The sequence below is a fragment of the Balaenoptera ricei genome, chromosome 10 (genome assembly GCF_028023285.1).
Source record: "Balaenoptera ricei isolate mBalRic1 chromosome 10, mBalRic1.hap2, whole genome shotgun sequence".
NCBI classification, from domain to species: domain Eukaryota; kingdom Metazoa; phylum Chordata; class Mammalia; order Artiodactyla; family Balaenopteridae; genus Balaenoptera; species Balaenoptera ricei.
Genome location: NC_082648.1, coordinates 95,110,404 through 95,180,216, shown reverse-complemented (window position 1 = coordinate 95,180,216; position 69,813 = coordinate 95,110,404). Strand labels below are relative to the sequence as shown.

Here is a 69,813-nt window from a genome sequence, read left to right as displayed (position 1 = left end):
CTTCTAGTGAATCCCAAGTAGCTATTCAGTGACAATTGTGCTAAAATAAATGGGTACTAAGTCCAGGGATGCATTTAAATAGTTTAGCTTTCTGTTGACCAGTAGCAAGGACATCTGTGCTAAGGATGGATGTTAGCGCTGGATTAACAAGGTGATCTGTGTCTGTTGCCTCACTTAATTGCTATGTCCAGGATTTATTAAATAGATCGTCCAGTTGGGCTGCATCTTCTTACATAAAGAGGCAAACTCAACAACTCTAGTAAGAGCCAGTAAACCTACTTCAATAAAAACTGTGTGTGGATATAAATCTAAGCTAATTCCAAGTACAAACATACCTCATTTTATTGTGCTTCGCAGATTTTTTCTTTTTTTTTTTTTAAACAAATTGAAGGTTTGTCGCAGCCCTGAATCGAGCAAGTCTTTTGGCGCCTTTTTTTCCAACAGCATTTGGCTCACTTCATGTCTCTGTGTCACATTTAAGTAATTCTCACAATATTTCAAACTTTTTCATTATTATTATATTTGTTATGGTGATCTATGATCCACGATGGCTAATGTTACTACACTGAAGGCTTAGATGGTGGTTAACATTTTTTAGCAATAAAGTGTTTTTTTTAATTAAGGTGTATACATTGGTTTTTTTAGAAATAGTGGTATCGCACACTAATAGCCTACAGTGTAGCGTAAACTATATGTATAGCATAACTTTTATATGTACTGGGAAAGCAAAAAATTTGTGTGACCTGCTTTATTGTGATACTTTATTGTGGAGGTCTGGAACCAAACCCAAAGTATCTCTGAGGTATGCTTGTGCTTACTTGTAAACCCCCGGATGTTGATTCCATAAAAGCAGAGTAAAATGTGCAATTTGGGTTTGCATCCTAAACTAACTCTCATGGCCTGCCATTAGGCACTGCCAATTGTAAGCCAGATCTCCAAGATTTTAACATGGATGTTTTTTCCTGCTTCCCAGCGGAACCTCCGCAGAGACAAGGATCGACGGAACATGTTGCAGTTCAACCTGCAGACCCTGCCTAAGAGCGCCAAGCAGAAGGAGAGGTGAGGTGCCTATCCTGCCAGAACAAGATATTCTTCCAGGACCGACTGCACTCTGACAGCAGGAGGCCAGAGCAGGAGAAGAGTCGTCTTCCCCACCATTGCGGGAAAACCAAAAAGTCTTCCCAGAGCCAATTAAGCCACTCTCTCAGCCCTGGTCTCATTCTCGAAGAGCTGTTAACAGCAGAGAGCATGGGCAGGAAACTGCTTGCAGAGGACGTGAGCACTGAAGGGAAACAAAGGCAGATAGGAAGCAATTTTGGAGTTTACCTGGACTCGGGTCTGCTGTGGCACGACTCCAGGGAGCCCCATTCACGCTGGGTCCTGTGAGTCCCTGGAGCTGTGTAGGACAGTAGCCCTGCCCAAGCTGGGGCTGCCAGTGGACAGCTGGATAGATGGAGTAAAATATATGCATAATACTGGTCAGTGGTGGGGCAGTATGCCTCTCTAGCATGTCTAGTGTGCACCCTGCTGGTCTGTTCTTTTTTTTAAGCCCCTGTTTTCCTTAAAAATCTGCACTGAAAGCGCAGTTTTCCTGTCTTTCCAGAGAACGCATACGACTGCAGAAAAAATTCCAGAAACAATTTGGAGTGAGGCAGAAATGGGACCAAAAATCACAGGTAGTATATCCATATCAGAATTCTGTCCAGGAATTTGATTTTGTTTATTTGTTTGGTTTTATAACAGCTTTATTGAGGTATAGTGCACACACTATACAATTCACCCATTTAAAGTGTACATTTCAGTGATTTGTAGTGTATAGACAGAGTGCTACAACCGTTATTACAGTCCATGTCAGAAGGTTTTCATCACTCTAAAAAGAAGCCCTGTACCCTGTGCCAGTCAGCCCCTATCCTCCCCAGCCCTAGGCTGCCCCGTATCTTATTTCCTGTCTCCAGATTTGCCTGCCCCAGACATTTCATATAAATGAATCACAGCGGAATGACCTTGTGTGACTGGCTCCTTTCACCAGGCATCATGTTTTCAAGGCTAATCCATGTTGTAGCGCGTGTCAGCACTTCATTCCTTTTTATCGCCACATTCCGTTAGATGGATAGACCACATTTTGTTTATCCGTTCACCACTGATGGACATTGGGGTGGTTTTTACTTTGGGGCATTATGAATGATGCCACTGTGGACATTCCTGTACAAGTGTTTGTGTGGGCGTAGTGAGAGTAGAAGACATGTAAGCAAGCGTGAAGGTACAATTGTGGAAGTTACATTTTGCTGGACATGGTGCTTGCTGTAGCAGCAAGAATAAATAGCTGATACCCTGAGAGAAATATAAAGGAGCTGTTACAGCTCCTGTGTAAAACGTAGGAATATAGAAGAGCCGATGTTCCCAGGGTGGCATCGTTACTGAGGAGTAGAATTCCCATTTGTTTCTGAACTCTTGTCCCTTCAGTTCTCTTCTAGATTGTAAGCTCCTAAGAGTCAGGGACGCTGCTGGAAAACAGCCAGCACGTAGTAAATGTTCTGGATATATTTATTGAATAAAAGCCTTCATACTGTTAACCTGCCTTTTGCTTACGTTTTGCACTGGCTGTCATTTTTCCCCTCCAATGGTTTCCCCCAACAGAAGCCCCGAGACTCCTCAGTGGAAGTCCGCAGTGACTGGGAGGTGAAGGAGGAGATGGACTTTCCTCAGTTAATGAAGATGCGCTACTTGGAGGTGTCAGAGCCCCAGGACATGTAGGTGACATCTTTTACTACTGTCCACCACACTCTTATGTGTGTGGACCAGCTGGTGATGACTGTTGGCCTAAGCCCTAGTATTTCCAAAGGTGTTGCATAAGATTGACAAACAGGTTTTAAAAAGCAATGCCGAGAGGGGGAAAGCAGAAAGAAGTTTACTGATATTAAAACTTCATCTCCTTGGGAACTCCCTGGCAGTCCAGTGGTTAGGACTCCACACTTTCACTGCCAAGGGCACGGGTTCAATCCCTAGTCGGGGGACTAGAATCCCACAAGCTGTACAGCGCGGCCAAAAAGAAAAAAAAAACTTCAGCTCTCTTTGAACTTCCTGGCATTGTGAGCAAAAGAAGAATTAAATTATAGAACTCTTGTTGGTAGAAAGAAAGTTGCTGTTAAACTCCAGATTTCTTTCCACTTCCTGAAATCCTAAGCAAAAGAAAAAATTAAGTTCTATAGCTCTGAGGGCAGAAAGAGAAAGATAGCAGTTCTTCAAGAGTCATGAAGCTTTTGCTTAACATTTCAAAGAGCTCCTTACCTCAAAGGGCCAGTAGATGGAAATAACTCAGTGGGGAGCTGGAGCACCTGACCGGAGTCCGTGCGCCTGCTGGGGGCTCTGTAACTGCTCCTCTCCCTGTGCTGGCCTCAGCCTCCCTGCCTTAATTTAAAATGGGGAGGCTGCGCAGAATCAGTGGTGTCCTCACTGTTCTGCAGAGCCACATCAGGAGCTGACGGGGCAGGGCCCGCAGCAAGCACCGAGAGTCTAGTCAGAGACTGTTTGCATCTCTCATACTCTAGACTTTGGGGTAAGACTTTGGATTCCGTGGCTTAACAGAAAAGAAGTAGGTGGTCTTCTTCCCCCTCACTTAGCGCGTGTTGCCTGCTCTCCCCTCAGCGAGTGCTGCGGGGCCCTGGAATACTATGACAAAGCCTTCGACCGCATCACCACGAGGAGCGAGAAGCCGCTGCGGAGCATCAAGCGCATCTTCCACACTGTCACCACCACGGACGACCCCGTCATCCGGAAGGTGGGCGCCCCCTGCCCCGCACCCGCCCGCCCATGGCGAGTGTCGAGGCCTCAGGACAGAGATGCGGGGATGCGTGTGAATCGGTTGGGCCTCGGAAGCCCCTGTAGATAAGACTCTTCTGAATCGACTTAGGATTAGATGAAAATAAGAGCACTTTGCTGGCCAGACCGTAAGTGTTGATGTCAGGTGAAGCTGGGCCCGGGTCCCAGCTCTGCCGTGCTTCCTGGCTTCACCTCTCTGAGGCCTTAGCTTTCTTACCTGTAAATCGGGGTAAATGTACTTACCTCGTGCCGCTGGGGTGGAAGCATCGGGCGGTGCCCTCCTGGGGTATAGCAGGTGCCCGGGGAGCTGCGGTTCCTCGGACCCCAGGACACAAGCTTGCTGGCTGGCTTGCTGCAGCCTTGCTCAGACACGGGTGTGGGTGTGAACGCGCCTTACAGCGGAGTCCTTCCCCCGCTGTGAATGGCCAGTTCAGCCCCAAAGTAGCCTCATGTCTCTTCTGTTCTCTGCAGCTGGCGAAGACTCAGGGGAACGTGTTTGCCACCGACGCCATCCTGGCCACACTGATGAGCTGCACCCGCTCCGTGTACTCCTGGGACATCGTCGTCCAGAGGGTCGGGTCCAAGCTCTTCTTTGACAAGAGGGACAACTCTGACTTTGGTAGGAAGCCTGTGTGGGAACAACACAGAGGTGCTGAGTGTCCTTGTTGGTTCCGAGCCATCTCCTGGTCTGGAGAATGGGTAGGAGAGGGTCTGTCTCCTCACAGGCGTCAACAGCCCTGTCAGAATCCCCCTCAGCCTCCCCAGCGACAGGGGGAGGGACTGTCACCGCAGTCCCTCTTGGGGCGTCAGCCTTCAGAGTCCTCATGGTGCCCAAATACCATGCTTCTAGTTTTTATTCATTTGAATAGCACTTTCCTGACTTCTGTCATCTCTCTATACCACCTTTAGTACATACTTAATGTTTTTCTTTAGATTGATGCCTTTTTTACTTCAGCATATTTACGAAGGAAAACATACGTACGCATATATCTTACGCCATACATGTGTATATGTGCGCACACACAATGAATGAAAACCACTCAAGAATAGCAGAGTGAAGCCAAACGTGATAATATTGCTTCTCTTTGTTGAAAAACTAATAAAATCAAACATTCTCTTGAGGAATCCAAAAAGAATGAAAAGGTTTGGCTTTCTTCCACATGATTGTGACTGAATTTAATGTTAGTGTCTCAAGTTATCCAGAAGCGCACCCTGCTCCTCCCCAGTGTGTCCCACACTCAGGGGACCCACGTTAGCAGATGGCGGTTCTTTGGAGGAAGGGTATGTGTCGTTTGGATCGCCCCTGCTCCCCAAGGGGCCACGCACCTCTTCGGGGACTCTGTTTCGTGAGTGGTTGGCTAAGTCACCGCTCTTGCAGACCTCCTGACGGTGAGCGAGACAGCCAACGAGCCCCCGCAAGATGAAGGCAACTCCTTCAACTCACCCCGCAACCTGGCCATGGAAGCAACCTACATCAACCACAACTTCTCCCAGCAGTGCTTGAGGATGGTGAGGCCCTGGGAGCATCTGGGAGTCCATTTTTAGCTTGTCGACTCCAGCTGCTGTTTATTGAGCATCTGCCGTGTCGTCAGCTCTGGGGTTGTGGGATTGGTTAGGACAGACGGGGTCCCTGCCTGTCACAGGAGATCCGAGCTTGGGCTTTAAGATCAGACAGCCTGACTTTGAACCCTAGATCCACCAGTTTTTAGCTTTGTGGTGTCGGGCATGTTTCTTCTCTGTAAAATTAGAATACCAATAATACTTGTTTCACATAGATACATTGTGACCTTTTCTTCAAATATCTGTGTACAAGTACACTCACTGTTTCGGAGCTGGGGTTACAGCAACCAGCCAAAGTTGCAGCCCTTCAGAAGCTTTGTTACAACGGAGAAGGAAAGATAGTAAACCCTGAGTACATATATGTCGTGACAAGTGGCTGTGTGTGCCATGGAGAAAAACTAAACAGGAGAGACGAGGTTGCTATTTAAATGAGACACCTACAGCGCGTGGGCGACAAACATAAGCACGGGGTGAACGCGAGCTGTCACATCCGTCGTGGTCCGCGGGCTGCTTGCTTGCGCTCGGAAGGGGTAAACAGATGCACAGCACGCAGTGATCCCAGAGCCCCCTCAGGAGCCAGGGACCCAGTCAGGGCTGTGACAAAGCAGAGGTGCAGGGTCTGGCTGACTGCCTCGGCGACAAGTTGCTGCCGTCTCGTGACACCTCTGTCATCCTTGCAGGGGAAGGAAAGATACAACTTCCCGAACCCGAACCCGTTTGTGGAGGACGACATGGATAAGAATGAGATTGCCTCTGTGGCCTACCGGTATGTCACCTCCCTGGTGCCGTGCCCTGTGCGGGTGGTGCGTCTGAAACCCAGGATCTCAGCTGACCAAAGGAGCTCCTCCTTCCTTGCAGTTACCGCAGGTGGAAGCTCGGAGACGACATTGACCTCATCGTCCGCTGTGAGCACGACGGCGTCATGACCGGCGCCAACGGGGAGGTGTCGTTCATCAACATCAAGACCCTCAACGAGTGGGACTCCAGGGTGAGTACCATCCTATGTCTCTCCTCCCCTCGCCTCACTCAGAGAGCTACCGAGATTTTGTCTTCTGAGTTTTTCGCCTACTTACTGAGAAAGAGATCGTGTGTGTGAGGTAATTACCTTCTTCCGGTGCTTTCTGTCCCTCCGTTCCATTCCGACCTCCTGTTGATTTCTGCTCTCTGCAAGCGGGATTTTGATCTTTCCTTATGAGCCGGGCTGGCAGGTTTCCTGTAAGCCGCGCAGCTCTTCTTTTTGACCTGTTCTTTCGCTTACCGCAGCCCCTGCCTGGTCTTCAACCTTCGGACGCCCTTTTTCCAACTCCTTCACTTACTGAAGTCAGAGATTCTCAGATAAGCTCAGATTTGGCTCTTCAGGGGGCATCTTGAAAGAATCATGTTCCCTTCGCTTTTCCTCCTCTTTCTGTTCTCTCTCAGGCTGGTGCGCCATGATTATTGGGCTGTCATCCTTTCTGAAAGTACCTGGGCTACGTGCCTGAATTTGAAATGGGTGGCAGAGCTCCTCGGTGCTGCTGTGTAGAATAAAGGATTCTCCGTGCAAGGACAGCAAGGCCCGGGCCTGTGTTGAACGACGGTCCAGTGAGATGGAGTTTGGGGGCCGTTGTGCTCTGCCTTCATTAGAGCCAAGGGATTAGCATTCCAGGCTGCTGAGTCTCACCCCCAGATGCTCCTCAGCCTCCATCACCTGCTGAGAGCACACCGGAAGGTTTGCTGCGAACTTAGCTCTGGGCCAGCGGCCTTTTCTTAGACTTTCCACCATGCCCTCCCTGTAGCATTTGGTGTCGTCGTATTTTTATGGCTGTGCCCTCCGTGTTAGTACCTTCATCTAGTCTTACACGTTTCTCAACTTCCTTCACGTGTTTCCTTTGCTGGTTTCCCTCCTTTTTGACCCCCAGTGGAGCCTTCTCTTAGGGTCAGTTCCCTTTGCAAGTCATTTTGCCATAATCACTTCTTTATACAGCATGTATTCATCTTCTTTGGCTCCATAACAAAGTAACAGAAACTTGGAGGCTTAAAATGACATCCATTAGCTCATAGTTGGGTAGGTTAGAAGTCTAGCATCGTGTGGCTTGGTTCTCTGCTCAGAATATCCAAGAACTAAAGTTAAGGTTTCAGCAGAACTGAGTTCTCAGCTAGAGTTTCTGGAAGAAAATCCACTTCCAAGCTCATTCTAGTTGGCAGAATTCAGCTCCTTGCAGTTGTCAGATTGAGGTCCCCTGTTCTCTTGCCACATGTCAGCTGGGGCTGCTCAGCTTCTAGAGGCCACCCACATTTCTTTCCATGTGGTCCCCTCCACCTTCAAACCAGCAACATCAGATTCTTTTCGTGCTTGAAATCTCTGGCTTCCTCTGTGTCCAACCTCTACACCCAGATTTAAGAGACTTGCATGGTTAGGTGAGGCCCACCCAGATGGTCTTCCTGTCTTAAGGGACCTTAACTCCATCTGCAGAATCCCTTTTGACATGAGATAGCATGATCGTGGGTATTTCATCATACTCACGTTCCATCCAGACTCCATGGTAGCAGATTCTGCAAGAGCAGGGTCACCAGGGGTCATCTTAGAATTCTGCCTACCCCGAGCCTCATCCTTGAACTCTAAAAATGATTCCCGAAATCTATTCTGACTCCCATTCCATTGTTGGTTTTTTTCTTTTTTCTAAAATACCTTGTCCTTCCAATGTCCTTGTTTGTCGTTCCCTCTGGCTTGGCCGTCCGTCAGCTTTGTCTCTCCTGCTCTCTTCGGCTCAGAGCCTCAAACGTCTCCTCCTTTGCACTCTTGAATCCTGCTGTCAGGTGCAGTCTGTCTTCTTGCTCAGCTCTGGGTCTCACTGACATCATCGCCCTAGTTTAGGGCCCTCCTCTCCTCGTGATGGCTATTATTAGCTGACCTCCCTAACTCGCTCCTCCCTCCCTTCAGTATCTCTGCCGGTTAATTGTCCGAAACACTGCTTCCTTGAGGAAGCACAGATTTGAGGAAAGGCCCTTAAAATGCCACAGCAAACTCACAAGGCTGCTGCAGGATAGTTTTAATTTTTGAAGAAAGCCCAGAGACATCTGTCAGAATACTGCCCCTAAGTGGTTTGGACCTAACTACTTAATAAAAGGAGCTCTTTAGTATTTTTTCTGGCCTAGGGTTGCCAGGAACCAAGAAAGTTTAGGAGTCTCTGCCATGTGCCCTTCAGCCGGTCACTTCACTCTGAGGCCAGGTTCCCACATCTGCAGAAGAGGTGGTTGGAGAAGGTGGTCTCCGGGGTCTCTCTGCTTTTTGTCTGTCTCTATGCGTACACACAGTGCCAGACCCTGACCTCCTCGCTCTGTGCGGGCCTCCACGCCCACCGGGGCTAAACCGGCCCGTGTCTCCCCGCATCCCTCTCAGATCACTGCCCCTCCAGCTTCTGCCAGTGTCCTCCACGGGGGAGCTGCCAGGCTCCCACGCAAACCCCTTCCCTTCCGCACGGCAGGTGATAAACACGTGCCCTCACCACTTGTGTGGCGCTGGTTCTTTTAACTTGTGTGCGTGCGTGTCCCGGTCTGGGTGAGCTCTTGTGAAGGGAGGAGTTGCGCTCTGTTGAGCGCCTGCTGCGCGAGGGAGGGACCGAGGCCCTGCCTCTTAAAAGATAAGTCTGACCTCTGCTTTACCTGTGGGCTCGCCCCTCCCCAGCCAGGCCCACTAAGGAGCTTCTTCTCTGCCAGAAGTGGCAGCAGACCGTGGGCAGTGGGAGCCCGCCTTGGCCCCTGTAACCGGGGCTCCCCTCCTACAGCACTGTAATGGCGTTGACTGGCGTCAGAAGCTGGATTCTCAGCGAGGGGCCGTCATTGCCACCGAGCTGAAGAACAACAGCTACAAGTTGGCCCGCTGGACCTGCTGTGCTTTGCTGGCCGGATCCGAGTACCTCAAGCTTGGGTGAGATTCCTGTCCGGGAGCTCATCTTTGGAAGGGGGGGTCTGCAGGTTGGGAGACGAGGGCTGGCCTTTTCTCCTTTTTCTTGGGACAAGCATCAGGCCAGGTGTCACCATTTAACTGATACTCGACCCCAGGTGTCGCTGTGTCTCTGTGCCCGCCTGCCCCCACCATAATACTCCTCTTCCCCTCAATAGTTACGTGTCCCGGTACCACGTGAAAGACTCCTCACGCCACGTCATCTTGGGCACCCAGCAGTTCAAGCCCAATGAGTTTGCCAGCCAGATCAACCTGAGCGTGGAGAACGCCTGGGGCATCCTGCGCTGCGTCATCGACATCTGCATGAAGCTGGAGGAGGGCAAGTACCTCATCCTCAAGGACCCCAACAAGCAGGTCATCCGCGTATATAGCCTGCCCGACGGCACCTTCAGCTCGGATGAGGACGACGAGGAGGAGGAGGAAGAGGAAGAGGAAGAAGAAGGTTTGTAGCAAGGCTCCCTCCGAAGTCTGGAGTGAGCCGTGTGCTGGCTGGGGCCCGAGCTCTGTATGCACAGTCCTCTCTAGCCTCGATGGAAACCTCTGGGAATTCCCTGAGATGTCACTTGGAGTAGCATTCAGTCTGGCTCCAGAAGCTGCTTCCAGAGCCTTTAGAGCACAAGACGGGGTCGGGGAGGAGAGTGGTCTTTTAGAGGCTAGGGCAAGGAAGAAGCATCTAGAGGAAGGCACCGGAAGTCCCTGATGTTAGCCAGTGGTCTGAGGGAGGAAAGATGCTCCAGGTGAGTTACACGGGCTTTAAGCTTTCTCACACCTGCTTCACCAGTAGGTGACTGAAGGAAATGTGAGGATCTGAAAGGTTTCACTTCTGAGTGGAGGTGTTGAAAATCATAAGCAATTCACCAGTTTGACGTGGCTTTTGTATCTTTCAGAGGAAGAAACCTAAACCAGACAGTGATGTGGAGCTGGATTCTGTGATTCTGCTGGGCCTAGGAGGGCCTTGGATACCTGGTGGAATGTTTGTCTGATTGTTGCTCTCTGCAGCTTGACAGTTGGAGTAAAGTATAAGTCTGTCTAGTCTCTTACCTTCATCGCGTGCCTATGTTATGATTGACAGCCCTTCTCTGAGTAGCCCTTGGGAGAGGGAGGGTGAGATACAGCAGAGTCTCTCTGGAGTTCATAATCTGGGTTCCATCCTTTGTTCTTGAGCATTAGTAGTTTTACATTCCTGTTAGGAGGTGAATGCCCTGGATTTTTTTGTTCTTGGAACCCCTTGAAATTATCCTTTCCTGGGGAGTGTTGTCCATTGTGAGGTCCCCGTAGGAAGTCCATTTCCACAAGCACGAGTGCCTGCTGGCTGTGTGCCAGACCCAGCTGCTGCCTTCAGAGACACACATCACTGGTGAAACATGAAGCAGGGCAGTCTTTGAAGGTTGAGGTGGGGTGGCTGCAGGTAAAGGAGATTGCCTTGGAAGATTCTGATGGATGTTCCACTGTGTGGTGATCGTAGTGGTTCGTAAATTGTTTTCAAGCTTTCCTTGGGCTGGTGATGGGATCTCAAGCTGGCACCCTCAAAGAACTGTGTCATGAACAAATCAGAGCTACAGATGTTTAGTACTTGTAAACTTTTTATAAGCAGACAGTGTTCTGTCCAATGTACAGAACACTATGAAGTAATATACCGTGCCACGTGTTATACTGCATGTTCTATAAATAGCTCATCGGACCCTGACACAGAACTGTAATGCTGGTGAAAGTCATACCATTATACAGATGAGAAAACTGGCTCAGCTTTTGGGTAACGGTCCTAAAGTTAACAATTTTAATCAAAATAATTGAGCCTCAGAAAGCAAGCAAAAACTTACTGGACTTTGTTGTCAGAGTTACTAGGAAAACAGAGCATAAGATGTGCTTCTTGGGGAGCTTTCATTGTAGGTGGAACGTTACAAAATGCACTTTAAAGTAGTGTGACAAGTGTCATGGGGTTTCAAGTTCCGGCTGGTACTCCACAAGCTGCCTCCTGCAGACCCATGATGCAACCCAGCAGGATTAGCTGGAGCAAGTGGGCAGGTGGAAGTTAATTTCAGTCTCATTCTCTAAAATCATCTTACATCAGCCTCCACATGCCTCATATCTCTCATCTATCCCCTACTTCCATCTGGTCTTGCTTGGGGCCACCAAGTTGACTGCTGTAAATAGTCCTGACTCTAAACTTTCAGTAGCATCCTGCGGCCTACAATCCAGGCTCAGCCTAGTCTGAAGGCCCTGCCATACTTTATCAGTCCTAATTTCCCAATACAAAATACAACCAGCAGCTGTTTTAAGTACTTAATTGCCCACACCCATCCTCATAATCTTCACAACTATTAAGTAGACCTCCCTAACTTCATTTTTGGTCTGTCTGGTTTCAATGTTTATTCAACAAATTATTATGGGCCTCCTGTATGTCAGATGCTGATGGAAGCTGTGAGGTCACTATAGTGAATAAGATCATTTCTGCTCTAATGGAGCTTTTCTCTGATGCTGATACAGACTAGGAAAAAAATAGATAAATGGCATTCCTTAGGGGGTACTTAGGTCTGCGAGCTCAAGGAAGACTTCTAGAGAAGTCCCAGTGATGATTTTTAATGAGAAGCTCCAGCCATGCAAAGCTGGAAGACCACAGGGTTTTTCCACACTAAGCACGGCTGCCTTCCCACCAGAACCCTCAGCCCCATCTCACAGGACTACTTTAACACCCCTTGAGGTTTCCTATACTTGCGCTGTGTTCTCCCCATGTAAATCTCATGCAGGATCCACATGCCACCTCTAGAAAGCCAGCCCTGGTCACCCAGTTCACTTGAATGGCAGTTCAGGGTCACCCTGTCCTCCTCCATGTTGCCTCCACTTTGGCCACCATTGCTGGGCATGAGCAGTGGATTTGTGTTTAAGTGTCTTTACACTGAGCTATCATAGGCCACTTTGTTTACGTTACCAATGATGAAATAAAAATTCACATTTTAAGGCAAGACAAGAAAAATTACAACATAAAACATTTTCTCTGTCTTTCAACCTCCTTCCTCCCCTCTAGTGTGCATTGTGCATCCACATTATGCATTAACCAGATCTCCCCTATGGCAGAAATGCCTGCTCAACCATAAAGATCAATTTTTCTTCTGGTGCCAGCAACTCCTTGGAAGAAAACATTCATTTCTCAATCCTGTAAGGGGTCACAGTGACCCTCCACTCGCCCTGTACTTGCAGACATCTTTGGTGAACTTTATGTACAATGCCAATATGCCATTTCCCTGAAAGACAGTGATGGGGGCAGAACAGACTGGTCAGGTGACCTGGGGAGATAAGGGGCTGCACCTAATTAAAAGTTCTTAGCTTAAATACTTACTTATGAGTGTATTAATGTTGCTAGCTGTATTACACATATTCTGCCTATTTTATACGAGTATTGTTTCTTGCACTACCAAATGCGTGACAGAGCCTCCAATAAAAATAATGATGACTAGGTGACTTGAAACAATTACAAACATACAATTCTATAAGATCAATGATTGTAATAGTCTAACTCTAGATATGGGAAGAAACAACAGGCGGGAACCATTTCCTGAACCATAACAGACTAGTAAGACAGGTGGTCCAGAGGCTTTTGGCTACTGTTAACAGGGCCTAGTCCAGTAACAGTACATGGAGTGGCCTATCAGTAAATTGTGCCTGGCCTGGGAATGAGCATTCCTAGCACCATGTGACAAATCAGTCACAGAATGCCTCCCAAACCTTGGTCGAAATTAAGACTGAAAGGGAAGCAATTGTAAAATAAAGAATGTAACCTACTGCCCAGTTCTACAAGAATCAAGTCATTAGCCACTGCAGTTGCTGACCTACAATATACCCTGAAGGAATTCAGGATGAGGATTGGGAGGAGGAGCTTTTTACTCTAAGAAAAGTGGCAGAACCGGCCTTCAGGCAGATATTTTCAAGAGAAAATCTTCTGAACCCAGTTTCTTGCATTTTCCCATAGAGAACTAAAACCATTAACTAAGCTGTTAATTCCTTGTGAACAGCAGCAACCTTCTACCAAGATGTGTGCTTGATTGCACATACCCCTTCATCAAAATCACATATATGCCGGCCTCCCTCCCCTACCGCTTCGTTACAGTCCTCGAGCTTTCTGGAAGAGCTCATAATTTGGAGTATAAATGGGGGTTTTAATGTCACACTCCACTTATTAACTGTGTGACCTTAAGCAAATCACCCCTAAATTCCATTTGGCCAGTCAGCTATTTACATTATATTGGAAACAATCCCTGGCCTTCCTGTTCTGGTGGAAGATCCAGTCAGTCCTGTTTCTTAGTAAACAATAGACAATCATTGTAGCGAACACGAGTTAATTTGTTTATCTGTCCTGGCTTCATTAACCTGGTTTCCGGTCCCAAAGTACTGACTACCCAACTAGTCTTTGGCTACCGTAATGGAGTGTAACAGCCGGGATTATCTCCAAAAGTCGTCTGCTCCCGTGCCTCCCTTACACGTGGAAAGACACAGCTTTAAAGAGCCCCAAGCCACTTGCCAGATTTGATCTTCACTCGGGCCACCACCTGCCAGCGCGCGCCGGCCGGCGGAGCAGCACGTGCGCGACTCTCGCGAGCTATCCGGAGCCCAGGACCCGGCAGCCCAGCCCGCATGACGCGCGCCGCCACGTGACCCCGCCCCCTGCCATTGGCGGGGCGGGAGGGGCGGGGCCGCTGCCGTGGCGCGGACAGGCCGAGCGCGGCCTCACTTGGCTGCGGGCTGTCTACGGAGCGGCTGGGAGGTTCGAGCTCTGTGCCGGGGGTGGACTGGCGGGCCGGGGAGGCGGAAGCTGCGGGCGTGGGCACCGCGCACGCGTGGGGAGCGGCTCCCTGATTCAGCGCGCCCGAAGGAGGGTGGCCTCGCGCTGCTCCGCGGGCAGGTGTGCTGGGGCATCCCTGTCACGTGACCCAAGAGACCCGGGTGTGGGACGGGGTGCCTGCAGACACCTCCTTCAGGCTGGAGGCCGGAGCGCGGGGGCGTGGCCAAAAAGACGTGACCCTCGAGGGTCTGGCCTTGGGAGGCCCTAGCGGGGTGTTGGGCATCCCTGGAATTAGGGGAAATTGGAGAAAACACCCAGCCTCTTATTACCATGGCAATAAGGAGTCTGGCGCCCTTGGGAACTAAGGTCCTGAGGGAGATGGAGGGGCTGGGGACTCCTGGGGGGAGCCCAGATCCGAGCTTGAAACGATGGAGTCAGGGCAAATGAGTTCAGAGGTCCTTGGGTTCTGGTCCTGGCTGTGCCCCAAGTCGCAGTGAGCGCTCCGGCAAGCCCCTGCCTTTCTGGGCCCCCAGTTCCTGGCTCACGTCCGCGGGCCTCGAGGGGCCTTCGTGGTCCGAGGCCTCACCTCTCTGGTCTGCCGTAGGATGGGCCTCTCCGCCGCGGCCCTGCTGTGGGGCCTCCCAGGGCTGCTCCTGACCATCGCCCTGCACCCGGCTCTCTCCCCGTGCCCCGCCCAAGCCTCGGTGCCCGCGCACCGGGACTACTGTGTCCTGGGTGCCGGGCCCGCGGGGCTGCAGATGGCCTACTTCCTGCAGCGGGCCGGCAGGGACTACGCCGTGTTCGAACGCGCCCCGGGACCGGGCAGCTTCTTCACGCGCTACCCCCGGCACCGCAAGCTCATCAGCATCAACAAGCGGTACACAGGCAAGGCCAACGCCGAGTTCAACCTCCGCCATGACTGGAACTCTCTGCTCAGCCACGACCCCCGGCTGCTCTTCAGACACTACTCCAACGCTTACTTCCCCGATGCCGGCGACATGGTGCGCTACCTGGGCGACTTCGCAGACCGGCTGGGGCTCCACGTGCTGTACAACACAACCATTGCTCACGTCACTCTGAACAAGGATCAACGGGCCTGGAATGGCCATTACTTCATCCTGACCGACCAGAAGGGACAGGCATACCAGTGTAGGTAAGGAACCAGGCTCCAGAGCTCACCTGCTGAAGCCAGTGCCTTCCCTGGAAGAAGGAAACCCATTGGTTGGCCCGTAGGTGTGGGAGAAATGGGAGAAAAGAGGCATTTCTGACCATCCCTTGCTCCCACTGAAATCCAGTGCTAAGAGGTTCAGTTCAGCCATCATTTACCAAGTGTTTCCTAGAAATGTATGTACATACTTGAACATTCTGACCATTTCTTTCCTCCAGGGTTTTTCGGTCTTCAGTATCTTCACATTCACTGAAGGACTCCAACATTGGGTATTGAGCATTGTCTGAGCTTATGCACCCACAAAACCCTTTTTGTAGAGCATCTCCTAGAACTTGTGTTCCCCAAAATACATTCTGAGAAATGCTGGCAAGTGTCCAGCAAGTGTTAGACAGGCTCAGTAGGATTTCTGAACTGAATGAGAGGGAGGGCCAACAGGCAGTGCTGCCAGGATTCAGTTTTAGCTCGCTTTGACTTGGGAGAAAGATTAGCATAGTGTAGAGAACCCAAATTCAGAGTTATATGTTATTCTGTGTTCGTCTAATCCTCACAAGGACCCTTTGAAGGAGGTTCACTGATCCCCATTTTATGGATGAAGAACTGAGGCTCAGAGAAGTTAAGTAACCGGTGCTGTGTCACACAGCTAATAAGGGGCGCAGCTGCCACTTGAGCTCACATCTTCCTGACTCTGAAGCCTGTGTTCTTAACGCTGTGCCCGACTGCCTCTCCCTTCCCGGCCGTCAGCCTAGCACCTGGCTCCAGGCAGGTGCTCGATCACGGTTCATTTTCTCATGCCTTTTGCCAGAGGCTCAGCCTTGCTCCTTGCTTGTTACAGCCCAAGGAGAGAAGGGTTGGGGCAGTTTGGACCCTCGCATCTTAGGCAGCAGTGCTACGGTGTAGGGGATTCAGATGTGAGCAAGTGGACAGGCCAGAAAGCAAGGGGCCACAGAGGCTTCTCCAGGCCACCCAGTCCTGTTTTCGAAACTACCTTGTGATCAAACCGTTCCTCTGCAGGCCGACAGGGTCCAGCTCCCAGCTTGTCCACCACAGGATTGTAATCCCCACCAGCAGAAAGAGCAAGACTCTGGAATTAGGCTGACCTGTGGTCAGATTCTGGCTCTGCTGTCTAAGGAGCTGTGGAGGTCGTGGGCCCACGTGGAGCCTGCATCTCCTCGCCTGTAGAGCAGGCCGAATAACACCAGTGCAGAGCTGCTTTGAGCAGTAAGATGAGGCAGAAAGCACTTAGTACAGGGCCTCATACACAATCACCACTCAGCAGATTCTGCATCTGCCAGGCAAGTAAGAAAGGGGGAAGCAGAACGTATAGTTTCATTTTCATGACTAGGGTGGTACTTGGTGAGGCTGCCATGTTCAAAATTAAGTGAATTATTCCATTTCTCATGGCGTCACTCTCTCCAAAGTCAGAAAGTAAAACTAATTCTCACGTTTGGTATAATCCCAGGAAGGTGTAAAGGAAACTGCACCCACTGGATCACTCAGTGAGAGGCCAGGGTAAAGTCTCCGATGCACTGGGACAGGTCAGGAGGTGGGTGAATAAATGAATGACCTGCTTTCTTTTAGGAGCCAGCAGTCTGGGTGAGGCGGGTGAGCCAGGCGGCAGGTCCAAAGAGGGATTTTCACTTCGTGGTCTCATAGCTAAGAGGCTAAGCCATCCTCCCTCTGTCCCCCACCTGCAGCGTCCTTCTCGTGGCCACCGGCTTGTCAGTCCCCAACCAGGTTGACTTCCCTGGCTCTGAATACGTGGATGGTTATGAGTCCGTGTCCGTGGATCCCAAGGACTTCGTGGGTCAGAATGTGCTGATCCTGGGCCGGGGAAACTCGGCCTTTGAGACGGCGGAGAACATCTTGGGTGTCACCAACTTTATCCACATGCTGAGCCGCTCCCGGGTCCGGCTCTCCTGGGCCACCCACTACGTCGGCGACCTCAGGTATGCTGGGCAGGTACTGTGTGTGCTGTGCTGCCAGCCCCTGACCCCCACCCTGGTCCCTGAGGCTCCCTTACCCGGCACAGACTTCTTTCTCTCTCCTGACATTCCCCTTGGGCCCCAGGGCCATCAACAATGGCCTGTTGGACACATACCAACTGAAGTCCCTGGACGGGCTGCTCGAGTCTGACCTGACGGATCTGGCCATTGTGAAGGACCACGAGGGCAAGTTCCACATCACCCTGAAATTCTTCCTGGAGGAAGGCAACCGGAGTGCCGACGCCGTCCCCCTCCCCCAGGACGATAACGACAACTTCGCCTTGCGCGTGGCCTACGACCGGGTCATCCGCTGCCTGGGCTGGAACTTCGACTTCTCCATTTTCAGCAAGTGAGTCCGAACGGAGGGGAGGAGCTGGATCTCTCAGCAAAGCCCTCTGGTCAAGGCCCAGGTGGACAAGGAGACGCCAGAGGGCTTGAGCAGATCCTCCTGTGCCATCAGGTCACACAGGGACCCAGAGCCCAGCCTCCAGTGCGGCTTGAATCCTGGCTCTGTCCCTGACCCACCACATCTTTAACGTGAACCTCAGTTACTCTGTCTGCTAAATGGCCATCGTCATACGCGCCTCCTAGGGTCATGGTGTGGTTAAAATTTGAGCAGGAATGTAAGCACTTAGCTCAGTGCCAAGCCTGTAAAAGGTGTTTCATACATAGCAGCGATTTTATTCACAGCCCTTTCCACTCACAGGTCCCTCCGACTCTCTGCAGGGGGTGAGCTCAGCAAGAAGTACCCCCTGGTCAAAGCCAGCTATGAGTCCAAAGGGAGCCGGGGCCTCTTTGTCCTGGGGACAGCCAGCCACTCCGTGGATTACCGGAAATCTGCTGGGGGCTTCATCCATGGATTCCGATACACAGGTGAGCCCGGCAGAGAGGGCCGCTGTCCCCAGACAGAACTGTCCCCAGGGTTTGTAAAGACACGCCTGATTCCCTTAAAGCAGCCTTAAAGGGATTACTTATCAGCAGTTGATTGTCACAGATTCCCTGTGGGGCAGGCGGCAGTGGGTTTTCTTGGTCTGAGGACACATCTAGAGAAGTACCAGATAAGGTGTAAAAGTAAGTACATCTGGGGGTGGCGTGTTACCCGTGTCACCATGATTGGCAAGGATGCTGAGCTTGGTTGGGGCTGCTAACCTGGGGAAGCAGCTGGGCGGTCTCAGGGGTGAGGCTTCATAACCTCCCTAAGCCTCTGTTGGCCCTCCCAGATGCCAGAGTTGTAAATGAGGTGAATTCTCCACCCCATAGAGCTGTTGTAAGGACTAAATAAGGTAATATCTGGAGACCGTGGAGCTGTAAAGCATTACGTACACATAGACTCTTTGGGTACCAACAAATTTCAATAAAAATTGCAACTAGATTATATCAGCTCTCTTTCAAAACTCTCGGTACTAAGGGTACCAATTTTCTGCGCTCTGGGTAGCCCGTTGGATGGGTGCTTTATTGCATGACGAGTGTTACATGGGCCAGTTAATTTGACCATGAAAACACCATAAGGGTCCTTCATCCTGATGTTTCTATATTTAATTTGATGCCTCACTTGCCTTAATGCTACTTTTTGCATTTCACTCTACTTCCAGTTTGACAGGGAAAGATAATCATGCTTTGCTGTTGATTTCCAGATGATATGTTTTATACCCCTTGCATGTGGTCAGGGAAAGAAACCGAGAATGTTAGCTGTCTGTTTACCAAAATATTTGCAAATGGAACACACACACACACACACACAGAATGGGAAGAGTCATCTCTCCAGCTGTGTCCCCAGCAAGAAACCCTCCTCACGTTCCCCTGCATGTCACCCTTCCTGCACCTGCTGTCCTGACAGGTACTGCCCCATCTCTCTTGCTTCCCTCTGTCCCCTCATCTTTCCCCAGCTCACATTCTTAATTCTCCCAACAGCCCCATAAGAGACATCCTGTTATTTCAATTCCATTTTTCATAGAAGGAAACTGGGGCACAGAGAAGTTAAGTCACTTACCCAAAGTCACCCAGCCAGTGGATGGCAGAGGTGGCATTTGAATCCACACCTGTCTGACTTTGAGGCTCCCAGCTGACCACCACTAAGCTTCAGGCAAGTGGGAAACAATCCTGGATGGACAGGCCACCAAGAGCTGTGGTCATTCCTACTAGCTGGGGACCCCACTAGAGGGAGGGGCAGTGTGACTGTACACACTACATCCTGCCCGACCTTGCTCATCATTCAGCTGAAAAACAGGTCCCCAAGGGAGACAAGTAGAAAACAGCAAGCCAGAGTAAAGCAAGATGAAAGATGGTAACCTCAGAAGGTAGGGCCTGCTGGGAACCCTGCCCCTCCCCCTCCTGTCTCTCTCCAGTCCATCCCAGCCTCACTTGCCTGACTTGGGACCTCTTGGTCTCTCCTGACTGGTCTTCCTGCCATTGGTCCCTCTGGCTTCCCATCCAGACACTCCGGTACCCACCAGAACACTGTTCTTTAAACAGAAAAACCTCCAGGGGCTCCCCAGCCAGGCCCTCGGCATGGCATCCGGAGTTTCGTGCAGCCGGCACCAGCTCGCCTGCCCAGCCTGGCCCTCGCCTCCTTTTCAGAATGTGCCAGTTTCTCAAGGTTTTATGTCTTTGCACCCATGCTGCTTTTGTCAGGCCCCCTTCCCACACTTCCCTAGCTGTGTAATTCCTCATCCTTTCACAAAACGCAGCATAACCTTGTTTCCTCCAGAGAACCAGATGTCTGTCTGTCTGTCTCGTGAGGCTGAACATCCTTTCCTGTGACCGTTGGTCGACCCAGTCTCCCAGCGCGTGAACTGGCTGTCTGTGTCCTCGCTGTTACCGGATTTGGGTGTTGTGTTGATTCATTTCGAGGAGCAGGCACCTGTGTGTGGTGCCCCAGTGTCACAGCTGTGTAAGGGCAGCCCCAGGTACACAGAAAATGTCCCCCTGTTGTTTGAGATGGCTGTTGCTTTTCTGTCCTTCCAGAGATATACAGAGCATCTCAAAGTAGAACTTAGTAACAGATGTGGCTTTCGGCTGTGAAGGAGGGGGAGCAGTCAAAGGTTTTCCATTTGGGAGTCTCTGATAGACATGGGGACTGGGGGGAGGGGAGAGGTTGCAGAGGAAGGCTCTGGGTCTGGTTTGGACGCACCACATGTGAGGTGACAGTGGCAGGACTTCCGTATGCAGGTGGCCTAAAGCAGAAGCAGGCAGTCTCGGGCCTGGGGACCAAATCCAGCCGTGCCCGTTCATTTCGCGGTCTTCTGTGGCTGCTTTCCCACCAGAGGCAGAATTGAGTCAAGTGAGAGAGACCGTCTGGGCTGCAAAGCCAGAAACACTTCCCATCCAGCCCTTTTCAGCACACACGTGCGGACCCTGTTCTAAAGGCATCTTCTTGGAGCCGCGCATACAAGCGTGTCCTGAGTGCAGAGCTGGTGGGGCTCTGCGTCGCCCCCCACTCCCCGGAGGTGAAAGATAACATCTTAAGGGCAGCATGGCATTCCTCCCTCTGGCCATTTCAGTGCGTGCCGTCCACCGGCTGCTGGAGCAGCGTCATCACGGCGTCACCTGGCCCTCCACCCAGCACCCCATCACGCAGCTGGCCAGTGCCATCATCCGGCGCGTCAACGAGGCTTCTGGGCTCTACCAGATGTTCAGTGTGCTGGCCGACGTGGTCCTGTTGAAGGAGTGAGTAGTCCAGCCCTCGCCTTCCCATTGCCCCTCCCCCTCCCACCCCGTCTTGCTCTTCCCTTCCTGTTGCATGTGTGGAAGAGCCCAGTGGTTCTTTGCTAAGATGAAGATGGCTGGTGGGGTGGGCAGGGAGGGTGGGGATCAGTCTGTTCTGGGGAAATCAGTGAAATCAACACCACAAGCTCTACTGACGGACAGACAGACAGACACGTGGGTGTGCTGCAGCTTTGCCACTTTCCACCCATGTGATCTGGGGCAAGTTAGTTAGTCTCTCTGAGCCTTTCTCTCATCTGCAAGATAGAGCTAATAATACCTACCTTGCAGGACTGTAGGAAGGAGTAAAGGTAACTGGTAGAAAAGCGTCTGGTACCAAACAGATGAGCAGTGAACTGCAGTGATGACGGATCACCACCTGCGTGGGTGTAAGAGCTCCTTGGGCCAGACCATGTCGGCTCCTTATCAATCAAGTGATAAGCAGCAGATCACAGAGGACGCTCCCTGAGAAGGAAACCATGCAGAGCAGGGAAGGGAGAAGAGCTGAGGGTGGTGAGCGGTGGGGCTGGTTCTCAGAGGGAACAGCCTGGTCCAAAGCCAGTGAGTGCAGCAGCACATTAAGTTCAGGGACATGCAGGAAACTCAGCGGTGCTCAGAGCAAAACCCCCATCACCCTTGACTCCTCTCTCTTTCATACCCATTCACCGCATTCACAGCATCCGTAGGTCCCATCAGCTCTACCTTCAAACTGTGTCTAGAATCTGCCTCTCACTAGCGCCCCCACTGCCACCTTGGTCTGGACCATGAGCATCTCTCACCTGCACTGATACAGCAGCCTCTCACCTTTTTTTTTTTTTTTTTTAATAACGGTGTAAGCCTTGGAGATTTTTTTTTTTTTTTAATTTATTTATTTTTGGTTGTGTTGGGTCTTCGTTGCTGTGCAAAGGCTTTCTCTAGTTGCGGCAAGCAGGGGACACTCTTCATCGCGGTGCGCGGGCCTCTCACTATCGCGGCCTCTCTTGTTGCGGAGCACAGGCTCCAGACGCGCAGGCTCAGTAATTGTGGCTCATGGGCCTAGTTGCTCCGCGGCATGTGGGATCTTCCCAGACCAGGGCTCGAACCCGTGTGCCCTGCATTAGCAGGCAGATTCTCAACCACTGCGCCACCAGAGAAGCCCCAGCCTCTCACCTTTGACCCCATGGTCTGCTCTCAACATGGTGGCCGGAGTGATTCTTTTTTTTTTTTTTTTTTTGGCTGCTGGTGTGTGCAGGCTTTTTCTAGTTGTGGTGAGTTGGGGCTACTCTTCGTTGCGGAGCACGGGCTCTCAGCGTGCGGGCTTCAGTACTTGTGGCACGCAGGCTCAGCAGTTGTGGCTCGTGGGCTCTAGAGCGCAGGCTCAGTAGTTGTGGCACACGGACTTAGTTGCTCCACGGCATGTGGAGTCTTCCCGGACCAGGGCTCGAACCCGTGTCCCCTGCATTGGCAGGCGGATTCTTAACCACTGTGCCACCAGGGAAGACCCAGAGTGATTCTTTTAAAACTTGAATCACTCGAATTCAGCTCTGTTCAATATCCTCCCAAGGCCCGCAGCTTCCCTTCCCAGCCCAGGTGACACCCGACATTCCCATCGTGGCACACACGGCCCTCCTTGACCCGCCCCTGCCGACTTCCCGTCCCCTCCCCCTCGGCTCCACTCCAGCCACACAGGCCTTCTTCCTGTCCCTTGAACATGCCAAGGTGTTCGCTCCCTCCTAGGGCTTCTCCATCACTGGTCTCTCAGCCTGGCTCCCCCTCTCCCCAGATACCCACTCAGGTTACTCAGCGTCTTGTCTTCTCTCCCCCGTGTAAGTCAGGGCTCAGCTGTAACAGTAATGTTCAGGTGAGACGCGCAGGCCTGGTCAGTGTCTGCACGCCGCTTGACGGGCGCGTCTAGGCAGGAGAGGCAGGCACACGCCACACACGCACGCACACGCCACACACGCACGCACACGCCACACACACCACACATGCCAGCACACGCCACACGCACGCACACGCCACACACGCCAGCACACGCCACACGCACGCACACGCCACACACGCACGCACACGCCACACGCACGCACTCGCCACACACGCCAGCACACGCCACACGCACGCACACGCCACACACGCCAGCACACGCCACACGCACGCACACGCCACACACGCACGCACACGCCACACATGCACGCACACGCCACACACGCACGCACACGCCTGTCACCTCTGCCGCAGCACTGAGGCTCTTACCCCCGCCGTGTTGCCCCTGTCCCCAGGAATGCCACTGCTTTTGCGTACCTGGAGGAGTTCCCCATGCAGATGCTGGCCCAGCTGGAGACAATCACAGGAAGAAGGGCCAGGCACGGGCTCTTCGTCATCAATATGGAGTACGGCCGGAACTTCTCTGGGCCCGACAAGGATGTCTTCTTTTATGACCGCTCTGTGGGGCACACGGAAGACGCCTGGCTGTCTAACTTCCTCCATCCTGTCATCTACTACTACAGGCACCTCCCCACTGGTGAGCTGGGTCTCCGCTCTCCCCCGAGCGAGGGCACTCCTCAGACCCCAGCGCCATTAAGCTGTCATGCAGCACCCTCAGCTGACAGAAGGGGGGCCGCTAGGGGCTCTGCCTAGAGCCTAAATGGGGCAGATGGTCCAAGAACGATAAATGCTATTCCCAGATTCTGGCCCACACGTCGACCTGGGCAGGCCACGTGTGGAGCGGCGTGATCACCTCCAGGCACCACGTCGTCAGAGGGGCACTGTTGTTGCTGTCTCCAAAGGAGGCTGACCGTGGAGTGGGGAGCGGGGATCTGGGGACTGACTCTTAGAAGGAACAGGGAAGGGAAGGGGAACTGGTTAGCACAGGAGGGGAGCAGGAGAGCTGGGCAGTGTCCCAGGGCCGTCCTTTCCTCGCTGTGTAACCTTGGACCGTTACTTCACCCCGCTGAGCCTCAGCTTGCTCGGGTGTGACATGGGGGTGGCCATGGCACCCTCCTTGTAGAATGAGGGTTAATGAGATGATACAGCACAACGCCAGCATGGTGCCCGGCACGGAGTAGCTACCAAATGATGACCAACCTGGGGAACATGACTCCTGCTTCCAAACTTGAAGGGATGTCCCCTGGAAGAGGATGATCTAAAAATAGAGGCCGTTCCAAGGGGCGGAGGTAGTGTCCACAGGTAGAAGTGACAGGAGCGCAGGTTTACGTTCACACTAAGGAGCAGCTAATCGTGGAAGCTGCCGAGGGTGGGATGGGCCACCTCCCAGAGTTTCCCGAGGCAGGGGTGGTCATGGCTTGGTGCCCTGTGGCAGGGACACACGGAAGGGCACCCACCAGGTAGGAAACTGCACTAGAGGGGCCCTAAGACCCCTTGGATGCAGGACCCCGAGTCTCCTCACAGAAAGGCCAGTTTCAAAGCAGTCACAATAGACCTCAGTCCACATAAGTCTTAGAAGCAAACCAAGTTCAAGTGACTGGTCTTAGTTGTGCCCGCTGACAGTGCAGGGGATGAGTCTGGTCTCGTCCCTCTCCCTCACGTCCACCTTCCAGACATTCGGAAGGACAGCTGAACGGGCTGACCGTGGCCCATGCAGAGGTGCATCAGGAAGGCTGAGCGCGAGGGGCTGGGGGGCAGGCACCCGGGACATGGCCCCAGGAATGGAAGCCCCGCACTCGGCTCTGACATGACGCCCCTTCTCCTCCCCACAGAGCAGGAGGTGAGGTTCCGCCCCGCAGGCTGGCCTCTGCCGCGGCCCACGGCCATCCACCACATCGTGGAAGATTTCCTGACGGACTGGACGGCCCCGGTGGGGCACATTCTGCCCCTGAGGCGCTTCCTGGAGAACTGCTTGGACACCGATCTCCGGAGCTTCTATGCAGGTAACTTAAGTTTCCGGAAGGACAAAGGGGCTGAGCTGGAGGGTGAAGAAGACCGGGTAGATCCGTGCCCTGTGGAACTTTAGGATGCGCGTCTAGAAACCCAGACCCAAGACTTCCATCTCCTACAACGGGAGGACTCGGTGTTCACAGAAACCCCCTCCCAGTACAGCACACCTGCAAACACTGAATAAAATGTCTTTTTTAAAAGACTGGCAGGAAAATAAGGGAACTCCCCAGAGGCCAAACACCAAGAAAAGCACAAACCCACCGCTGGATGAGGGATACCTGCTGACTGTCAGTGGCCTAGAGCCCGGGTAACTGACCAGCACTTGGAGCTGGGAAGACGAGGCTGGAGCGGGGTAGGATGTCTGTACAGAGACCTTTAAATAGAGCTGGGATCTCAGTGGGTAAAGCAGAAGGCAGAAAGCACTCCCGAGAGAGACAGAGGAGACACATGCTTTTGGCTCTGGGTAGAGTGGGGGGGGAAATCTCCCCTGAGAACTTCCATCCACTAGGCCTCACTCATATGAGTTTGGGGCCAAAGTTCACACTATCGTTGTGGTGCAGAAATCACAGAAGTCGATGTGAGTCTTCTGTGAGGACACATACCTTAATACTAGGCCTCAAAGAATTCCCCCAGATAAAGTTCCCAGGAACATGAACTCCCAAGCAGAAAGCAGTTAACACGTAAGGATACAAACTACCATGAGGGAGTGTCAGCAGAAGCAACACACTGTAGGATGAAACCTACAAAGCCTGTGGGAAATGGAATGGTCAGAGAGAGGATGTAGAGTATGTCCAAAATCTGTAAGTAAATAAAAGAGAGATTACTGAAAATGGAATGAAAGGGTAGGACTACCAAAATTGGGCAGATTTCAGAAAGGTCCAAATGGAACTTCTGGAAATGAAAATATAAATTTGTAATTAGAAACTCAATGTCAAGGTTAGTAGCACATTAGACAGAGATGAAGGGAAAATTGGTGAACTGGATGGAAGATAGCTCTGACAGTCAAACCCAAAGAGGGACCTGGGGAGAGAAGTCTCACGATCCAGAGGGAGAACTGACCAAAACAAGCCAAATTTTTGTCTTTTTTTTTTTTAACCCCCTGAATTACCAGGATACCCACTCTTTTTTTCTGTCCAGCAAACATCTGTTGAACAGTGATTGTATATCACGCACTATTCATATCAAACCAGGTTAGAGACAGTCAGTCCTTGGCCTACGGGGCAGAGAGCAAGTGTCCTTCTTTCATCCCTCAGTCTACCTTGAAATTAAAATGTATATATTAAGGGAGATGGCTTAAAACAATACTTTAAGTTAATAGTCTAAATATATGTAGATGCTCAAACAGGGGTAATTCATAGAGCAGAGCTAAGCAGCTTTGAAGTACTAGCATTCTGCAGACATAAACTCTGACCATACACATGAAATTACCCACTATAGGCCTAGAGACCTCAGCTGCAAAACCTCTGTCTGTTTCTCGAGGTTTCAAGAGTACACAGAAATGCCAGTGCCTGTTAGGGAGTGTATTCCTACCCTGAGTTACGGCTCCTGCCGACCCATCATCACAGGCCTTGCAGCCTCCTGGCTCCTACTCCCTAGATACACTCAACAGTACAAGCCACTAAGTGTCACTGCCTTGAACTTGAAGGAGTCCTCCCCACAAAGGGCCAGCTGGCAGAGGGTGGGCTTTCCCTCCACCCGGTTAGTGGGTGTGCAGCTGCTAGTTCTGGACCCAGATCTGCTGGGCTTCTCCACGCCCTGGCCCCTGCAGAAGGGGTGACGTATGTCATAGGAGGTGCTTGCCAACAGGCCACCTCACTGCCCCTCTCCGTCCTCTCCCACATCTGCTATCTTCCCTGCTCAGAGAGGATGGTCATGGACCATTCTGGCAGGGGCCCTCGGTACTATAAGTCAGAGGTAAGGTAGGAAATAGTTTTCCTGTGGCACCTCACAGCCTGGTCACTCGTGTGAGCCTTACAGCATCCTTTTGTAATGTGCCCATTCACTGAGGCGAGAGACTCGATGGTTTTCTGACACTCACTACATCTTCCCATCCTGTCTCTAAATCCCTTAGAAGATTAAGCCCACCTCTGTTTCATCCTTTTTATTTTTTAAGTCAAAGTTATATAAGTACTTGGCTAAAAGGCTTTTTTACCCACTTCCATTCCCATTCCCCAGAAGGAATGACTTCGAGCTCTTCTGGTTGTCTCTTAATATTTCTAGATAACACGTATCCACAGCTCTTTCTTCATTGATCAGATTTGACCTACACACCAGCTTTCTGCTGTGGCACAGACGAGGGTTTAGCAGTTTTATCTTTATGTCCCCCACAGTGCTTAGAATCGTGCTTTACACACAGTATTTGCAGCTCAGACATTGCTGAGGGAATAAATCTTTGCAGGGAACTCTGAGCTCAAAATGGAACTGACCACCAAGTTCCCAGCCCCCCCGGGGTGGCTCCTGGAAGAGAAGGCTGAGGGGCTGCTCCCGGGTGGCTGAGCGCCCACCCCGCTGGCGCCACGCACAGCAGCATGCGGGCCTCCCACCTCTGGGAGCTGAGCCGTCTCTTTGGTTTGCTTTCCTCTGGAGCCTTGTTTTTCCAAAATGTTGAGGTAGCCTCCCAGTCTTGGAACCTCAGGGAGGGATGAGATCCACGGCTACCCAGGTCAGACGTGAGATACCCAGAAAAGTCAGCTCCCAGGCTCAGGGGATGGAGGGAACCGGGTGAGGCCCCTGGGGCATTTGCACCCCCTCCCCTTGCACCTCCCCCCACACCTCTCAGCACGACCTCCTTTTGCTTTTGTGCAGAGTCCTGTTTCCTGTTCGCCCTAACACGCCAGAAGCTGCCACCGTTTTGCCAGCAGGGGTACCTGAGAACACAGGGGCTCATGGGAACCGAGAGCCTCCGCCAGCGCGGCGTGGAGAGTGGGCTCCTGTGGGACTATGCCACTGTGGGCCGGGGGGACAGCGGCCAGCGACCTGGCGACCACGGGCCAGGACAGCACCCTCTGGCTCCAGGGCCTCCGGTCTCGCCCTTCGACAGCAACAAAGAGGAGCTCTGATGGCCAGGCTTCTCCTGCCCAGGCCCACAGTCAGCCCTGCTCTTTCCCCACGGTTCAGTGCTCCCATCGACGTGATTGCCGGAGACACCTCAGATCATCGCAGTGACCGCACCAAAGCCACACGGAGGGCACGTAAGGGCTGAAGGGCGGCCACTCGGTGGTCTCCCCTCCTGTTCGGTTCAGGGGTGCCTGGGAAGTGGGGTCCAGGGAAAGCATCTTCTGCCAGATGGAAGGGAGCCGCCTTCCACACCGGACTTGTCTGCAAATGAGCTGTCACGGAGCACCAGGCTGGCCTCAGTTCTGTCCCCATCAAGTGCCCAGTGGTTCCTTTTCCTTCCAGTTGTCGACTTAAAAAATATTCACAACCTAAAAGTTGAGAGTTATGTTTTATTCAGCGGGAATTTTTAAGACTTCAAACCCAGGAGGCAGCATCTCAAATAACCCTGAAAGAACTGCTCCGAGGAGGTGAGGTGGGGAGCCAGGTTATATAGAAGTTTTGCAACAAAGGGCAGGTGGTCTGAACATCAAAAGATTATTGTTAATTAAAGAAAACCAGATATCCCAAGTTTAGGAATTTAGCGCTTTTCTACGTATGGGAAGATGCAAGAGTCTGGGCTCACTGAAGTCTTTCCTTTGAAATGCACCTCAGCTGTCTGGGGCCAATATCCTATGTTTTCACATCCTGAGTTTCCTCAGGGCTCACCGTAGGCAGTGGCTGCAGTCTGATGGCTGCTGGATGGCAGGTATTCTTTCCTTCCTGAGTTCCCTCAGAGCTCACCAGCTCACATCAGTGGTGGCTGCAATCGCTGATGAGTGTGACATCCTTTGTTTACTGATACAGCGGGAAATACTCCATTTCTCAGATCCTCCTCTTGGTTGGAAATTTGACCAATATTTGGGAGACATTTCATGACCAAATTTTGTCCCACGGCACTGGGAGGCGCATCCCAGATGAGGTGAAAATTTGTGTTGATGTGTCACTCCAGGTGCTAGTTTCCAGATTAGGCCCTGTTGATGATTAAAGATTCTCTGGATCATCTGTCTTACTAGTCTACTATGATCCAGGAAATGTTTTCCCTTGTTGTTCCTTCCCATACCTAGAATCACACTATTACAGTTATTCTATAAGAGTCATAAATGTGATCTGTTTCCTCAGGGTGTTTAGCCATCATCAATTTTGTTGGAGGCCTGGTTACACACTGGGTACTGTAAGAGACAACAATCTTATGAAACAGACAGGATATAAGTAATGCAGCTAGTAATATTCACAAAGTCGTAGTGCAGCAGGGAGACACGAAGTATAAACAATTTGGAAACAAAGAACAAATTAAAACAATTACTAGTATAACTAGTTGTAATCCAGTTGCAATAAACCATCAAGTCCACAGGAGGGCCAGCTGGAGAGGCCAAATTTTGGCAGGAACAGGTAGAAAAAGATAAATGTTTCATCTTTGTTTACAAAGGTATACCTTATCAACTTGTTGTACATCATAGCATAAGAGAAAACGTTTTTCTGAAAAACGAAGATTAAAGCTAGTATATTTCCCAAAGTCATAAAGTTATAAATCATATTCATCAATTCCTTCAGTCCCATGTAATTGATTCCTGTTGATCTGGATGAAGTAATCAGGTTTTGAGTTTTGTCATTTGTTACAGAGTTCAGTGGTATTATCTAAAGGCAATCAGAAACATATTTGGGGACGTCCCTCCCTGTTGGTGCAGTGGTTAAGAATATGCCTGCCAATGCAGGGGACATGGGTTTGAGCCCTGGTCTGGGAAACTCCCACATGCTGCGGAGCAGCTAAGCCCATGCACCACAACTACTGAGCCTGTGCTCTAGAGCCTGCGAGCCACAACTACTGAGCCTACGTGCCGCCAACTACTGAAGCCTGGGCACCTAGAGCCCATGCTCTGCAGCAAGAGAAGCCACCGCAATGAGAAGCCCGCGCACCGCAACAAAGAGTAGCTCCTGCTCGCCGCAACTAGAGAAAGCCCACGTGCAGCAACGAAGACCCAATGCAGCCAAAAATAAATTAATTTTAAAAAAACGAGAAACTTGTATTTGTTTTTTATGAGTCTTCTTAAAAATCTTCATTTTGTAAAAGCATCAGGACAAAACTTAAAATAGCATGGTTAAAGATTTGAGTACAATGCAGCTGGCAGGAAACTTGGATATTTCTGTGACATAACATTTTAGGATAATAACTAGAATTATGACATAACATTATACCAGGGCATATCAGATGTTAGGGATTCCATATATACCTTCTTTACTGAAAACACATTCTACTTTCCTACTGTACACTGAAATGTTTCCATATTATTCCTATTAGCTTTAATTATATGTTTAAATTAGAATTCTCAACTCTTAAAAACCTTAATTTCTAGTGAAAACGAAAAAGTAAGCAATTCTGAACTGTCTTTTATGTTAGCATTCTGTAGATTGGTGAAAAATAACAGTGATAATTTCTAAAAACATTCATTTTCTTACAGAGAACATCTCAGGGTGGCACCATTTTTACTGATAGTCCTAAATGCCTTTAGTTTCCCTATTTAGTAATTGATGTCTCAGTATCTTTTTTTTTTTTTTTTTGGAAATTAGCTATTCAAAAAACTTCCATCACTTAAATTAGCACAACTCTAGAACTTCAAGTTACCAAATATCTGGAAAGATCATCTTAAGTAGACATTTCTAAAATATAATTATTTTTGAAGAGTTTACCCAAAAGCTCTTATCTCATTTACATTTAAAGTCTCATCACATCCAGTTATTTTTCTTGTAACAGATACAATAATGTCTTATTTGACTTCTATTGAACCTAGGTACAATACAGTATTATACTTAATGTTGGTGACTCTAAAGCAGCGGTCCCCAAATTTTTTGGCACCAGGGACCAGTTTCGTGGAAGACAATTTTTCCACCAACTGGGGGGGCGGGGGGATGAGAGCAAAGGGGAGCAGCAGATGAAGCTTCGCTCGTTCGCCCGCCACTCACCTCCTACTGTGTGCCACTCACCTCCGGTTCCTAATACGCCTCGGACTGGTACTGGTCTGTGGCCCCGGGCGTTGGGGACCCCTGCTCTAAAGACATGTCTATATTGATTACATCAACAAACAAACTTTAATACCAGGTATCAACTTAATATTGAATATTTCCTAGTTCACGTGAACCTGAGAGTCATTTTGGCTGCTTCCTCTATTTGTAAGCGCTTTCTTTTAAATTAGAGCTCTTTATAAACTCAATTTTTTTTTAATTTATTTTATTTATTTAGTTAGTTAGTTAGTTTTGGCTGTGTTGGGTCTTCGTTTCTGTGCGAGGGCTTCCTCCAGTTGCGGCGAGCGGGGTCCACTCTTCATCGCGGTGCGCGGGCCTCTCACTGTCGTTGCTGAGCACAGGCTCCAGACGCGCAGGCTCAGTAGTTGTGGCTCACGGGCTTAGTTGCTTCGCGGCATGTGGGATCTTCCCAGACCGGGGCTCGAACCCGTGTCCCCTGCATTGGCAGGCAGATTCCCAACCACTGCGCCACCAGGGAAGCCCTATAAATTCAATTTTGATAATACTTTCCAGAGGTATATATCTCATATGTATAATGTGTACACAGACATATGATATAGATGGGCAAAACGAGATTTCATGGCTTTACTTAAAAACTTAGTTATGAATCAGGTATTACAATATAAACTTACTAGTTTGCAAAGAACAGTTGGAATACATTAAAGTTGCTTACTTAGATGACCAAGGCTTTACTATTTGTAAAGTTTGGCTGAGGGAGCATTCCCAGCGGTTTGAATTTTTAAATTGCCACTTTGTCATTTTTTTCTTCCTTGGTTTCAGGTCTTGCCATGAGGCAGGTGATAGATGGGCTCCAGGATAGACATTTACAACTGGCCTTCTGTTTACATTTCATAGGGCAGGAAAAGTGGGCTTCAGGCGGGACGCTTAAAACTAGCCTCCTGTTTGCATTTCCTGAGACAGGAGATAGGTGGGTTCCAGGTTAGGCATTTACGATCAGCCTCCTGTTTGCCCTCCGAAATGGAAGTAACAACAGAAACAGGGTTAAATAGCCAGGCTTTGTCTCTTGTGGACGCCTCAAGACAACAGTCATGGCAGGAACAAAGAGGGGCAAAACCTTGTCTGAGTAAAAGATCAAGAGATCACGTATCCCGCCCCCGCCCCCGCCCGAGGCAAGGGAGACATTACACATGTGCAGAAAGGCTCCTTGGGGGTCAAAAGTCAGGGGACAATGCCATGCCATAATGAGCCTTGCTTCTCCCAGACGCCTTTGCATCAAGATCCATCTTGGCTGAGAGGTGCGTTTGCACCTGGGGGGAGGGTCCTGAAACAAATTAGCCAGGGGGGTGAAAAACAAGACGATTGGCCAGAAGGAAGACAAACACCCGGAAGAACTCCCGACATAAATGACTTTACCGCCTCTTTACTGCACTCCTCCTCCTTAGGGGGGACGCCCACACCTTCTCTCCGCGTGTGCAGCTCTGCCTTGCTTCTATCTTAACTAAACTGTTTCTCTGTGTGCTCTCCCACTTGTGCTATGTCTCTAATAATAAACTTTGTACCTGTTTTTACGGTTTTTGCCTCCGTGAGAAATACATTTCTCACTGGAGGCAAGAGCCAGGGAAAAATAGCTTCTAGCCTCTAGCCCTTGCTGGTCTGGTGGCTAGAATTAGCGGTTTTCATCCACGCTCTCCAGGATCAATTTCTGGGCAGGGAATCAAGATCTCGCTTCACGCCACTGCCTCTGGGAGAGCAGCCAGATTGAGCTAATTAGGCTCAGTCATCCTTGTGGCCTATATTTACATTTCTGGTTTGTAGTAATTTGCAAGCGAAAGACCTGTTCCCCAAAGAACAAGGTCTGTCAGCTAAACTATACTAAAAGATTTTATCAGAGACAAGATTTCTAACTAAACATTTATTTTACGAGTTCTGTGTTCTAGAACTTGAGTTTAATTTATCATGCTTTCAAAGGTTTGTATAAGGCATTCAGCAAAGACCTTCATTTTGAGTTTACAAGTTAAACCCAGAGCAAAATCACTGTATTTTTATTGGCCCTTGAATGTTAGTTCCCAGCTTTTACTTATTTCTATGACTCAGGTAACCCTACTGGTCTCCTTTAGTATGTTTAATATTTCCTTAGGGGCAATCTATATGCCTTATCTTATAATACCAGGCAGGGGAAGTATCAGTATTTCCTACTGAAACATGTCTATCCTGTAATATAATTAAAAGAGATGTAACCATCTCATAGAAAGCATTTAAATATACCAATTTTATACACTTTCATCTCAATTCTGTCAACTTTTATACCTTTAACTTTAGCTTTCATTAGGAGCCAATCAACAAGCTTTGATCTTATAGGAGGAGGTCTAGAAGTTTTTCTTTTTATTTCCTGTCCATTTTATCTATTTTTATATAAAAGGCTCTGGAATTTGCAGAGGGGGGTTGAGCCAAGAATGCAGGCCCTTTGGCCTAACTGTTGCCCCAAATAATTGCTGGTGAGGTATCTCAGTGTAAATTTTTTTTTCTAGCCCCCTAAATGTATACTTAAAACTAGGGTAAATAGAATGGACTTGTTTGGCTTTTACTACTGGGGACCAGTAGAGGGTCCCTTTTGGCCCATTTAACCTTAGGTAGTGTAGTAATATCAAAATCTTGTGTTTTTATCACATAAATCTCCATTTTATTTATCCCATTTTAAATAACCATCCAAAGATTTCTTTATTCATTTGAGATAATTCCTTTTAAAATTTCTACCTTGTTGGAAATAGTATCTAGACTTTCCTTTAAGGATTTTTCCTGTTAACATTAATTATTCTAATGCTTCTATTAGCATCTGTAAGACCCATTGAGGGAAAGCAAAGACCACAAATGAAGCTTCCCAAACCAGTTTTTCTTACTTGTTTTAAACTAAAGACATTCATAGGTTAATCATTAGATATAACTTTTTTTTACCTTTGATTTTTTATAGGTACCAATAAAACAGCTGTTTATAATGAGAGCACCCTAGATTCGCCAATTTGTTAGTTTCTCCAATTTAAAAGGATCCATCATTTGGCCATTAATAAAATATATTAATATTGATTCAAACCAATAAGACGCAAGAGGCTTCCACATAACAGTGGGGGAAGATGTAACCTAAGTAAAATCCAGAGAGTTTACTCTCAAAAAATAGCATGGCAGAGGTCAAGTTTTCAAAACACATAGACATTCACACTCACACACACACAACATCCTAGGAAGATCAGGTAGAACATTTACATCTCAAAGACACAGAGAAATGCAAGTTTCCCCCAGAAAGCCTTTGTTTAAAGTCAGAGTTCTGAAAAGATATTTTTATCAAGCCAGCTTTTTAAACTTAACTGCATTCACAATAAAAGAGCCCCTTCATTTTTAGGGTGAGATTGCCTTTAATTTCTAATAAGTAGATACTTGTAAGTTTTGTACATACATAAACCTGGCTGGTGTATTAGCTGGAGGCCGGCAATCCGTTCTTTTTTTGTTCTGAAACCTTTATTTACCATTCTGAGGTCAGTTTGTCAAAATAAAATTGCTAGTGACGATCGTGTGGTGGGCCAATGTGCTGCTTGAAAGCTTGTTGCCAAAAAAACCTTGGCTCTGTGCTCTGATGCCAAACAGAAATACAGAGACAGAGTTTTTGGAGGAAAAGAAAGTTAGCTTTAATTCTTTGCCAGGCAAAGGGGAAAACACGGCAGACTAGCGCCTCAAGAACTGTGCCCCTCCCCCCTCCCTGGGGATTTGAGAGAGATTATATAGCCTAGGGCTCATAGTCTAGGGTAGGTGATAAGACTCAAAAGTATAATGAAGGTCTTGCATTCCTCTTCTTCCTGCATTATTTCAAACGGTCACCACTGGTGTCAGGTAGCCCAGTAATTGGGCCTGTCTGTCTCTGGGTTACCGGCCTGCCACCTACGTTCTGAAATGCAAAATGCTACGAGGGGTGATTTGCTACAAGGTAGTGCAAGGAGGTAAACACCAGGTGCAGGATGTAATTCACACAGGGTTAAGGGGTGATAGATTAGCTTTGTGAAAGACAAATCTAGTTACAGACACTACAGATTGGTAAATTAAAACTAGGATTGATTAACTCTTTCAGACCAGTTTATGTCTCTTCTCTAGCTTGTTCACTGTTCACTTTATTTTTCCTTGTTATCAAGGAGAGGAAAAACCTCATTTCTATTTATGTTGCAACAAATTCTCCACTAGCTAGTTCATTCCCACCATATCAATGGAGGAAGGGAAAAAGGCATCATTCTTGTCTGGCTGAGGATAAAACTTCACTTTTGCTCCACCTGACAAACACCAGCTGTCTGGCCCAGGGGTCCATCTATCTCCTACTTCAAATCCCCCCTGAGAGACGTGAACCCCAAGAAATCTTTATTGGGAGGATGAGGGACTACAGTATGTCTCCTGTAGTTTCTTAAGGCTGGCAAGGGACTCGTAGACCCCACCTATTTGGGGTCATGGAGCTCTCGCCCTGTTTTATTTAGGGGCTCCAGGGTGACTTCTGCTCTTATTTTGGCAGGATCTGTCCTGAGAAGTGGCTGGAATCTCTGCATCACCATTATCTTCATGTGAACCTGTTGTAATCTGGAAGAGATAAAACTTAACAAGTAGGTTTAAAAAAAACAGGCAGAGGCCAAAGATCAGTAAAAGAATTATTTTAACCAGGGGCCAAAGCAGGAGTAAGAGCCAAGTTACGTTTGATGACAATTTTGATTGTGGTCCAGATAGAGTCAGTTCTTGGGTCATCCTGTCCAGAGGAATGAAGCCATTTGGTGTAGTCATATATATTTTTGATGTCTTTTTTTTTTTAATTTTATTTATTTATTTATTTATTTATTTATTTATTTATTTATGGCTGTGTTGGGTCTTCGTTTCTGTGCGAGGGCTTTCTCTAGTTGCGGCAAGCAGTGGCCACTCTTCATCGCGATGCACGGGCCTCTCATTATTGCGGCCTCTCTTGTTGCGGAGCGCAGGCTCAGTAATTGTGGCTCATGGGCCTAGTTGCTCCGCGGCATGTGGGATCCTCCCAGACCAGGGCTCGAACCCGTGTCCCCTGCATTGGCAGGCAGATTCTCAACCACTGCACCACCAGGGAAGCCCCTTTGATGTCCTTTTTATTAGCCCAGTGTGACTGATGGCAGTGTAACAGACTCAGAAGTAATTGGAGGAGTGACAACCTGAACATTAATAGACAAAATAGATCTTATTTCTTTCAGGAGAATAACCCTGAATCCTAATCTAGACCTGACACTTCGAGGAGAATTGTAGCCAGGTAGCCAGTTGTCTAGGTTTATCCAAGTAGGTTTTAACCTTTGATGTGGTATTAACATATAAACCAAAGCAGTTGTCACCGTTAACAACTTTAGTGTTTTTCTAGGTATGAGAAGATACAAGAATTTGAGCTCATGAAAATCTTTTTCTGAAAATATCTATCTGAAGGCCTGTTCTGCCAGTTTTTCCCAGAGCACAGACGGCCTCATTCCTGATCTCCACCCTGAACTGCTTTCAGGGGGTATTGAAGGCCACTAGCTGCAGTGGCCATGATTTAATCTTTGTAGAGGTAGATGGCAAGTGCTAATTTCTAGTCAGCAGGGCCCCTTCATGGTCATAAATTTGACCATGGTTTGGGGACAGCATTTCATGACCATTTCATCCCATGGTGCTAGGAACGCTCATTCCCAGGTCTAGCGAAGATTTTTCTGATAGGCCACTATTAGCACTATCGATGTGCTATTACGGGACTAGGCCTTTACTAGCATCCAAAAGTCTCTGGACCACCTGTCTTCCTAGTCTCTTATGGCCCAGGAAAATATTCCCTCTTGTCGCTTCTTCCCATATCTAGAGTTACACTATTTCAATCATTGATCTCATATGGAACTGTATATCATCGTTTTATCAGAGGCTCAGTCACACATTTGGTAATGTAAAAGACAACAATTTTGTAAAACAGGCAATATAAAAAATATAGCTAGCAGATTAGTAAGGTAATAAGTAAGAATTTAAGTCAAGAACTTCATTAGGTGTGACCCAGTATATCCCAGGTCGCCTGACTTAGTCTGTTCTGTACCAATCCTTATATTTTAGGGAAATTATATATTGGCATTGTCCACAAGGCACCCAGTCCAGCTTTCTAGTGTTACTAGACTGACTATCCTTAGTATGATTTAATTGTTCCCAGCATAGAGGAGCCTTTAAACTTAAATTACCATAGCCTGGTGTTAACTACATAAATCCATCCCATAATTGTGGGAGGTTTTATTTCTTGGCTGAAATTTTGCTTGTTGCTCTGATTGTACTTGAGTAATAGAGGAAAATTTATCTTTATGGCCAAGGTCAGAACAGGTATTATAAATTGGCCAGGTGAGGGGCTCTTATCTAGTAATATCAATAGTGGCCTGAACATGACTATAATTTTTCTTTAAATAAATTTCCTAAGAGTCAACCAATTAGAGCCTTGGAGTGGAGAAATTCACTCAGGTAAACCAGAAATACTAGACACAGGTAATTGGCCACAAACCCAACAATTGGATTGATTTCAAAATTAGCATAGCATCATACCTATGATAGAAAAACATCTGATTCATATGCAAAGGTCCAAGAAGTCAAGAAAACATTATAAATGATCATACGAGTCAGGTTGGGGATCTTGGGCAAGCTGTCTACTTCTGATTGTCATCTTCTTTTCATCCTGGTGTGAGTATAGTTTCCTCATTTGAGCATCGTTTTAAGGTGATTTTGAGATCAGGCATCCTCTCCAAAGGCCAGTCCAGTACAGGGGCACTTTGTGAGTGAAAATTAATCCAAGCGTTAATTCCCTTTAGTTACACTGTGAATGAGCTAGTTAAAACTACCTGATAAGGGTCTTTCCATCCAGGTTGGAGATAGTCCTTTAAATTATGTCTTTTCCAATATGCATAATCCCCTGATTATAGGTCGTGGGGCATCTGATCTTCATCCAAAGATAGATTACTGAGATAAGCTGTAGAAACAAACTTAGAGTGTCCTTTAATAATTCTGTTAAACTTTTTAGCAGTATAACATAACAGCAAGGAACTATCAGAAAGTGAGTCGTGGTAAACACAGACCTTAATTAACAAAACTAGAATTTAATATTCAGTGAAGCATAATTCTTTTGTTTCCATTGTGAGGGCATTAACTCTGCAGCCAGGGAAGGCTTTAACCCATCACATAAAAATGAGGTTTGTCATGGAGCTGGAAAAAGCCAAGCAGCTGTCTTGGATTTTCCATAGCCCTGATTGTTTGATTTACAGCTATTTTTAACTCATGTTAAATTCTCTGACTTAGGAGTAGACCATTGCCATGTTACAAAGACATCAGGATAGCAAAAGTCTGACAATGAGGGGTTAATTTTTGTAGATGCAGGATGAACTTAATCTATGTGTGCCAAAATCTTCATAGATCATTGTGAAATAATACTTATTTACTTTACCAAAGTAACAAACGATTTTAAAAGCAAATACAAATCACTTAAAGGCAAAGAAATTTACATAGTCTGTTATTAAAAGCAGCATTCCAAGAAAATTTTGTTCTCTTAACAGAGAGAGAGAACCAAATTTCAGTCTAGTCTCAATAAACATGGCCTGATGGTTTATATAATTGTAATTGATCATACAGACTTTTTGCTCACTGAAATTTTTATAAGGAGTCTCAGACTGAACTTTTAAAAGACCTCTCAGGACTAGGAAAGTCACACCAAGGGCTTGTCACAGATTTCGCTTACCAGATCTAGGTGAATTCCTTCCTTTTCAAGGTCCCCAAAATAACTTGAGATTTCTGTACCTGTTAGTGATGTAGCCTTCCTAATTTATCTGATAAAGCTGTTGGGAACCTAAGAGTTTCCAATCTCTGGAGGGAGCAGGCAGAGAGAAAAGATAAATGTTTCAATTCCGCTTACAAAAGTATAATTTACCAAATTACTGTAAGCCATAATTTGCTTGATGGGGAGGTTTTCCTCACACCTGGAAAACATAGATTCAAACCAGTAATTTTTCAGATAGAAACCATAAAATTATAACCATATTCACCAGTTCATTTAGTCCTTTTGTTAACTTTTTATGAAGCCATCATGTTTTTTCTAGAATTTTTCTACTTCTTACCCAGTTCAGTACAAGTCAGAAGCTTGTATTTATCTAAAAGTCCTTTCTATAAATCTTCTTGAAGAGGAAGCATTTTTGCAAAGGCATCAGAATAAAACCATAACTGTCTATAATGATAAAAGACTTAAGAAGACACATTTAAAATCTGATTACAATGTAATGTAATTTGACAAGGTAACTTGGCTACTGCTGTGACATACAACACCTTAAGATAATAACTGGATTTATGACTGATAACATTTTACCAGGACATATCAGAACTTTAGGAATCCCATATAATTTCTAGAGTATCTATATTAGTAACATTTACCATACAATATAACCTAAGAAGATTTATTACTCATTTGACAATACTTCCCATGTAATTTAACATACCCAATGAACCTAATTAGTTTAATATCTCCCCTTGGGATGTTTCAGTATTTTATTTGGAAATGGCCTAGTTATTCAATAAACTTCCATCATTTAACTTAATTTAGCACAACTCTAAATTTTCAAGTTGTCGGGCATCTGGAAGGATTATTCTTAAATTGACATTCCTAAAACATACTTATTCCTAAAAAGTTTACCCAGAGCTCTTATCTCATTTGTATTTTTTCTTAAAAATTTCTTCACATCAAGTTACTTTCATTGCTGACAAATTTGCAACAGATATAATAGGATCTTATTTAGTTTATATTAAACCTAGGCACAATAAAAGTATTATACTTGATGACTCTAAAGACATGTCTATATTAATTTCATCAAGAAACATTAATACCAGGTATTAATTTAATACTGAGTATTTCCCAGTTCACGAGAACCTAGAATTCGGTTAGCTTAATTTCTCTTGTATTTAGAATTGTTTGATTTGTAAGCACTTACTTTTCTTTTAACCAATGAAATAGAGCTCATTTACAAATTAACCTCAGCAGTATTATCCAAAGACAAAGACACATACTGAGATATACACATGTATCCAGACAAACACAGATCTCATAGTTTTCCACTTGGGGCTTAAAATGTCTCTGCCCCTTTTTTTCCCCTTGCTTGAAGTTCTACTAATTAACCCAAAGCTGAAGTCTCAGGCAAAGTGGGCTGTGTTGTGTTTGTATCTCAAGGACACGGTAAGAATTAACTTCAAGCTTTCTCCTAGGCATATTTGTGTTCTCTCAGGGTCAGGATTCTGAAAAAAAAAGTATTTCAACAAGCTAGCTTTTTCTCATTGCACATGCCAAAAGAACTGGTTTTGCAATTTCAAAAAAAGTTTTACTTTAACCAATTTCCTCCGGAGTCTAAAGAATATTGTGGCCAAACTGTCAAAAATCATCTTTCTCTTTCTGTAGGCATAGTTTCATAGCTAAAATATAGACCAAATAGTGCTCAAATTGACCCTAATAACAGGGGCAGACTGGCTGATAAAATGTCCTAGCAGGGCTTGTTTCTCTGGGGAGGTGGGGTCTTAGTTTGATCAGAAGACTCTGGAGGAGTGAGGGAACTTGCAGGAGTTGCAGAAGCTTCGTTCCCTCCTGAGAGTTGCTTGAAGTTGGAAGGGGATCATTTAGAATGTTAGGTGAGATTTTTTTTGATTCCTCAGGCTTTTGATTGTGGAGCCACCTAGAGCAGGATTATAATAAAGGGAAAAATAAAGTCCTGAACATAAGGGAACCTCGGTCCATTTTCCCCATCCCGTGGCAATAAAGATCTAATTATAAGAGACCCATTTTTTTCCCCCCCATTGGATCACAGCTATAGGTCGACCAGTCATTTAAATTTTTCTCCAAGCGTTCCCAGGTGGGTGTGGAACCTTAGAGGAAGCGCTTCCCATTTTAGCTCAAAAAGTTAGTCACAGATGTCTGTGCGCTCAAACCAAAGTAAACAAACCAAACCAAAACCGCGCCAGCGGGAAGTCACAAAGTAAAACAAAGAGCAAAGAGATATCCCAAAAGGATGGCAAAGAGATGCCCAGAAATCAAAAGCCAAACGGCAAAATGCCCCAAACGTGACTTCCAAGTGACGTTTGTCCAAAACGGTGCCTTACAAACAGAATTTCCCTTCACAGCAAGAATTCCCCAAATTGGAACCAAAGTTCCCCAAATGGACAAAGTCAAAAAAGGCCTCAGCTGTGCGCCCTGGGGGACTTACCAAAATGCTGGCGGGTGTGTCGCGACTTAACAAATGCCCTCTTTCTGATCCTCCAAGAGGATCAAAGTCTTCTCGGAGTAGAAGTCCGGGCTGGTGCGGGGAAGGGAAGAGAAGGTGTCCTTAAGGCAAAAAATAAAAAAATAAAAATAAGCCTCGGCAGCTGCTAGGGCAAAGGCCCCCCCCTGTTCTCCGCCACAGTTTTGGAGTTCTGCAGCCATGACGGCTGGTAGGGTGAGGTGGGGCACGGCCCTGCAGCAGGGAGTCCCTGGCGATCTGGCCTCAGAGAAATCCCCCAACCGTCCGCTCTCCTGAAGGAGGCTGGCAGGCTGGCATGGAGAGAGATCCCCGAGCATCCAATCAAGCCAAGGGGCCCTGCGGGGCTGCCTGCCCGCGAGCATATCCTGGATGAGCCCCCAAATTTTGTTGCCAAAAAAAACCGCCTTGGCTCTCTGCACCAATGCCGAACAGAAATACAGAGATAGAGTTTATGGAGGAAAAAGAAAGATAGCTTTAATTCTTTGCCAGGCAAAGGGGAAAACATGGCAGGCTAGTGCCTCAAGAACTGTGCCCCCCTTCTCTGGGGAATAGGGCAAGGTTATAGAGCTGGGACTCGTGGTCTGTGATAGGTGATAAGGCTCAAAGTAATTAAGGTTTTGCATTTCTTTCTTTTTTTCTGCAAATTTATGGCCAAAGCTGGCGTCAGGCGGCTCAGCAACCGGGTCTGGTGTCCCTGAGGTTATCTGCCGGTGACCTTTCTGAAATGAAGAATGTTACAAGGGAGAGTAGAGGGAGAAGAATGCCAGGTGCGGAGTGTAATTCATGTGGAGTAATTAGCTTTGTGAAGGACAAGTCTAGCTACAAGTGTTCGTTAGTGTAACAGCTAAAAAATAACCAAGATTGCTTAACTCTTTCAGGCCTGTTTAAGTTGCTTCCCTAGCCTCTTCATCGTTCCCTTGTTTTCTTTGTTTATCAGAAAAGAAAACTCTCATTTCTATTTTTGCTGCAACAAGGGTCCCAGCCAGGAGTCCCCGTCTGGGTAGCCCTTAAGCCTGTCCGGCTTCACCGCACTGCCTCTCCCCGCCCCCATCTCTGCTTTCAGAATCCCAGTGAGGCAGCCGGGTTGTCCTAGGCCCTCGGGCTGTTGTCAGGCAGAGATAGGACAGCTCCCTGCAGGGCTGTCTTATCTAATCAGGTCTCTCCCAAGCTGCTCTCTCCCCAGGACTGCCCTCCCTCACTTGCCTTCCACCTCTGTGTTCTCTTCTCTTTCATCCTACTCCCCTTCCCTCTGGCATCCTAAACAGCGCCTCGCCTCTGCCCTGCCCCATCAAGTTTTGTAAAATTGTCACCGTGCTGTCTTTCAGTGGGGGATTCTTTCGGAGGTGATTCACCCCACTGTTCGTACAGAGCCCGGCTCAGCATGTATAAGGAATCATTTATAAATGCATTTGTAAGATAACAGTGATGAATTTAGTTTCTGGTTCCCTGAGTTGTTCTGGCTCTTTTATTGTCCTTCCTCACCAGCAATCTGTCCCTTCTTACTCTCCCATCAGACATTTTAGTCCCACTGATGAGTAAGCCATGGGAAAGCAGTTGTACATGAAATAATCATGGTGGTTTTTCAAAGCCCAGGATCACAGGTGATTGCTTTCTCACTGGTTCTTTTTTTTTTTGACAGTGTTGGGTCTTCACTGCTGCGCGGGCTTTTCTCTAGTTGCGGCGAGTGTGGGCTACTCTTTGTTGTGGTGCACGGGCTGCTCATTGCAGTGGCTTCTCTTGTTGCGGAGCACGGGCTCTAGGTGCATGGGCTTCAGTAGTTGTGGCACGTCGGCTCAGAGAAAGCCCACGTGCAGCAACAAAGACCCAACACAGCCAAAAATAAAATAAATAAATTTTTAAAAATACATAAATAAATCTCTTAATTAGGACCATACCCATAATATCAAACCCTGTTACACACATCTCACCTACCCAGTTACCGAAGGCTGGCTGACCCCCTGGTTCCAATAAACTTTCGAGGCGCTGTAACAAATAGTTTACTGACGCCTAACTACGTGACATCTGCTGCTTTTTCCCGTCATGTGCCAAATTGTTACTTCCATCAACATATCACCAGCCTTATCGTGTTTAATAAGACATTACTCAGCTCTTGCTCAGCTGATGAGAGATACACATTCCCTGATATTCTTTCTGCAAATGAATAGTTGGCTTCAAAGAACTACTTTTTCCTGTGAAGATCATTGCTGCATTTGCTGGAGTCCTGTCCTGTCTAGATCTTCCCTTCTAGCAACTGCCCCACCCCCGGCCTCTTTCGTAAATCCTGGCCCCCGGCGTGCCCATGGCCTTACGCATGCCATCTTTGGTGTCTGCTGTCTCCCCACTGTGTTGTATGAACTCACATTTCCTACTTCATTGCCTCAGTTCCTTTTCTTGTCAAGTCAGGACAGCCCTCTAGCAGATCTAGTTGTTTGCAGCCAGAACAAGTTCCTCTTCTAGCCAAGGCCTGACTTCATTCATTCCTTCTTTTTTTCAATATTATAAAGCTACTCATGCAAAACAGACACATCAGTGAAACAATAGGCCAGAAGTAGAGCCTATTCTAAGCAAGACAGAGTTGATTTTAAAAGGGAATCACAGGACTTCCCTGGTGGCGTAGTGGTTAAGAATTGCCTGCCAAGGCAGGAGACGCGGGTTTGAGCCCTGGTCCGGGAAGATCCCACATGCCGCGGAGCAACTAAGCCTGGGAACCACAACTACTGAGCCTGCGTGCCACAACTACTGAAGCCCGCGTGCCTAGAGCTCATGCTCTGCAACAAGAGAAGCCACCGCAATGAGAAGCCCGTGCACTGCAGCAAAGAGTAGCCCCTGCTCGCCACAACTAGAGAAAGCCCACACTCAGCAATGAAGATCCAACGCAGCCAAAAATAAATACATAAATAAATTAATGTTAAAAAAAAAGAATGGGGGCTTCCCTGGTGGCACAGTGGTTAAGAATCTGCCTGCCAAGGCAGGGGACACGGGTTCAAGCCCTGGTCCGGGAAGATCCCACATGCCGCGGAGCAACTAAGCCCGTGTGCCACAACTACTGAGCCAGCATGCCACAACTACTGAAGCCCGCATGCCTAGAGCCCGTGCTCCACAACGAGAGAAGCCACCGCAATGAGAAGCCTGCGCACTGCAATTAAGAGGGGCCCCCACTCGCCACAGCTAGGGAAAGCCCACATGCAGCCACAAAGACCCAACACAGCCAAAAAAATAAATAAACTTTAAAAAAAAAAAAAAAAAAAAAAGAATGATGTAAAAAATTACTATACTTCAACATTAATTCCAGGTGAATTTTTTAAAGCCATATAGAAACTGGAGGTGAAGAGGGGGCACTATAAAAAAAAAGAAAGGGCTTTGCAAGTTTAGAAGCAACAGAGTAATTCCCCAGGAGAAAAGTTTTAATATTTCTAGGTATACCATCTAGCCTGTACCAAATTAATGACTAATGTGTCTATTTTAAAGAAAATGGTAAAAATTAAAAGGCAAAAGGTAAAATAATTATGGCAGAATACAACACACATAGAAATAATAAATAAGCAAATATCTATTATATTAAGAACTGATTGAAATAAATGAGAAAAATGGAGACTAGTTAAGTAAACTATGGTACCTTCAGCCAATGAATATTATACAGCCCTCAAGAACTCTAAAAAGTGGTAAAAGACTGTATAATACAAGTACATGTGTGACAAAGTTAAGTGAAAACAGTCAGGATATAAAATTGTAGTTGCAACTGCTTATAACTATATAAAAATGGAAAACTATATACAAGGGAAACCGAAAAGAGAATATCATAAAATGTGGTGGTATTAGGTTTGTAGAGGTCTTTTTTTTTTTTTCCTTTTTCCTCTTTTGCCTAAATTTGGGTTTATACTCTATGGTGAAATAAATTCCTTTATTTTTAAAAATCATCTGTTTTTGGAATGTAAAGTCGCTGGGGGCAAGAGGGCCTGGGAGCCCTTCCCAGAGGGTACGCTCTGCCCCCTGGGTCCAGGTGGTCCCCGTGGTATTGTCCGTTGGCCCCAGTTGGGAAGACACTGCATTGAGTGCCAGGGGAGAAAATGTGCTTGGTCCAGAGAAGTGAATTTTTTAAGTGGTGTGTGTTCCTCTCCTAGACTCTTTGGACTGACAGACCAGTACAACAGAGATCTCTGGAAGAGTTTTTCCTCCCAAGTGACAAAAAAATTAATGTCATCTCAGGGTTAATATGAGCCCCAAATTCCTTTTGCTTGATAAAAGTGGGGTGTCCCTAACGTCTGCCTGGAAGTCAACTCACCAAGATGTGAATTTGTCTGCTAAGCTCATCATAACATCTAATCATTGACTGAGTATCTACTACGTGCCCAGAACTGTGCTGTGGTGGTTTTAAAGATATGTCCACAAATTCTTGGATACTTCTCCCCCAAAGAGGTGGAGCTTAATCCCCTCCTGTTAGGTGTGGGTTGGACTTAGTGATTCACTTCTAGCAAATAAAATATGGCAGAAGTGACAGGATGTCATTTTCAAGATTAGGGTATAAAAAAGACTGTGGCATTCATCTACCAAGAGGCTGTGCTTTCCCTCTCTCTCTCTGGAGTCCCTCACTCTGGGGGAGGCCACCTGTCATGTTGAATTTGAAAGGATATCCAGTATGGAGAGGCCCACATGGCAAGGAGCTAAGCCCTGCCACCAACCACAGGAGTGAGCCTGGAAGCAGATCGTACTCCAGTCCAGCCTTTGAATAACTGCAGCTCTGGTCACCACCTCACACACAGCCTCATGAGAGACCCTGAGCCAGAGCCACCCAGCTAAGCAGCTCCCTGATTCATGATCCACAGAAACTTCGAGATAAATTTGTTGTTTTGAGCTGCTGAATTTGGGGGGTTATTTGTTACACAGCAATAGATAACTAATACATGCATGAAATATCTTGCCTACATTAATTATCACCACAACCCTAAGAGGTACTAGATATTACTCTCCCCATTTTACAGATGAGGAACCTGAGGCTGAAAACGATGACACAGCAAGTCAGTGGTGTGGTGCTTTGAAAATCCACCTCCTTTGAGCCATCCTCTAAATATTAAATCATTAAAGCAACCATCTCCTCATCACCATCCCTATGAATTTCCTTCATGTGAACGCTGGGTTACAAGAAATTAAGAGACCGAGCAATTGCCAAACCTAAGAAAGTGTGTGGTTCCCACAGGAAGGCAGAGAAGCGTTGAGATGCTTATTCCACAAAAGGTACCCTCAAAAAGAGTATTAATCCACTCCACCAAACCAGACATCTTGTGATACAGGTAGGGTGGGATGACTCAAGATGAGAAGAGGAAAGCTCTGGAGTCTGGAGTATCAGCCCTGATGAGGCTTCAGCCTCAATTAGGATCCTCAGTTCTCTGACCAATTACAACATCATCCCCAAAAGCCAAGTTAGATTCTTCCCTAGAAAAGAAACCAGAGCCTGCATCATTTCACTGCAAACACTTATTTTTTTAAATATGGTAAAAATGCTGACTGGGGAAAGGTTTTTGTTAGGCTGTAGGCTTTAAAAAAGCATTGAAGTCAATCTGGCATCCCAGATGGAATGTAAACCTGCTACAAAGTGAAGTTGATGGGCAAATATATGAGATGCTTTCGCCCAAGTATTTAATCCAAATACATCATAAAACCGATCCATCAACCCTGAAATAAAAAATAGCATGCAACAGATGTATTTAAGCGGGGAAGAAAGGATCAACAGACTGTCTCGCTCCTCTCTCAATTCTGCATGAATAAAACGGATTTGCCTGCTCTTCTGGAGAAAGCCCCAAGCTTAGTGGCCAACTACAAAATCTTTCAAAAGTCTGTCACCTGCTTTTTCATTCTCTTTGAGATATTCCATCTCAGACCAGTCTCTCAAGGCATTCCAAATCATGTAAATTAATTAGATGCAAAGAGTCCCACCAACAGAAAAAAAAAAAAAAATGGCAATGCAGTATCAAAATATTCAGTGTGTTATAATCCACCATTGTAGTTTAGAAATAAAGCAACTACAAAAATGTATGAGATGATCCCCTTAACACCAGCCATGTTTAAGTTTTTTTTTTTTTTTTTTTTTTCATGTTTAAGTTTTAAATAAGTCAGTCTATCAGGAGAAGAGGTGCCCAGCAGCCTCCGCTGTGAGACACTGTGGTAGAATAAAGATGACCAAAAATTCTACAACAACTCCTATCAAGATATGAGGTCTGGGGGACTTCCCTGGCGGTCCATTGGTTAGAACTTGGCTCTTTCACTGCTGCACCCGGTTCAATCCCTGGTCGGGGAAGTAAGACCCCACAAGCCATGCGATGCGGCCAAAAAAAAAAGAAAAAAGTGAGGTCTGTGTCACCTCCCCTTGAATTAGAGTGGCCTCTGGGACTGCTTTGAGCAAAAGAACATGGTGGAAGTGATGTCACACCAGTTTCTGTGTACAGAACAGTAACAGTAAAGCGTCTGTGCTGGGCATCTGGAGGCTAAAACGGAGAATAAGAGAATCAGAATCTCTTTCCTCCTGGAACTTCCAGTTCAGTAGAGAACATAGACATTAGACAAGCAATAAGTCCTCAGGACATAAAAAGGAGAAGTGTTGAGGGATCGTATAAGGGCCGTATCCTGGTCTACTCCCCTCTATTCCCATCTGTGAGGTTGTGATTTATAATAAAAAATATATATATTGGTCTTCATCCCTGTTTCTAGCACAGAGTACCCAAAACCCTTGGAATTTCCTAAGAGAGAAGAGTGACAAAGGTGTCTGTATTAAGAAAAAAAAAAAAAAAAGCCAATTTCTTTTCCTCCTGTGTGTCTTCTTTACTACTCACACCGAACCCTTCACCCCACCAAGCAATCCTCTACGACCCCAGGTGGTGTCCTACAATTTAACCCAATTCTGACACAATATGCCTAGAGATGGCGTCAGATCCCACGGGTTAAGGGCTCAGTCCCACAAGACTGCTCCCGCCCCACTTTTGAGGCCAAGCGCAAGGCCAGGCTATCACCTGTGCTTCTGACCAATTGGCTGTCAATCAGAGGTCCCCAGGACTTCTCCTCAGGTTTGATTAATTTGCTAGAGTGGCTCACAGTTCTCAGGAAAACTGTTACTTACATTTACCGGTTTTTAAAGGATGTGATAAAGGATACAGATGAACAGCCAGATGGAGAGACACAAAGGACAAGGTATGTGGGGAGGGTGTGGAGCTTCCGTGCTCTCTCTGGGCACCCCAATCTCCCAGCATTTCCACGCATTCACCAACCTGGAAGATGAACACATAGATGAATTCACTTGTATTTTCTTGTTTATATATGCACAAGGCATAGCTATTAAATTTTACTAAATAAATAAAAAAGAGCTCTTTCAATAAGCATAAAATAAAAATTGTAAGTGATAAAAAGATTGTGTCATAGTGTAATCATTGACAATTTTTGTTATCCTAAGTTCCATCAGAAAAACAAGCCACACAACATATTTCAAACGAGGAAATTTAACGTAAAGAATTTGTTGTACAGGTATTGGAGGACTAAAAAGGCACAGGGGATGCTGAGATAACTCAGAGATAATAAATGCAAAAACCAGCAGCACCTCTAGGATTGTGCGGAATGTTGAGAGTGGCTGGGACCCAGACTTTGAAGAGGAGGCATTGCTTTGCTGGTGCTGGCACCTCTTGAGGGGTATGATGAATCTGGTTCTGGAGGGTGGAATCAATAGCTGCTGCCCTGTTGAGGAGCCCTTGCTTCTGGACAGTCGTAAGAACAAATAGGAAGCAAATAGGAAGGAGCAAGGCCCTTCTCCTTCCTCCTGCCTACTGGTCTCCCTCGAATGACCCTTATTGGCAGAACCTAGCCAGCAGGCAAAGGCCAAGTGCAGTTCACAGATTTCTAGCCCTGTTATCGTAAAGCGGAGTATAGAAGAGTGGACCTGGGGCCGAGAAACAAGAGCTCAATAATTAGCACAGCGGTGTTTTTATTTCTTAGTGACACGTAAAATAACAGTGCAACTTATATTTGATGGTCTTGTAGGTTCTATGAAATAAGATAGTTAAGCTATTAATATGGCTGCTGTGACGATGCCCAAAATACTAGTGACTTATACGAGATATGTTTAGTCCTCTCCCATGGACCAGTCTGGGCATGAGCAGTCTGGGGTGGGTATGCTGGCTCCACAGGGTCAGGGACTCAAACTTCTACCTTATTGCTCTGCCATTTTCAACTCTGTGATCCAAAATAGTTACTCCAGTTCCAGCCAACACATCTACATTCCAGCTAGAGGGAAAGGGATGGTATTCTCCATCCTTTTAAAGCAGAGGCAGGCAAACTACCACCCAGGGACCAAATCTGACCTTCTGCCTGTTTGTGTAAATAAAGTTTTATTGGAACACAGCCATACCCATTTATTCATGTATTGTCTATTTCTGCTTTCTTACTGCAACAGTGGAGGTGAGTAGTTGCAATGGAGGCCTCAGAGCCTGCAAAGCCTGAAGTATTTACTATCTGGACCTCTATTATTTTTTAAAAATATTTATTTATTTATTTATTTGGCTGCCCTGGGTCCTAGTTGTAGCATGAGGGATCTTCGTTGCCGCACGCAGGATCTTTTAGTTGCGGCACGAGGGATATTTTAGTTGCGGCATGCGGGATCTAGTTCCCTGACCAGGGATGGAACCGAGGCCCCCTGCACTGGGAACACAGAATCTTAACCGCTGGACTACCAGGGAAGTCCCTTCACTATCTGGCCTTTTAAAGAAAAATTTTGCCTACACTTACTTTAAAGGAACAGCCTGGAAGTTGAACAGATGATTTCCATTCCCACAACTTAGTTACATGGTCAGAGAAAACTCCAAGGGAGGCTGGAAAATGTACTCTTTAGCTGTTGAGCCTGGGCTCAACAAAAATTCTATCACTTGGGCTTCCCTGGTGGTGCAGTGGTTAAGAATCCACCTGCCAATGCAGGGGACATGGGTCTGAGCCCTGGTCTGGGAAGATCCCACATGCTGTGGAGCAACTAAGCCCATGTGCCACAACTTGAGCGTGCGCTCTAGAGCCTGTGCAAGCCACAACTACTGAGCCCACGTGCTACAACTCCTGAAGCCTGGGCACCTAGAGCTCGTGCTCTGCAACAAGAGAAGCCACCGCAATGAGAACCCTGTGCACCGCAGGGAAGAGTAGCCCCCGCTCACGGCAACTAGAGAAAGCCCGCGCACAGCAACAAAGACCCAACAAAGCCAAAAATAAATAAAATAAATAAGTTAAAAAAAAAAAACTTAAAAAAAATTTATTACTCTGTAAAGCAATAGTGTCCATAATACAACCCTTCCACAAAGTTCTGCCACTGGCTTTCCTCTCTTCCAACCTCCCGATCAACTGAACCACGGAGTGCTCTGAACCTCTCATTTGCTGCATAGTAGGTGTAGTTTATTTCCTGTTTTCTATAAATTTCCAGCATTTCTAGCTAATTATAATTGCAGCTACCTACTCAGTAGTCATTCCTCTACTCCTTCCTTGCTAGCAGCGTCCTGAGTTTGTTCAGAATGTGTGTGGCAGGAGGAGCTCAGGGAAGGTGGTCCAGGCTCTGGAGAATGAACCCAGGTTTGACAAAAAGGATGTTTTGGCCAGTTATTGGTTTAGAAGTGGCTGTAGCACCCAGTTCTGGCCATGGAGAAGTAAGAGGGATTTCAGGAAAAGATTGTCATGTCTGGTTTTTAAATATATCCCATATAATATGGAATGAGAAATCCACTTGCTTTGGGAGGACTTGATGGGAGGTTATGATGCTTGTAGCCATAGAAACCATTCTGTGACCATGAGAGTGGGAGAAAGACAAGAAAGTTGCGGAAAAGTTGACCCAGAGCCCTACCATCACTGAACTCTGAATTAATCACCCTGAAACTACCTACCTTCAGATTTCTCATCCTGTAAGATAATAAACCCCTGATATTTAAGCCATTTTTGGTTAGGTATTCTGTCACTTATAGACAAAAGCATCCTTTCTGAAATTTCCTTTAGTGAGTGCCTACTATGTGCCAAGGACTTTCGCCTTTGTTTTTTTTTTAATTATTAGCACCTTTAATTATTATTAATTAATTAATTAATTTTTTTGGCTGTGTTGGGTCTTCGTTTCTGTGCGAGGGCTTCCTCTAGTTGCGGCAAGCGGGGGCCACTCCTCATCGCGGTGCGCGGGCCTCTCACCATCGTGGACCCTCTTGCTGTGGAGCACAGGCTCCAGGCGCTCAGGCTCAGTATTTGTGGCTCACGGGCCTAGCCGCTCCGCGGCACGCGGGATCCTCCCAGACCAGGGCTCGAACCCATGTCCCCTGCATTAGCAGGCAGACTCTCAACCACTGCGCCACCAGGGAAGCCCGGACTTTCGCCTTTTAATGCTCATGATTGTATGAGATTTAAATTATATACTCTTTCCATACAGTTAAAGAAATAAGGTTTAGAAAGGTAAATAATCTACTCAAAGATCTCCCAGTCAAAAACATGGTAGAGTTAAGACTTTTACCAACTCCAATGGCTAGATATTTTTAATAGCACAGTATCCTGTCTCAAAAAATATATATCATTTTGCTATTGGTGGATATCTTAGTCAGCTCAGGCTGCTATAACAAAATACCATAGACTGAGTGGCTTAAACAAAAGGCATTTAGGTCTCAGTTCTGGAGGCTGGGAAGTCTGAGATCAAGTGGTCAGCAGATTCTCCTAGTGAGGGCTCTCTTTCTGTCTTGCAGATGGCCACCTTCTTGCTGTATCCTCATATGGCAGAGAGAGAGAGCAAGCTCTGGTCTCTCTTCTTCTTTTTACAAGAACACTAACCCCATCATGTCCATCCTCCCATCCCATCATGACCTCATCTAGACCTAATTACTCCTCAAAGGCCCCACCTCCAACTACCATCACACTGAGGATTAGGGCTTCATCATATGGATTTGGGGAAGGCACAAACATTTCACCCATAACAGTGGGCTCTCTGAATTATATATAATAGGCCACCAATAAGTCTTCATGGCAGATGAAAACAACTGGATCAAGCCCTGGACTCCAGGATAGAAGCAAAATGACCTCCTTAGAAGCTGATTACTGACTCCTTTGAGGATAATCTGAGTCATCTTTATAGACAGGTAACTCGTTCCTTGAGAGAAGCTGTTTATGTCAACTATTTAGGACCTTAACTCCCCCAAAGCAGCTGTTTCTGACTACCTGCCACCCTAGGCTTGGGATCAGCATCCAAGGGCCCAACAGAGAGGCTGGCTTCAACTTGGATCCAGTTGGGAAGCCTGAAGAAAGCTATAAACAAAGAAAACTCACTATTTTTCCAACATAAAAACAGTTCACTGAGTTCCAAGAAAGAAACAACTTTGTGCTCTAAGAGTTGAGAGTTTCAGGAAACAGAAAGCATAGATGACATAGATCATGTACACGTAAGTGAACAGAAAGTAAAAATAAGGGACATGAAACCTGTCCCCAACTTCTGCTTCTTGTGGCATTGAGCTGGGAAGTTACCATCTCATAGAAGAACTGAGTTCATCCTCCATGTGGTGGGCTCTCAGACTATTCAGTAAATGTTGAAAACCTACACTCATAATAATGGCAAGCATTTCTAAGCACTCATGCTTCCACTTCTGATAATGGTGGAGAATACCCTATCTCACAGATAACAACTCTGGATAAGATATGTATATTTTAAAAATTACTCGAAGTCACTGGAGAGCAACCAAAGTAGGCAGAAACTAGAGAAGAGTTGACATACTGAAGGAGGAAATGGCACTAGGTGAGTTTTCCATTTCTTAAAGTTTTCACCTGAGAACAGACCCCAGATAGCACCATGCAGGGCAGCTAAACTTCCAACAGAAACCCACAATCTGCAGGTTCGAAGAGGAGTGGGAAGATTTGAGAGACACTACAGAGGTGGAAAGTTAGGGTAGGAAACTTTTCAGAAAGAGAGACACAGAAAAGGAGCCCCTCATTCTGCATATAAACTGTGCATAAATCTCTGGCTGACCCCTGAACTACCCATATGTGGGACGGACTACAAGCGGCTTGGCTAAGATATAGCAACTGCCCAGTACAGTGGAGACAGAGCTTGGAGTCTGATTTTAGCCAAGTTAACTGTCCACTAAAACAAACAAAAAATCAACACTTTGGGAGGAATATACAAAATCCAGAGTATCTGCAATGTATCAATAACAATGTCCAGGATAAAATCCAAAATTATTAGATATACAAAGAAACAGGAAAATATAACCCATATTCAAGAGAAAAAGCAATTAATGAATACTGACATGGAGTTAACACACGTGCTGGCTATATCAGACAAAACAATTTCTTTTTAATTAAGATGCAAAAGTACTTCTTTTTTTAAAATCTATTTTTGGCTGCATTGGGTCTTTGTTGCTGCATGCAGGCTTTCTCTAGTTGTGGCAAGCAAGGGCTACTCTTCCTTGCCGTGCGTGGGTTTCTCATTGCAGTGGCTTCTCTTGTTGCAGAGCACGGGCTCTAGGCATGCGGGCTTCAGTAGTTGTGGCACACGGGCTCAGTAGTTGTGGTTCGTGGGTTATAGAGCGCCGGCTCAGTAGTTGTGGTGCACTGGCTTAGTTGCTCCATGCATGTGGGATCTTCCCAGACCAGGGATCAAACCCATGTCCTCTGTATTGGCAGGCATATTCTTAACCACTGCAGCAGCAGGGAAGTCCCTCAGAGAAAAATTTTAAAGCAGCTATTATAAATATACAAAAGGACATAAAGGAGAATATGCACATAATGAATAAATGAATAGAAAATCTCAATAGAGAAATAGAAACTATTAAAAAGAACCAAATGGAAATTCTAGAACTGAAAAAGTGCAATATCTGAAATTAAAAGTTCACTAAATGGGAAAAAAAGTTCACTAGGTGGGTTTAACAGCATATTGGAGATGACACAGGAAGGTATCAATGAATTTAAAGAGAGTTCAGTAGAAGGTATTCAATCTGAAGAACACAGAATAAAAGAATTGGAAAATCAAAGAGCCTAAGTGATCTATGAGACAATATGAAAAGCTCTAATATATGTGTAATTGGAGTGTCAAAAGAAAAGAGTAATGGAACAGGAAAAAAAATTTTGAATTTTCCCAAATGTGGTCAAAGACATAAATTTAGAGTCCAGAATCTCAGTGATCCCCAAGCAAGATAAATACAAAGAGAATCACACCCTAGCACATCATATAAAATCCTGAAAACCAAAGATAGAGAAAAAAAAAATCTTGAAAGTAACTTATAGAAAAACAACATTTTGCACACACGTAACAACAAAACAGATAACTGCATACATCTCATTGGAAACAATGGAAACCAGAAAACAGTGAAAGGATGTCTTTAAAGTGCTAACACAAATGGAAAAAAAAAAAAACCCTATCACTCATAATGCCATATCTAATTAATTATTCTTCAAGAATTAAAGCAAATAAAGACATTTTTAGATAAACTAAAATGCAGAGAACTGATTTCCAGCATATATAAACTATAACAAAGGCTAAAATAAGTTATTCAGGCTGAAAGGAAATGATATCAGATGAAAACCTGGATCTCTTCAAGAACTGAAGAGCACTGGAAAGGGCAAATATATGGGTAAATATTAAAGATTGTATTTGCATCATAATTTCTTTAAAATATATATATGACAGTTTAAAGCAAAAACATCAACATTATATTATAGGGTTCTTAGCCTATAGACGTAGCACATATGAGAACACAGCATAAAAGACAGGAAAGGATGGTAAATGAACCAATCTAGTTGCAAGGTTCTTACATTATTTTATGTGTACAATATTAACTATTGAAAATTAAGGATGTACACTATAATCCCTAGAGTAGCTGCTAAATATAATGCAAAGAGGTATAGCTAAAAAACCAATGGATAAATTAAAATGGAATTCTAAAAATATATATTCAATTAACGCAATCAAAATGTGGAAAGGAAGACCAGAAGAACAAAAGACACACAGAACAAACAGAAAACAAATACTTGAAAACTAATAGTTGACCTAAATCAAAACATATCAATAACTATGTTAATTGTAAGCAAACTAAACATTCCAATTAAAAGGCGGAGATTGTCAAGATGTGTAAAAAAGCCAGACCCAACTATATGCTGTCTATAAGAGATGCACTTATATATAAAATCACAGGTAGGCTGACAGTAAAAAGATTGAAAAAGAGATATCAGACAAACAGCAATCACAAGAAGGTTGGAATGGTTCTATAAATAGCAGATAAAGTAAACTTCAAGACAAAGAGTATTGCCAGAGTTAAAGAGAGACATTTCAAGATGAAAAAATGGTCAATACATTAGGAAGATATAACAATCATAAAGGCGTAGGAGCCTAATAACAAAGCTTCAAAATAGATGAAGCAGAAATTGACAGACTTAAAAGGAGAGTTAAAAGCAGACAGACTTAAAGGGAGAAATAAATTCACAATCAATCATACTTGATTTCAACAACCCTTTCTCAACAACTGATAGAATAGCTAGACTGAAAAATCAATAAAGACACAGAGAATCTAAACAACATCTGTCAACCACCTTGACCTCATTGACATTTAGAGAACATGCCACACAGCAACTATAGAATAGATATTCTTTTCAAGTGCCCATGGTACATTCACAAAGACAGACCACAGGGTGGGCCATAAAGCAAGCCTCAATAAATTTCAAGATTGAAATCTAAGAGCACTTACTATGAGCTCTTTACTTGCACTATCCCATTTAATTCTTCACAATAACCCTAGGATATTGGTAAGTATTATTATAAGTCCAATAATACATAAAGAAGCAAAGTCTCAGGAAACTAAGTCACTTTTATTCACTGGACTTCACTGTAACTTTTGGCAGTGACACTTTCACAAACTAAAGACAAATACACTTAACATCAGACCTAGCCCCACCACATCCTTGTAGGTCAGTGGGAAAAACTTAGGACCTGTGGTCAAATGATCTGAGATGGGCCTGCCCTTGCCTCTAACCAGCTATGTGCCCTTGGTAAGTCACTTTTCTAAAACTTGATTTGCACATTTATAAATGACATCTGAGGTACATACTGCAAGCCCCATTTTACATATGAGAAAACCAAGCCTTAGATGGGTTACATCATACTGCATGTAAGTGGCAGAGCCAAGATTCCGATCCAGGTCCATCTGACTCCAAAGCCCATGTGTTCACCAATCTGGGCTCCACCAATCTAATGCCAGCACACCTGAGACATGTCTTCCCAGCACAAGTCTGAGATTTGCACCGCCAGGTGAAGCCTATAATAAGACCAAATATTTACAGGGAATTCTCTGGCGGTCCAATGGTTAGGACTCGGCATTCTCTGCCTGGACTGCCTGGGGTCCAGGTTTGATCCCTGGTTGGAGAATTAAGATCCTGCAGGCCGCGTGGTGTGGCCAAAAAAAAAAAAAAAAAAGACCAAATATTTACATTAAAGGGTAACCTTTTCAAAGAGTATTTACACATTAATTTTTATTTAAAGATAATATGAAAGACATAGTAGAGCTAAGTTGTTAAGCATACATACACCTCCTGGGGCCAGTCTGCCTGGGTGAGTCTCGGCCCTGCCATCTGCTTGATTCATGATCTAGGGTAAGTTATTTATCCTTTCAGGACATCAGTTTCTCTCACGTAAAACGTAAAATGCAAGTGTAACAGTATTTTGCTGTAAAATGTGGCTAATGACAGTATTTTGCTTACTGTGAGGATACAATGAGTTGAAATGTGAAAAGTGCTAGAACATTTGGGAGGCCTGTGTTAAGGACCACAGATGTGCTGGCCATTATTTCATTATTACGAAAGTTCTTAATCCTTCTGTAGAGTAAGCACTGTTGGAGGCTCACACAGCTAAGGAACAAGGCCAGAAGGGGGGACAGATGTGCTCAAGGGCACTCAGTGGGTTAGGGGCAGAGCTGGTGAAGAAGTACATGGTTCTAGTTCTGGGCCAGGGCTCATTTTTCCACCCCATATCTGCCCCTGTTCAAGGATGGGGAGCAGGAGAGCTCCAAAGGGTGAGGGAGGCAAAGGCATGTGGCCAAGAGGAAAGGTCCTTCTGTGGGTACCTCCGCCAGCCTCTCGCAGCTGCGAGGCTTTGCCCAGCAGAATCTGAGCCACCAGGACCCGACCAGGTGGGAACACGTGAGGAGCCTCACCCCAACAGGGGGCGGGACCCGGAATGAGCCCCGGTGCCCTGGTGCCCCGGCCCGCATGTGTCTACTGAGGGCACTGGCGGGGGCCAGGGAGGTGACAGCATATGCCCCCTACATCACAGCCATGACACTCCGGATCTACCGTCCCAGGAGGGAACGGCTGCCAATCTAGGAGTCGAGGGTCACGTCTCTGTTCCAGTGCCAAGTCTTTATGTTCAGAAAGGGGTGAGGGGACATTGTGTAATTGCTGGAAACGCTGCGGAACATGAAACACAGGAAACCAGCTTCTTGAATTGCAAAACGTAAATCATGGTTCCAATTGTCCTGCAACAGTGTTTCAAAACAAACCACAAAAAGCAGCAATTGCTATCAAGATGGGAACTGAAAACAAAGATACTCCGGGACAGCGCTCCCCAACCTTTTTGGCACCAGGGACCCGTTTCGTGGAAGACAGTTTTTCCACGGACCGGGATGGTGGGTGGTGGTGGGGAGAAGGGGGAGATGGGGAGCGGCAGGTGAAGCTTCGCTCCTTGCCTGCCGCTCACCTCCTGCTGTGCGGCCCGGTCCCTAACAGGCCCCCTGCTCTAGGAGCAATACCTCTTGAAGAGAAACTGTCAGCTTACACGTGGCCCACCATCTCTCTCTCTCGTTTTTGTTTTTGTTTCTTAATGGCCGCCCCACATGGCTTAGTGGGATCTTAGTTTCCTGACCAGGGATCAAACCCGGGCCCTCAGCAGTGAAAGCACAGAGTCTTAACCACTGGACCACCAGGGAATTCTCTCTGTTTTGGTTTTTTTTTTTAATTTTTCATGTTTATATTTACTCTCAATTACATTTTTTTTAAAATTTATTTTATTTTATTTTTTATTTTATTTTATTTTTGGCTGTGTTGGGTCTTCATTGCTGCGCGCGGGCTTTCTCTAGTTGCGGTGAGCGGGGGCTACTCTTTGTTGCGGTGCGCAGGCTTCTCATTGCGGTGGCTTCTCTTATTGTGGAGCACAGGCTCTAGGGTGCGCGGGCTTCAGTAGTTGTGGCACGCGGGCTCAGTAGTTGTGGCTCGCGGGCTCTAGAGCGCAGTCTCAGTAGTTGTGGTGCACGGGCTTAGTTGCTCCGCGGCATGTGGGATCTTCCTGGACCAGGGCTCGAACCCGTGTCCCCTGCGTTGGCAGGCGGATTCGTAACCACTGCGCCACCAGGGAAGGCCTCAATTACATTTTTAAAATAAATTTTTAAATTAATTTATCTATTTTTGGCTGCATTGGGTCTTCATTGTTGCGCACGGGCTTTCTCTAGTTGCGGCGAGCGGGGGCTACTCTCATTGTGGTGCGCGGGCTTCTCACTGCGGTGGCTTCTCTTGTTGCAGAGCACGGGCTCTAGGCTCACGGGCTCTAGAGCGCAGGCTCAGTGGTTGCAGCACACGGGCTTAGTTGCTCTGCGGCATGTGGGATCTTCCCAGACCAGGGCTCAAACCCGTGTACCCTGCATTGGCAGGCAGATTCTTAACCACTGAGCCACCAGGGAAGCCCCCCTCTGTGTTTGTTTGAAGGTGCCTTCCTCCAGCCGTGAAATCCTCAGACACATGGTCACTGAAATGTACCCGTCCCACAGCCCTGTCCCCTGCAGACTTGAGGGAGCTGGGATCCCAGGATTGTGCCCAGTTAGTGGCCTGGCTTGCCCTGGAGGAGGCTGTGAGACCACACTGCCACCATGTGGGCACCTCTGCTTACAGCCACCGCTGAAAATCGCTGCTGCCTGCCCCGCCACCAGCTGCAAGGGCCTGAGCCCCACATTGCCCTCTGGTGGCCTAGATTGGCTGGCTGGCCCTAGGGGTTGGCGGGAAAGAGGCAGCAGTCTAGGGTCAAATCAGATCCTTGCTCGGGGATCTAAAGTACATCAACTTTAAGCTTCCACCTCCTACTATCTGGGTGACCCTGGACAAGCTACTTATCCTCTATGTGTCTCAGTTTCTCTATCTGTAAGATGGGGGCCGTAACAGTAACAACCTCACAGTGTTGTAGGATTAAATGAGGTAATACATCGGTGTTTGGAACAGTGTCAGATGTTTGGTAACTCTTCAGTAGATCAGTAGCTTTCAAACCCTTTGACCATGATCCACAGTAAGAAATACATTCTTTATCACAACCTAGGACACACAGCTATATATATACATAACACCAACAAATATTTCACAAAATAATACTTATAACATGCAACGTACTCTGACAATTCTGATTGTTTTTTTTAAAAGCTGATCACAACTCACTAAATTGATTTCTCAAACCCACTGGTGGCTCACGTCACGCAGGCTGAAAAACACTGCAATAAATAAGTAAGTAAGAGATAGCAGAAGATTTACCCTAGCTCAGGCTGCCAGTCCTGGCTTCCTTCCCTTCCCCTCACACCTGTGCCCTGAGCCTGCCTTGTAACTGAGCCGGAGCCAGGCCAGGTCAGCTCTGGCTGGGCAGATGAGCCACCGTAGAGCTGAGGAGCCCCCCTGCAGCCTACTGTGAGTGCAGCCTTCTCTCAGGTTCTCACCCTGCAGGTGGGAAGGATATGCCTTCACTCTCATCAGGCACTAACAACATGGCAGGCCCTGTGCTCTGTCCTTCCTGCAACCTCACAGCCCTCTATGAGGAAGGCATCATTCTTCCCATTTCTCAGCTGAGAAGCCTGAGGTCAGCAGAGGTGAACTGACTATGGAGTATGGATAAACAGGACTGGTCCTCCTTTGGAATTTGGAATGTGAATTAATCAGGGAAATTAGCCTTCCAGAACATGCTGTGAAAATGCTAAATGGGGTTAGTCGGAGGCTCTGAAAGAGAAAGCGCTGGAGACACAGAAAAACCGAAATGAAGACAGGCAGGGTGGGAGTGCCCCTGCCACATGGCATCTGGCATTAGCAGGAACAGTTGCACCAAAGGACACTGACCTCAGGAGAGGCAGGGGGACCGGTGTCCCCCTGTGGATCACCACTGTTGGCTCCAGTCCTAGGCCGGGGCAGAGGCAAAAGCAAGAGGTCAGACAAGGTGGAGGAGACCATGCCTGCCCACGCCCTCCCCTGGTCTCCTGCCTGTGATGGATGAGGAACTCTATTTAGTGGAAGGCTGACCAGGGGATGTGAACCTGTTCCAAGGAGTCCATCACCCCATTCCAGGGGAAGGTCCCCGCACAGCTGTGGCTGTGGCCCTGCCTGCCTGGGGAGTGAGGCAGTGAACCTGCCAGTTGGACAGAGGACAAATAACAGCATGATGTGGCCAAGATGAGCTGGAGAAAAACATGGCAATGATTTTGGAAGGGCACAATGGGCCCATGCAATGTGGTGGGGGAAATAGGATTTGGAGTCAAAGATGTGATTTGGGTCCCTGCTCTTTGTTCACGGAACAAATAATCACTGAGCACCTACTACGATGCTCCAAGCCCCAAAGTAAGCATTGACGCACTGGTGATAGAGTGGTAAGCATAGCTGCCTTCCACGTAAGCAATGGAGAGACAGAAACCCCCAGGTGCTTATAGTGAGTGAGAAATAAAGAAACTGCAACAATCCAGGGTACTGAGTCTGGTGATTGATAGACACACAGGGGTTGTGGAAGCTCAGTGGAGGGAATCTACCCCTGCTCGAGGAAGATCGGGTTTGTGTCTCCAGAGATGATGCCTAATCTGGTACCTGGTAGCATTTTCTCAGATGAACAGTAGAGGGAAAAGCCTTCCAGTCGTAGGGAGTAGCAAGTACAAAGCGCAGGGATGGGAGAGACATTTAGGTGAACTATGGTTCTGTGATTCCCACTGGCTGGAGTGGAGGTGTGAGATAGGGCTCTGCCAATTTACCTGCTTCATGACCCTGGACAAGTCATGTAACCTCTCAGACTATAAACTGCTCCCTGGGATATCAAAAGATACTTGGTTTAATAAGCATCTATGGAACATCCTCTGTGAGCCAGACACTGTACCAGGTTGGTGCTGGGCATATGGAGATGTGTAAAAGCTACAAATCCCTACTCACAGGAAGCACATGGTCTCGTGGAAGAGACAGACACTATGCACTGTGTTACTAAGCGTCATGAACAAAGCACCAGAGAGAAGGAGGCAATTAATGCTGCTCAAAGAAGAGGTGATGAGTAAGTGTTCTACCAAGTGGACAGAGAAAAAAAGCATTTCAAATTAAGCAAAGGCAAGGAGGAAGGAAAAGGCATTGATGTATTCATAGAACAGGTCAGGAATGGTTGTAAGGTAAGGTACAGGGTGCAGGGGAGACAAGGGGTGACAGTGACACCAGCCTGGGACACACAGGTTGTCCTGGACCCCTGTTGTCCATGACGGTGACAATGGGTGTGAAAGCAAGGCCCAGGCCCAAGCAGGTTCACAGGTCACCACACTTTCTGCGGGGCCTCAAGGGCAGGCCCTCCCAAGTACTACCACCATCTGGCATCTTGTCCGGGCCCAGTTCCCCAGCACTCCAAAGAGACAAGCTTGAGGAGCCTGGGTGGAGGACAAGCCCAGCCATTCATGTCACGTATTGGGAAACAGAAGCCCCCAGGGGCATGGTGACTTGCCCGAAACCACGAGGTTATACAGTCGCAAGTGACAGACAACGGCCACAAAGCGTCCTCTTGTTGCTCCGAAATCGCACTGAGACAATGAGACAAAGGGGTGCGAGTCTAGCTGACATATACTGCAACAAGAGTTTGCAAACTCCAAAACCACCCGTTCCTCCCGCCCGCCCCTCTCCTGCAACTAGTACCTCCCTGTCGCTCCCTCCTCCTTCCCCTCCTCTTCCGGACCCTCCTCCGGGGCCCGCCTGCCTCTTCCGGTCCCTCCCCCTGAGGACACGCCCCCTTGCCGGTCCCTCCCCTAAGGGCCCGCCCTTCTTCCGGTCTCTCCCTCCAACAGCCCTTCTCTTCCGATTGCTAACTGAAGCTTTGCCCCCGCCTCCCGTCACGTTGCAGAGAGGCTTGCTCCAGGTAGCCTGTCCCCGGAAGTGACGTTAAAGGCCCTCCCCTCAGGAAGTGACAACAGCAGTGCCCTTGACCGGTGGGGAGGGCCGAGCTGTGTATATCTCCGCTCTCGCTGCAGGGAGGTTAGGAGGCTCGTGGGGGTGGCTCGAGGTGGTGTTGAGGCGGCTGAGGCACCCTGCCGGCGCGCTCCTGGGCGGGCCGGCGGCCGAGCGGGCAGAGACCCTGGGCTGGGGGAACCTGTTATCGGAGGAGCCGGGGTCCCTGGTGGCGTCCACTTCCCCAGCTCCTTCCACACACACGTTCCTCCTTTTTTAGTTCCCCCCTCCTACCCCGTGCCTCTTCGTTCCTCCTTGAATTGTTGCGGTACCTCTTTCCTGATCCTTTGACAGCCACCCCCTTTGTCCTAAATTTCCCATTAAAACACTTTGAAAAAGAGTAATCGATAGAGTAAGGACTTCTCAGACCGCCGTGGGTTCCAACGTTGATTCTCATTTAATAATAGGGGTATTTTGGACATGTCACGATTTACGTGAGCCTCGGAGTTTCCCATATACATCTCTTTTAATGGTGTATTGACGGCCCCTACTCTTCTGCCTCTTCCCCTCACAGATGGCGCAGCGGCTTCTCCTGAGGAGGTTCCTGGCCTCCGTAATCTGCAGGAAGCCCTCTCAGAGTCAGTGGGCGCCCCTTGCCTCCAGGGCCCTGCAGACCCCACAGCGCAGTCCTAATAACCTGACAGTAACACGCAGCCAAGCCCGGTCAATATACACCACCAAAGTCTGTACGACGACCTTTAACATCCAGGATGGACCAGACTTTCAAGACCGAGTTGTCAACAGTGAGACACCAGTGGTTGTGGATTTCCATGCACAGTGAGTCCCGGGAGTTGGCAGAAGGCTGGGGTATCACTTGTTCAGGTATTTGTTTATTGAGAGCCTGCTATGTCTCAGTACTACATTTGATTCTTCTCATACGTGGACTCATTCCACAGATTGATGAGACCCAATCCCTTCTCTCAAAGATTAAGTATAGTTTGGCAGGAGACGAACTAGTAAATAGTCTTCAAAACTCACTGTGATTGGTGCTGCGAAACACTTATGTTCTGTATCTCACTGCCCGAATGGCCCCGGTCATCTTCAACTTGGACCAAAGCAGGAAAAATATGACTCCAGCATCATCTGACTTTTGGCGTATGCCAGTTCTTGGCCCGTTAGAGAGTGGATTTTATTTTAATATCTTGCCACCTAACCTGGGAAGGGCTGGCAAAAAGTTATCAGTGCCACCGCTGTGGTGCCCAGGCATGCAGGGGACGGGCAGGAGTTTCTTTCCGGTGCTCTGTGAGTTTGTTTTAGGGATATTGAAATGCCTACGGCCTTCTGATTGTTGGCCTGGCCTTCTTCATTTCCGGACCTTTGAGGCCTGGCTAGACGCCTGACTCCAAAACTACTGGAAAAACCCCTCAGAATGGGGCAGCCTGAAAGAAGCCAGTGTAGCCTGAGTTAGAAGTTGGAAGGCCTTTTGCGCAAACCACTGACAGATTCTTTTGCTTTCTTTCCCATTCTTTCTCTGACTCACCATGTTGCCTTGGGCAGGCCATGTGGTGTCCTTCTGCCTCCCTCTCTTCACTTTGATAGGAGATAAGGTCTTGCAGACTGGGTTCTTAGGTGTCGTGAGTTCATTGACATCTGTGAATGCAAAGGGTTTAAAGGCTGAGAATAAAATAGGAGTCACCAGTCGGGGGTTCGTGGAAGGCAGAGCTGTTCTGCCCTCCTGGTGTGACGAGCATACGAGAGAAGGCTTCTAAAACGGATGAAAAGTGGGGTGATGCCTTGTCTTCTTCCCCAAAAAGGAAGCAGGGGGTGAGTTTGTTCATTCAGTGCCAGGCACCGTCCTTAGTGCCACATAGTTAGAATGACAGCCTAGGCTTACCACCTAGAGGGGAACACCTGTGTTAGTGCAGTGATGGCAGTTGACACAGGGCCTGGGGGATCACAGAGTAACCTGGGGCTAAAAGAAGACACTTGGCACACAACCTTGGGTGCAGTCCCAGACCTTGCACAAGTCTCATAACTTGTTTGGGCCTCAGTTTCTTAGGAAGACGTTTTCTTTTCCTTTGCAGGGTTGAGGGTTCTGTGTAGTAAAAACTGAGAAGGTCCTGGCACAGTGGCTGGCAGTCGTAGATACTCCCTAGCTACTGGTTTCTGTTCCCTTAGTTCTGAGTCCGTGAGGTGTTTGAAGTAACTCTGCAGCTTACAAAGCATATTTATCCACATTGCCTTAGTTGATTTCTCATCATAGCTTCGAGATCCAGAGTCTCGCTTTCAAATGAGGAAACTGAGGCTTCAGAACAATGAGCTGGTTGGCAGGAGCCTGTCTTTGAACCTAAACCTTTTAACTTCAAATCCCATGTTCATCTGTATGACAGTGTATTTCTTTTAGATATAGTGAAATATATAAGTGAAATAACCTTTCTAAGAGTCTTAGGCTGAGGCCCGTGTTTTAGAAATCCAGGACCTGTAAAAATTCCCCAGTTGCACAGTCTCCTGGAGTTACCTGGCATGTCAGCATTACAGGTTAATATCCACACACTATAAGCAGAGGTGATGAGGCCAGACAGTCCCTCGGAAAGATGTGGGTCAAGGGAAGGTCCTGGGAAACCGTAGATTGATTGGCGAGCACTTTTGTGACAGGATTTTTCTCCTTCCCCTTCCAAGGTGGTGTGGTCCCTGCAAGATCCTGGGGCCAAGGTTAGAGAAGGTGGTGGCCAAGCAGCATGGAAAGGTGGTGATGGCCAAGGTGGATATTGACGACCACACAGACCTCGCCATAGAGTATGAGGTATGTTTCGGCAGGGGATGGCCACAGGGCAACTGGTGTGGGGATGCTTGGGGCCACAGGATAGCTGGAGACGTCTTGGGGGCCACCAGGGAGTCAGTAAGGGGTGTCTTGATTCTTTCTAGAGATCTCAGGGGTTCAGAGCACTTCAGATGTGACTCTCTTGGTCCTCTGAGCCTCCTGTCTCTTTTCACCACCTTTAGGCAGTGGGATGTGTGACCCCAAACACCAGGTTTTTCTCGGAATCTTGGGAAATTGATGCCCTCCTTCATTCATGGATTCATCCATCCATCTGTGAGCCCTACGGCGTGCGAGGCGTACATGATTCTGGCGCAACTAAGCTGAGCTCCTTGTCCCTGGGGTTGGGGTGGGGGAGTAAAGGGGATAGGGAATGCGTCATGTTAGAGGGACCCTCTGAGCAGAGCCGTGAAGGGTGCACAGAGAAGAAGGCAGGGCCGAGAGCACAGCAAACACAAAGACGTGAGCTGACATATACTGCAACAAGTATACTGACATATACTGCAACAAGTAGTTCACCCAGACAAGTTCTGTGTCTGACTGGCTTGTGCATTCCTTCAGCAGACATGTGTTCAGAGTCCCTTCAAGGCCAGGGCTGTTACTTGGTGATGAGGATGTGGCAGTAAACAGAGCTGACAGAATCCCTGCCTTTGTGTAGCCTACGTGCTAGTATTTCAGATTGGGCATCCACAAACTTGTTCTCTAAAGGACGAGGTGGTACGTGTTAGAGGCTTTGCAGGGCATTGGTCTCTGTTGCGATACTCACATGTCTTGTAGCACGAGAGCAGCCATAGAAAGTATCTAAACAAATGGGTGTGGCCGTGTGCTGGTAAAACTTCACTTACGAAAACAGGCAGCGGGCAGCAGGTTTGGCTTGTGGGCCACAGTTCGCTGATCCCTGTTTTAGATAATAAGTGCCGTGGAGAAAAAGAAATCAGGAAGAGGGGGTGGGAGTGCTGGGCACAGGGCTGGGGAGGGTTTCCTTTTTCAAAGGGTGGGCTAGGGAAGGCCTCGCTGAGAAGCTGACAGCTGAGCAAAGACCTGGAGGGAATAAGGACCGAGCCATGCCGCTCTTTGGAAGAACGATCCAGTGGAGCAGACATCCTTTGCAAAGGCCCTGAGGTCAGGGTCTCACACGTTTGCTCACAGAACATCAGGGCCTGTGTGCCTGGAGCAGAGCTTGCCAGAGGAAGAGGAGCAGGAGACGCGTGGGGTGTGGAGCATCCTCTGGGCCTTGGAGACCACGTTGTAGCTGGAGAAATGGGAGCGGTCCGTTGTGGCTGGATGGCCACGGGGAAGGGCCGAGCAAGCAGTGAGAGGACAGGCAGCTGGGAAAGCCGACTGCCGCCAAATTGGAAGGGGCCTGGATAGCATTATTCCAGAGCCAAGGTCGCCCCTGGTGGCCTGTGGGCCACATCTGGCTCACTAGCTTGATTGGTCTGGCCCTCGAAGTGTTTTTGTTTTTGTTTTTAAATGCTGAATCAGATGCTGTTATTTAAAACTCAGAAGATTTCACGGGAACATCCAGATTTCTGGTTCTCTTGAAGTATCTAGATCTGGCCAGAGTGAACCTTCATCCCTCCCTGGTAATAAGTGACTGAAAGAGGTGGCATCTCTCTTTCTCAGAGTTTGGAAGTCCAGGCTCGACTCTCTCTAGACCAGGCGAAGTAGAGATGCCCATCCTCCAGCCGGTCCCTGTGGCAGGAAAGGGATGGGGGCAGGGGTGAGAGTAGGCTGGCTGCCCTCGGAGCTGGGGCTGGGGGTGGTCACTCAAAGGAAAAGCCGGCTGCCCTGACCAGAGGCAGAGGAAAAAGATGCTGGGCAGGCAGAGCCACGGATGACGACTTCAGGTGGTTGGGGGGATATTACCAAAGTAAGACTATCCATGGCACCGGGTGACCGGGGGCCGCTTGCAAGGGCTCGAGGGAAGGAATGAATTGTAGTTTGATTTTGTTTTCAAAAGCTCTCCCACTGATTGCCCAGTCAAGGGGGTACTTTTCTCACCATTTAGGGGCCCCTAGCTTTCACTGCTTGCCCCTCCCTCCCCCAGAGACCCACGGCAGCTGTGGGAGTGAGGGTGTGGCCCTCTGGTGTGAGCTGAGGGCCGGAGCTTCTGGGCACCCCAGGGTGATGGGCAGGCTCCAGGTGTCTTAGGCTCCCTCCCTCCTGAGCTTCAGCTTCGGCCTCAGGCAGTGGAACTTAGGCCAACACATCCTGAGCACCGACCGAGTCCCAGCAACTGTAGTAGCTGTAAGGATACAGAAAAGAATAACCCAGTTCCTGCAGCTGTGGTCACACGGGTGGTGAGACTCCCCAAGGCCACCCCGCCTGCGCTCCAGGGAACCTGCACTCCAGGTGATGTACGGCCGGGCCCTGAAGCCCTGCGGTTAAGCCTGGGAAGTGTGTGGTGGGGGAGAGGTCCTCTTGTAGGGTCTTCTCCCTCCGTCCACTGTCCACATAGTACGGCGTCACATACAAATTCCTCAAGGCTGCTGGGCCCATGTCCCCTGGACCCGGCCTCCTGGTTTTGCCAGGTCCTGGGCTGACGTCATTGCAGGGTTTAGGAAGCTCCAGTGGGGATTCTTCCTGACCCCTCCCCGACCCTGTTCCTTCCTTCCTTCCTTTCTTCACACCTGTTGTTTTGAAGAGAGTCTGAGGAAGAAGTTTCAGCTAAGAGATCCATAGTACCTCCTGGGACAGCTTCCTCCAAAGCCTGAAGGCCTTTTCCGAATGGTGGATGGACTTGGAGAAACTGCTTTAAGTTATATTCAGGGAATATAATTCTTGCCAAGCTCTCCTGCCACCCCCCAAGCCCAGCACGCACCCTCAGGGTGAGTCTCCCTCCTCACACAAGTTCCTCTTCCCCTCCCTCCACACTCTATGCTTCAGTCAACTGTCCACCCTAGAATTTCACCATCTCCCAAAGGAGAGGGAAGGGAAAGTGGCCCGGGGCCTTGGGGTGCCCCCCCCCCCCCCGCCACTCTGCACCGCCTGGCTTGGCGGAGTGAAGAGCTCTCTGCTGCCCCGTCTCCTCAGGTCCTCTGGCTGGGTGTTCCCCAGTCGTTCAGACCCTGGGGAGAGCGTGGATCGGGGTGTGGACCTTCAGGCTTTCTTCTGGGGCTTCTGCTCACCTCACACTTGGAGTTTTATCCTTTTAGTTCTCATCTTACAGAGAATGCCCTTTAAACAACATCGTAAAAACAACCAAATAGCAATAATCTTAGCATGGAAACAAACCACTGTCAATATTTGGGGTACCTTATTTGAATTTTTTATTTGAATTTTTAATGGTCCATATAACCTCATAGACAGTTCATTGAATAGTATTTCAGTATTATTGAAATAATGCATAGCTGGAGTGCACAGTACTTCAGTCATTACCATATTCCCTTATTTTGAAAGTTTTCTAAATCGCTTTCAAACATGAGTATGACCTGGGATATTGTTAAAAAGCAGATTATGATACAGTGGGTCCGAGAAGGGTCCAAGATTCTGCATTTCTAACAGGCTTCCAGGGGATACCACTGCTGGGAGTCCAGGACCAAACATCAGGGAGCAAAAGCCCTGAAGCTGTGGGCTGGCCTTCTAGGGGAGGTGCCGTCAGCGAGTGGGTTCACGCTGGTGGTGTATATTTCGTGGGTTTGGACAAATGTATGATGACAAGTATCCACCGCTACAGTCTCATACAGAAGAGTTTCACCATCCTAAAAATCCTCTCTGATTGACCTTTTCCTCCCTTCTCCGCCTGAACTCCTGGCAACCACTGATCTTTTTACTATCTCCGTAGTTTTGCCTTCTCCAGGATGTCATATAGTTGGATTCGATTCTTTCAGTAATAGTTTTTCCAAGAACCCTCCTGTATCCAAAAGCTTCTACAAAGCATTTGGCCTTTCTCATTTGAAGCATGAGATCCTTTTAATGCTTCCCCACACATCCTTCCCTGCCCTGCTGGGACTCAATGTTTATCTCCAATCCCTTGCTCTTGGGCCGAGGTACAGTGTAGTTTGATGTCATGACAGCAAAGTCACACAGATCTTGTTTCCGATTCCAGCCCTGTCGCTCAGTCACTCAGCCTTTGAGCCTCAGTCTTCTCATCTGTAAAATGAGCCTGCCTTGAGGCAGGAGTTGATGAGCCAGCACACACAGATGGTCCGGGTCGTCCCTGACACCTAAAAAGCATCAGTATGTGGCTGCCGGGGTGACAGTGACCTTTTCCTTTGTGTTAGTTCTGCAATTGGCTGAGGAGGTCACCAGTCTCCTGTGACAACTAGCACTGTGCCTGTCCGCCTGTCCCTTGGGAGGTCCTTCGCATTTCACAAATGGAGGAAATGGGGTGAGACGGGAGAAGACCAGGCAGGGATACCAAGCTCAGTGGCAGTGTGGGCTGGGGGGCTGCAGGTGGGTGGGAAGACACACACGCACACACGCACACCCCTACCCCTCCTGAGTTCCCGGGGCCTTCAGCCAAGCATGGGAGCCTCCGGGTGGCTTCACGAGCAGGAGCTCAGCGCATCGTAGCGCATCTTTTCATCTCTCCCCCGGCCTCTTGGTTCCCTCAGTGGCACCAGAATTGAGAGGGGAGCTGAATTCTCGCTCCACCGCGATCCCCTTACACTTGCATCGCCTTTCCAGAAGAATG

General features: G+C 47.5%; 3 protein-coding genes and 2 long non-coding RNA genes across 6 annotated transcripts in view; 3 read left to right on the top strand and 2 right to left on the bottom strand.

The window, feature by feature from the left end:
• Positions 1-10,368, top strand: part of EIF3D (eukaryotic translation initiation factor 3 subunit D) — a 14,525-nt gene extending 4,157 nt beyond the window's left edge. The window contains exons 5-15 of the mRNA XM_059936887.1: positions 974-1,059; positions 1,604-1,676; positions 2,638-2,750; positions 3,646-3,778; positions 4,291-4,438; positions 5,198-5,328; positions 6,060-6,145; positions 6,238-6,367; positions 9,144-9,286; positions 9,481-9,764; positions 10,210-10,368. Coding sequence (XP_059792870.1) covers positions 974-1,059; positions 1,604-1,676; positions 2,638-2,750; positions 3,646-3,778; positions 4,291-4,438; positions 5,198-5,328; positions 6,060-6,145; positions 6,238-6,367; positions 9,144-9,286; positions 9,481-9,764; positions 10,210-10,223 — 1,341 coding nt within the window. The 3' untranslated portion in view covers positions 10,224-10,368. The remainder of the gene's footprint in view (positions 1-973; positions 1,060-1,603; positions 1,677-2,637; positions 2,751-3,645; positions 3,779-4,290; positions 4,439-5,197; positions 5,329-6,059; positions 6,146-6,237; positions 6,368-9,143; positions 9,287-9,480; positions 9,765-10,209) is intronic.
• A 3,658-nt stretch (positions 10,369-14,026) lies between these two features.
• Positions 14,027-29,926, top strand: FOXRED2 (FAD dependent oxidoreductase domain containing 2). Of its 2 annotated transcripts, none has more exons than XM_059934830.1 (9): positions 14,027-14,081; positions 14,704-15,252; positions 16,962-17,213; positions 17,335-17,598; positions 17,956-18,122; positions 20,750-20,915; positions 23,210-23,451; positions 24,647-24,817; positions 27,630-29,926. In XM_059934830.1, exons 2-9 carry the CDS (start codon positions 14,705-14,707, stop codon positions 27,881-27,883), a joined length of 2,064 nt encoding a protein of 687 aa, XP_059790813.1. In that variant the 5' UTR covers positions 14,027-14,081; position 14,704; the 3' UTR covers positions 27,884-29,926. The 2 variants fall into 2 exon arrangements, with proteins under 2 accessions (XP_059790813.1, XP_059790812.1); XM_059934829.1 differs by lacking the exon at positions 14,027-14,081 and adding an exon at positions 14,096-14,219.
• Positions 29,927-35,562: 5,636 nt separating this feature from the next.
• Positions 35,563-41,745, bottom strand: LOC132373544 (uncharacterized). Its single transcript, XR_009505453.1, has 2 exons — positions 41,165-41,745; positions 35,563-40,636 (listed from the first exon to the last, which is right to left on the bottom strand). It is a non-coding gene; the product is annotated as an uncharacterized LOC132373544 (long non-coding RNA).
• An 11,927-nt stretch (positions 41,746-53,672) lies between these two features.
• LOC132372707 (uncharacterized) lies at positions 53,673-62,168 on the bottom strand. Its single transcript, XR_009505233.1, has 3 exons — positions 62,108-62,168; positions 60,299-60,356; positions 53,673-53,889 (listed from the first exon to the last, which is right to left on the bottom strand). It is a non-coding gene; the product is annotated as an uncharacterized LOC132372707 (long non-coding RNA).
• A 192-nt stretch (positions 62,169-62,360) lies between these two features.
• The window catches only part of TXN2 (thioredoxin 2), a 10,393-nt gene continuing 2,940 nt past the window's right edge, over positions 62,361-69,813 (top strand). The window contains exons 1-3 of the mRNA XM_059934828.1: positions 62,361-62,443; positions 62,931-63,193; positions 65,036-65,159. Coding sequence (XP_059790811.1) covers positions 62,931-63,193; positions 65,036-65,159 — 387 coding nt within the window. The 5' untranslated portion in view covers positions 62,361-62,443. The remainder of the gene's footprint in view (positions 62,444-62,930; positions 63,194-65,035; positions 65,160-69,813) is intronic.

Bases quoted from the DNA above. Each gene is read 5' to 3' on its own strand.
- FOXRED2 (XM_059934830.1), top strand. From the start codon at position 14,705: ATGGGCCTCTCCGCCGCGGCCCTGCTGTGGGGCCTCCCAGGGCTGCTC. The intron at 17,214-17,334 runs GTATGCTGGGCA...CTTGGGCCCCAG, and splicing joins CACTACGTCGGCGACCTCAG to GGCCATCAACAATGGCCTGT. The intron at 18,123-20,749 runs GTGAGCCCGGCA...TGGCCATTTCAG, and splicing joins CCATGGATTCCGATACACAG to TGCGTGCCGTCCACCGGCTG.